Source organism: Sminthopsis crassicaudata, chromosome 3 (assembly GCF_048593235.1).
Source record: "Sminthopsis crassicaudata isolate SCR6 chromosome 3, ASM4859323v1, whole genome shotgun sequence".
Classification (NCBI taxonomy): Eukaryota; Metazoa; Chordata; class Mammalia; order Dasyuromorphia; family Dasyuridae; genus Sminthopsis; species Sminthopsis crassicaudata.
The window spans coordinates 276866279-276938367 of NC_133619.1; the positions used below are offsets into that span (position 1 = coordinate 276866279).

General features: G+C 35.6%; 1 long non-coding RNA gene across 1 annotated transcript; it reads left to right on the plus strand.

Annotated features, from left to right (window-relative positions):
* The first annotated feature begins 26376 nt into the window (after positions 1-26376).
* LOC141561350 (uncharacterized) lies at positions 26377-38124 on the plus strand. Its single transcript, XR_012488031.1, has 3 exons — positions 26377-26621; positions 35037-35176; positions 35484-38124. It is a non-coding gene; the product is annotated as an uncharacterized LOC141561350 (long non-coding RNA).
* The last annotated feature ends 33965 nt before the right edge of the window (positions 38125-72089 follow it).

Genomic DNA, 72089 nt, shown 5'->3' on the forward strand with positions numbered 1-72089 from the left:
TGCTTCCACACTGGAACTTCTTTCCTCTCCTTTTTTTCCCCCCTCTGTTTTAGTTAAATCCCATAATCAGCCTAAATGCAGAGCCAAGAGAAAACTGCTTACTAGGAACCAGTCTCAGTCTTCTCATTGCTTTCGGAGGTGCCTACTAACAAGATTTCTTGAGCTGTTTCCAAATATCTCTTTTTTTATATACTCCATATCTATCTTTTATATGCAGTATCATCAAGTTTAAATTCTTTCCCTATTTTCTCTTAGTTATGAGATAGACAGGACATGACATAGAGGCTGAAAAGCCAAAAAGACCAGGATTCAAATTCCTCCTCTGACATTCCAAATTTCACAAGCAGATAGTTAAAGTGATAATATGAAATAGATTTGGGAAAACATAATGATTAATAATATTTATCACAGGTAACAAAGATCTGCTATTTATTACATGCTTTTAGGAATAAAATCTCAGGAGAGAGCAGGGATGAAGGTAGGGTCCAGAGAATAGTTTGGTTGTCTAAAGATATGTTAATCAAGACTGTCTCAGAGACTGAAGACAGATTGGATGGCTTGACAATGGACACCAACTTCACATCATTCTATACGAATAAGAGTTTTGGGAAAACTGGCCTGAATATGTTTGATGAAAATTTGAGTTCGCATCATGCTCATTTTAGCAATTCCTGAGAATAAGCTGGTTTAGAATTCACATCACAGCCAGCCTACAAGCCTGCTGACCTTGTTGTTGTCTGCTTATGAAACCTGGATGATGTGCTAACCCCATACCAATAAATTATTGTTTCCATTTGAATTGTCTTAGGAAGATTCTGAAGATCATCTCCAAGATAAGATACTGGACAATGAGGTTCTTTCTTGAGCTGAGCTGCCAAGTGTTCAAATGCTACTGCAAAGAGCACAATTCTGATGGGCTGACCATGTTGATATCATTTTTAGTCCTCTTCAAGAATAAAGAATGATAACCAAAGTGCATGATTCCAGAGTAAGAAATCTAATCTCTCAGTACTTTTGGCAACTCTCTAAGACTATAAATTGCTGAGAAGATGTCTACCTGCATTGGTGTAAGGAGTTTCCTCAAATGAGATTTCTATAAGTCAAAGAAATCATAAGCCTAGTTCCTATTCTTATTCCTGTCTTATAGCTGAGCAGAACAAAAATCAAGAATTACTATGGATCCATCAAGCCTAAGAAAATGGGAAGAAAACACAATTAGAATTCTTACCTTCTCTCTTAATTTGAAGTCTGATGATGCTTCTTATCAGTGTGCCATTGGTGCTTGGTTTGTTCTTGATCTACTTAGTTTTTCTCCCTATAGTCCTGCTCTAATGCCTTATTGTGGTAGGAAGATGATATTTGACTCTTAAAGAAAGCTATATTAGCAAAGCACAAGTTTTAGAAGGTGCCACCAAAGCTAGAAAGGGTTATAGAAATATAAATTATTATACAGAAATATATCTATCTATCTATCTATCATCTATCATCTAATCTATATATCATAGAATTAAAGCCAAAAGGGACCTTATAGATCATTTAGTCCAACCTCCTGATTTTATAGATAGTAGAGGGCTAGGGAGCCCATGATGAATCCCCTACCCCCAGCCTAGTTGATGAAATTATAGAAATGTAAAGGGGCAAGTGATAGAGATTAAGTATTAAATTCTTAGATGAAATATAAGGAAGAATTTATACTTTATTATTCCTTTAGGGGGGAATGAAAAAAGTTTTTCAGTCAAATTTGATGGAATTACCAAGTAGCTAGTCACTGACTAGCAGAAGGATCAGCCAAGTTCTGGTGACTTTTAAAAAGGTAAAATACTTTTTTTGTATTTTGAATCAATTAAGGCAGGGGAAATTTGATAGAAGAAACCAGCTCTTGGGAGGGAATTCTCCTTTCTGAGATGGTGTGCCCCAGGTTTATGTAACTGTTTTGTATGAATGTTTTGTAACTTTTTTATATGCCATCTTAGTAAATATGTTTGCCTTGAACTAATTGTGTTCTCCTGCTGATTATTAAAAGTTGAAGGCATTAGTAGGGGCTTATGAACTATAATTTTAAGAGCAAGACTTCAAAGACTATCACCAGCCTAAAGTAGTAATTTGCTAGGTGTCCCAATTTTCCAGTGTGGATTTGGCACTTGAAGGTGTATCACATGTAGATAAGAAACTCCAGACCCAGAAAAGTTGGGTGACTTGTACACGATCACATAAGATATAAATGTCAGAACTAGGATTTAAACCTAGGTCCTCCATTTCAAGCATTCTTCTGCTATATCACCTATTCTTATTAAATTAGGAGAAGTTTATGACCAGAATGTCTATTTCTGGTGAACTTTGGGGATGTGGGGACTCAGAGAAAAATCAACTATTACATGAATTGGGTGTGACATGGAGGAAATGTGTACACTACTGAATATGAAATTAATAACTCAGAAAATGTCTTTTTACTTTTTTTCCCTGAAAAACATTTTGATACCAAAAAAAAGCAAGCAAGAAGAGCCAGAAAAACAGTTTATTCAACAACTAAAATAATATAAAGGAAAACAACTCTAATCTGCACTGTAACTTCAGAGATCTGACAAATGAATGCATGCTTCATTCTTCTTGGAATGCAGGTGGTGGGCCATCAATATAGAATGAGACATATATCACCCATGGCCAACATGTGGTTTGTTTATTTAATTATAGTCTTTCTTTGTAAGGAATAGTTCTATACTGAGAAAAGAAGTCATCTTTGGGAAAATGATAGCTTCCTACTTGATGATAGGAACAATGATGTTAAAAGATATAAAGAAAACATTTAGCTTTTCAAAAAGAAAATAAAAAGGTCATCTTTTCATCTTCCTTACTCCATCCACCGAAAAATGTTTTTTTTTTCACTTTGGTTCTTCATTGGCAAAAAAAGTGTTTTATATTGCAAGTGTTATTACTATTATAAGCATATTTCACCTTAAAATCCACTTTCTATAAGAAAATCTGAATTCATGAAACAGTTAAATTGGATGATTCCATAGGTGTATCTTATTCCCCTTATTAAATTGAGTCAAAGATGGAATTCTATTAAACCTTATATCCCTGTATAGTCTAGCATTGTGCCCTCCCTATAAAACTTAGTATATATACATACATACATATATATATATGTATATATAAATACATGAAAAGAATTTACAAAAGATTTCAGCAAAAGATGTTTCCTGTCTCTGAGTGAGTGAGGTTCCCTAGTAAATTTAAAGTGATTTCTATTACAAAAATTGTATTTAAACATGGTACCTTAATATTGATACAATGGAAAGATTGCTGTCCTGGAATTTAGGAGATTTAGATTTGGAATAGGAAGACGCATTAGAGTTTTTCTAGGTCAATTTCCTCATTTTCCAGCTGAGGAAAATGAAATCTTTTATGATGCTCTATTCTCTATTCTGCTACTAACTCACTATAGTCTTAGGCAGATAAATTCACCTTTCTGACTTTAATTTCCACATCTTAGGAGTAATAGAATGAGACTGGATGATCTCTAAATTCTCTTTCAAAAAACCTTTCCCTTCATTCCAACATTTGTATTAATTTTTCATGTGCTTAAAAATAGACCTGGCTTCTCTGGTGACTGTAAGCTTGTTGAGAACATGACTATTTCATAAAAACAAAAACAAAAACCAAAAAACCAAACTTTCTCTTTAATATAGCTTCTCTCTGTCTCTGCCTCTGTCTCTCTCTCCCCCTCCTTTTTTTTTATTCCTTTCTTCTTTCCTTCTCTTCTTTGGAGGTTTGTCCAAAGAAATTTTAAAAAAATATTTTTTTAAATTGCTGAAACTTCCCAAAATATATTAGAGGTAATAGAATAGATTTGTTTTTTTAAGGACAATACCTAAAACCCAAAACACTTTAGTTCTCACTGATTGGCTAACAAGAAGTCCCAGGCTGAGCCCTAAATCATCATTGTTTGGGCTCTGATTGACTCAGAGTGAATGTAAACAATAATTGTTCCTATTTTGGCCAGAAAACCTAACTGTCTTTCCCCATTCTAATTGGATTTTTTTGACCAGGTAAGAGGCCACTCTTTGCCTCAGTTCTTACTTAATAGCATTGCCTCAGTCAAACTGAGACTTGTTAAAGACCTTAGTTTAAAAAGACCAAGGTCTCCCACTGCATCCAGGGCCATCTCCATTTGTTTCTGGTCTATATCTTGTCATGGACCCAGATGGCTCTAGAAGAGAAGGTGAGACTGATGACTTTGCACAGCCTCTCTCATTTAAATCCAATTCACTTGCGTGTCATAGTATCACTTTCCTGAAGTCATAGTCCCCACAAGAATAAAAGACAAACACCAATAACAACAAAGTGACACATCCATGCTTCTTTTTTGTTTTAGCAATCTCAATGACTTTATCCCAAACTCACAGGAGAATGCTTTCTTGGACACATATCTCATTCACTTCAATGGTAATATCCTCCCTCCAAGCTAAGTATCCTGGCCACTGTTAAATACAGGGATTATTTAATGGGGATTGAGGGGAAGATACTAGTAGCAAGAAAGCAGGACATGAAGCAGGAAGTCTTATAAGAAAAAACACTATAGATTATCCTTGTAAGATAAAAACATGTCCCCCAACTCAAGGCAGAAAATATATGAGTCTAACCTATACTTTATTCCATACCACCAGAAGACAAAAGTAGAAACTGGCTGAGCAAAGGATCCTCCCTTCTCTAGTAGAGTATAACTAACTTACCATTTATTTACCCTTGAAGCTGATTATATATTGGGTTGAGGCAGACAGAGAGATTTTATTGACATTTGGTCTTCCTTCACACATTTTGCGACAGCCAGACATCAGGGACTGAGCTGCAGGATATTAAAGGATTTGGCAAAGTTATCAGGGAACAGCAACATATTTATCAAAGCCACAGCAATATTAGAAAGCCCGGCTGCTCCACCTGTGTCTGTTACTTGATTAAAAAAATAATAATAATTCATACTTGGGCTGGCTTCTGCACCTGGGTGAATGCTGAGCAGCTCTATGGGAAGTGCCCTTGACCAGGAATTGGAATGGAACCTACATATCTAAGTCTTGTTGGGAATTATGCCTGATAGACTTAACCCAACTAATGGCTGATATGTGCGCATGTGTTAAACTGGAGAATAGTGCATCCATCCCACAATAATATGTTATGAAACTTATGTTAGTTTGTTGAGTACCAAGGAATACAGTTTAGAAAGCTGTCTTACCCTGGATGTGTGTATGATCTATAAGACTTTGATTTCAGAGACAGTACTTTTGTGTAGTCTTGGAAGCATTAAGGAATAGGGTAAAGAAAGGATTCATGAAGGCACTATGACTAGTTAAGCCAGTGCAATTTTGAAGAGTAGAAGTTAGGTGATCTAGTGCTCTTGATCTTTTAATAACAAATAAGTATAGCTACATTATTTAATATACTTCTATGGATTTAACTATAAGGGGAAAACCCACATAAATTATCTACCATTTGAAAATTTCAATGAGTTCTTTCTTTTAAAAAATGTATCGCCTAGAGTAATATTGCATAACTATGAGCTTGAATTCCTAAAATGGTATCTACATATATATATATATATATATATATATATATATATATATATATATATATATATATATATATATATATATATATATATATATGCATATATTTGAACTTATATACATATATGCTTAATCTATAATTCTAACAATTCTTACCCTATTCATTAATGGCAAGGGATAAGTCAGTGATCTCAAGAATTTATAGGGTTAATCCAGCATTTACCAACTGATTCAGATTCATCAGGCTTGACCATAAATCGCTTACATGTCTGTATGATAAAAAGCAAATATAAATTTTCAAAAAATTTAACCTTGCATGGTATATAAAGAGAATACATAATATTCTTGGGCATAAATATGTCTGAAGACAAACCCATTGTGTACAGCCAGAATACATAATGGATCTGACTGAGATATATTTATCTCTCAGAAAGAAAAAGCCAGAAATCTTACTGTAACTAATTTGGATTTTTACAGTGTCTGAAATATGAGCTTCCCCTCATGGGAACTATAGATCCCAAAGGAAGAAGGCATAGTTGACCTCCTAAGTATCAATGAGATTTGATGGAATGAAATTCATGACCAGACTATATCTACTATATAATAAGAAGGTATATGCCTGAGGAATCCATGAATAAGAAGAGGAAAATATGATGGAGAGTATTTGAATGAAGGTCAAAAGAGACAAAAATTGCAATAACTTTGTAACGAGAATATGCTACAGACCACCTGGACAGAAAGAAAAAATAAATGGGGAGTTTGGGAAACAGCTCACATGCTTGGCAGAGATGCATGACATGTAGGGCTTAAATTATCCAGATCTTTGCCAGAAGCAGAGCAGCTAATAATTCCTTGGCTTCTCTTAGCAATAATTTCGACTTTAAAAAGGTAGAGGAATCAAATCAGGAAATTTTATTTCTCACTAACTGGTAGATTTGTTCGAAAGAACAATGATGTGGATGCATAGGAAACTCATTAATGAATCTGGATTTAAAAAAAAAATACACATGAGGGAAGCTAAAGACAACAACAACAAAAAAGATTTTTTAAAAGCTAAATTAGAAGAAAAAAGAAGCCTTAAAGAAGGAATGACTTACAACCCATTAGATTATAAGCTTCTTGAGGGTAGGGGCTGTTTTTTGCCTCTTGTTGTACCCATAGCACTTAGCATGGTGCTTGATGCATACATAGTACATACTTATTAAATGTTTATTATTAAACTGACTGTTGATAAGACAGGGTAGATGTGGCAATGATAACTGACAGAAAAAAGAAGACAGAGCTATTCAAATCTTACTTTTTTTCCACTTTCTTAACAAAGGAGAATAACCTTACCCTTAGAGATGACAGTGCAAAAATAACTAATGGAATTGATATACAAAAAGAGTAAGAATATAATTAGAAAACACCTAGTTCAAACAAACAAACATGCAACAGGAAGCAGTTAGCCGATCTTGGTGAACTCAAGTTACTTTGTCTAGATGGATAACGTCCTCTGATCTGAAAAGAATTGACAAATGTGATGGCTGAGTAATGTTAATGGCATGTATAAGATCATATATGTACCTTAAGATTAGAGAAAGGAAATGTTGCCCTCCCTGATTAAAAAAAAAGAAGGGGAAGAGATCTGAGTTGGCAAATTATAGGTCAGTGAACTTTACTTTGAGATAGCTTGTGAATTTACTTAGAAAATGAAATAATGATTTCAAAGAACCAACATGGTTTCAATAAGAATATTTCTTGCCAGGTTGACTTTTTTTATAGGAATATTGAATTAATGTGTGTGAAGAATCCTGTGGATAAAAAATAATAATTTACCTGGATTTCAGCAAAGCTTTTAAAAAAAAAAAAAAAAGCTTTGCTGAAATCCAGGTAAATTATTATTATTTTATTTTTCCAAATATATGCAAAGATAGTTTTCAACATCCACCTTTGCAAAATCTTGTGTTCTAAATTTTCTTCCCTCTCTCACTTCCCCCACTCACCAAGGCAGCAAGCAAACCAATTTGGTTAAACATGTGCAATTTTTGTAAACATAATTCCATATTCTTTATGCTGCACAAGAAACAATCAGATCAAAAGGAGGGAAAACAAGAGAAAGAAAAAACATACAAACAAACAAAAACAATAAAAAATTAAAATGCTATATTTTGATCCCCATTCAGTCTTTCTTTCTCTCATTGTGGATGGCTCTTTGAATCACAGGTCTATTGGATTTGTCTTAAATCACCTCATTGTTGAAAAGAGTCAAGTCCATCACAGTTGATCATCACATAATCTTGTTACTGTACATAATGTTCTCTTGGTTCTGCTCATTTCACTTAGCATCAGTTCATTATACATCTTTGCAGGCTTTTTTGAAATCAGCTTACTCCTCATTTTTATAGAATACTAATATTCCATTACATTCATATACCATAATTTATTCAGCCATTCCCCAACTGATGGGCATCCACTCTATTTCTATTTATTTTTAGCAAAGCTTTTGATAAAGCATTTTCTATTCTTATGGAAAAGGTGGACAAATATGGATTGAATGACAATACAATTAGATAAATTCAGAATTAATTGGATGACCAGATTGAAAGAGTCATTGTTAATGGTTCAATATCAGCATGGAAAGGGGTTTCTGGCAAAATACTCAAGGAATCTGAACTTTGGCCCTGTGCTGTTCAATATTTTTTATCAATGAGTTGGATATAAAGGGAGAGATGGCATGATGATCAAGTTTTCAAATGATACAAAGATAACATAGTAGATAACACAGTCAGAATCCAAATGTATCTTGACAGGATAGGGAAATTGGATTGACTCTGACAAGATGAAACTTAATAGAGACAAATGTAAAGTGTTATACTTGAGTCCAAAAATCAAATAACAACGATAAGATGGAGAGACACATATCGAAAGAAATTTTTATAAAAAAAGTATCTTTGGGTTTTTAGTGGAATACAAGCTTAATGAATCAATAATGTGATGTCATCAAAAACAGGAGAAGAAGAAAAGCTTAATATGATCTAGAGGCTACATTGAGGTGGCCATAGCTTCCAGGAAATGGGAAGTGATAGCCCTATTTTACTGTCCTCTCATTAGGTTTCATCCGATATCTTGTGTGCAATTCTGGGCACCAAGTTTTAAGAAGCACATTGAAAGGCTGGAGAATGAGCAAAGAGCAACCCAGATGGTGAAGGTCCATGAATTCATGACATATGCTGATTGTAAGAATTATGTTTTGCCTAGATGATAAAAGAAAAAGGGAAACATGACAACTGTTTTCAAATATTTGAAGGATGGATTAGATTTGTTCTGTTGAGCCCTAGAAGGCAGAATCTTGAGCAGTAGGTAGAAATGGCAAAGAAGAAAATTTAGGCTTCAGGTAGAATTTCTTAACAATTACAGTTGTACATAATTGGAATAACTTGCCTGGAGAGGTGATGAGTCCTTTTCTCACTTTTACAAGTCATCAAGCAGATGTTCTTGTCACCAAGGTTGACCCTGAATACCAAATATAAATTGGCTAAAAAACCTGTCCCCAAACACTAGAACCAATAGAACAATCAATAAAAAACAAAATTATGAAGAAATTAAACCTGGGCTTTTCTCACGTCATTTAGAGAAGAATGAAGACAAGGGAATAGATGAGATGGTTCATTGTAAGCTTGGGCTGTGATAACAGTATCAGATGAGTAAAAAATCGCATAATTCTGATTGTACACATTTATCTCTTTATAGTTTTAGAAAATACTTTCCTCTCAATAATACGATGAAGTTGGTAGTGCAATATTCCCATTCTATTTTTCAGATAAGGAAAATGTGGCCAGAGATTTTAAGTGAGTTGTCCATGCTTAGTAAATGTTGGAGGTAGGATTTGAAACTAAATGATCTAATGGCCTCCAAAGCTTCTATATCTAGTTTTTTTTTGTAGTACTGGTGAAGGAATATGTTTTATTTACAACTGTTCTGATTTGTTTCTCTACTTTTCTTAGGACATTCTAGATCTACTGTTTTCAACAATTTTTCCTTAACAAACTATTATTTAATGCTTCCTATATGTGAGGCATTGTCCTAGGTTCTTCCCTCAAAAAGTTTGTAATCTTGTAGGAACATTTTGATGTATATACATCAATAAGTGTGATACAAAATAGAATGTTTTTGCGGCAAAAGGGAAATCCATACAAAAGATTCTAAGAATTTTGAGAGAAGGAGATCAATTTGAGCTAGAAGAAAAAGGTTCATGGAAGAAAAGAAAATTAATAGTTACGATAGAAGGAAGGGATTCCAGGAATGATAGTATGCACAAATGTAAAGAAGCAAGGTAAAATTAGGATAGAGCTTATATCCTGATTTGGCTCCAGCACAGGAAAAACACGTTGGATCCTGATTAAAAAGGTTATTAAATAAAAGACAAAGAAGTTTGCTTTTTATACCAAGAATATGAGGGAAACATTGTAGGTTTCTGAACCATAGACAGCTATAGTTAAATCTGTGTTTTAGGGAAGATTATTTTGCTAGCATGATAAAGGATGGAGTTTCTCTCTCTAGGAGAAAGAAAAGAAGAAGATCATTTGTTCAATGAAATTTCTCAGAAGGAATGCTATGAGTTCATTGGAAGCTACAAAGTTTCCAGGTTTATAAAAAGACTTAGATGTTATCTCAGTAGAACATCTCGATGATATATGGAAGATAGATGCTGTTCTTATCCTCATTTTATAGATGAAGAACCTGGGCTGAGAGAGGTGCTATGATTTAGATATGATTTAGATTCAATCTCTAATGCTGTATCTACTACACCATCCAGCTGCCAATCATTATCCTGTTTGTTCTATTTTGGAAAAACATGCAAGAAAAAAGGTAGTATGGGAAAAGGGGTCTCACAATTCTATTTCTACTATTCTTTCTAAATTGCTACTTGGTAGATTGCTTCTCAACAATCTATATTATTTTTCTATCTTCTCTTGTTAAGTGACTGAGAATGGGAAAAGCTTCCCTCTCCCTTAATTCACTCCACCTCACCCATGCACATATGTCTTTGAATACCTCATCTCTGTAAATGGAACTTTTGCTCTTTATGTTTTTTTATAAAAGTCTTTAACCTGTGTTCTTTATGAAAACTTGTAATGGGAAAGCCAAGGTCTAAAGAAGATGCCTGGAAGGAACTAAAAAACAAATGAAAGAATTGAATGTTAATGAGGTCCAGGTATCCTGAAGAGTATTGAATAAAAAGAGAAGGATGGAAGGAAGAAAGGAAGGAAGGAATCAGTTAATTAGTTCTGTTGAAGTTAAAAGTTTAAGATTGAAGCATGTAGTCAGGAGAATCAGGAAAATGCCTTGAGCATAGTTAGATCAGAACTGATAGTGTGCCCTGGAGATCTGGATAGTTATTAACATTTTAATGTAGGGAAAGTTTGTCCTTGGTATCTTCCCTCCTTTCTTCCAGAGATGTCTTTTCATTTCTTCCGTGTAGTCCACTCTTGTAGTGCACAGACAGAATCTTTATTTTGCCCTCTCAATGTCTCAGAATATCTCCCTCCTATCTAGTTTTGTCCTCCATGGACAATACTCCATTCTCCAAAGTGATTGTTATTGCTCCCTTAGTGCTAGTAGCTCTGCAAGATATTAGATGAAAAGCATACAAATTAAGAGAGTCATCCTAAGATGTAATTGATTTGTAGCCTAAAAAAGGGTTTTTTAACTTAGAGTCTTTATTTTTACATTGATAATTTTATCTTAGTATAATGAGATTCCTTTATAATCCTATATATTTTATTTTATACATTTAAAAACATTATTCTTCAAAAGGGGTTTTGGGCTTCATCAGTTTGGCAAAGAAGTCCATGACATGTAAAAAAGTGAAAAATCTGATTTAAATCATCCCAGGCATATTTACATTTCAAAAGAATAATTCTCATATTAGCTTAATCAAAACAATGACTATATTTAATTATATAATTTCATCAGAGCTTATTTGTTTGACAGGGAGTGGGGAAGACTTGAGGGGAAAGAACTTCAAATTATTTATTGGAGCTACCACCAATTCAGTAAACCCTAGAACTACTTATTTCAACAACGACCAAGACATCTTGACAATGAACAAACTTGGATCCAGAATGGAAACAGGTAAGAATTAAAGAGGAAGAAAGATATACTTAAGCAGCCAAGGAAGAGAGAACATTGGATATGGAGGGGTAGTACCTGCTGACTAGTAAATGGTATTTGATTATAGGATCACAGATCTGTAACTAAAATCATTCCATTTAGGAGCTCAAAAACAGAGAGATCTCTGCCTATAAGGACCAATCTGTATATAATTTATACTTTGATAAATCATTATACCTGTACTAAGTGTGCTTCAGTGAACCTAAGATTATTAATATGAGAGTTAACACTTTGGGATCAATATACAAGCAGTAGGCTTAGATATGGTGAAATCACATTAAAGGCAGGAGGCCATAATTTTGTCATATTCAGAATGCTTTTAAGGGGATGGGGCAATGAGGATAAACTGGGAGCTAGGTCCTTCTTGAAAGCTGTGAAGCCCATGCCTGTTTTCCAAAAAAAAATCATGGTAGGTTTGGGGGTGGTCAGCCTGACTAGAGCCAAAGGTAGTTGCACTATAATTAAAGGCAGATGGATTAAATGAGGATTTCTTGAAGAAGCTAATCATGTACCCGGCTTAGTGAGCCAGTGCCTCCCTGAGAGGGGGAGAATGTGATCTCTGAGCTATATTGGAAATGGAAATCTTGTAGAAAAGAAAGCCTAATTAGAAGGTGAATCATTAAGGGATAAAAAAAAAGTCAGAGTAAGAAGATAGTGGTACTAATCTTTATCTATTTCAATTTTTTTTGTAGGATTGGGTCATATATCTTTGCTTGCATAGCTGTAGCTAGGAATATGGTCAGTAGTTAGGGTGGGGGGTGACTTATCCAGTGTCACGCAATTAGTGAAAGGAGCAAGGGAGAAATGACTTCCTATGTGCCAGTCACTGTGCTAAATGCTTTACAAATATTATTTCATTTGATCCTCACAACAATGCTAAGAAGTTGGTAATGTTATTCCCATTTTATAGTTGAGGAAACTGAGGTAGACAGAGATTAAGTGACTTGTAAAGGATCAAGAACTCATGTTTTCATGGCTTCAGATTCAACACTCTATTTTCTATAACACTTAGTTACCTATAATAGATTACAGTTTTAAGCATTTGAAAGATTGTCATATAGAAAAAGGATCAAATTTTCTTTGCCAGAATGCTGGGCTTAGGAGTAAAAATTGAACGCTATAGAAGGGCAGTTTTAGGTTAGAAGTAAGGAAATGCTTCCTAATGATGATAGTAAACCCTAAATAAAGCAAGCTATTTTTTCTTTAGTATGTTTTTTTCTAGTTATACATGTACATTCTTTTTTTAAAATACACATTTCTTTATGAATCATATTGGGAGAAAAATCAGAACAAAAGGAAAAAATGATGAGGGGAAAAAAAAACAGAAAAGTGAACAAACAAAAAGTGAACAGTGTTGATTTATATTCAGTTTCCAAAGTTCTCCCTCAGATGGCATTTTCTGTCCAAAGTTTATTCAGATTGTCTTGGATCATTGAACCATTGAGAAGAACCAAGTCTTTCATAATTGATCATCTCACAATCTTTGCTGTTACTGTGTACAATGTATTCCTGGTTCTGCTTGTTTTACTTAACATCAATTCATGTAAATCTTTCCAGGCCTTTCTAAACTCAGCTTGTTCATCATTTTTATAGAATAATAATATTCCATTACTTTCATGCCATAACTTATTCAACCATTCCTCAATTGATGGGCATCTCCTCATTTTCCAATTCTTTGCCATCACAAAAAGAGCTGCTACAAACATTTTTGCACTTATGGGTCCTTTTCCCTCCTTTATGATTTCCTTGGGATGCAGATCCAGTTACGGCACTGTAAAGTAAGCTATTTACGGAATGTACTATGGTTCCCTTCACTTCAACTTCAGGTATCAGCTGGATGATTGCTTTTTAGGTATGTGGTAGGTAGGATTCTCATTCAGGCAGTTTGGATTGAATAGATTCTCAGCCAGTTTGCAGTCCCCTTTATTCCCTGATTTGTCATGAGAGGAGGACATTTATAGAAAAAAACATAATAGGAACTTTTAATAAGAAATAAATGAAATGAGAGGCAGTATAGGATAATGGAGGCAGCTAAGGAGCACAATTACTTAAAGTCATAAAGATGGGTTTTCCTGAGTTCAAATCTAGCCTCAAGCACTTCCTAAATGTGTGACCTTGGCCAGATCGCTTAGCCTTGTTTGCCTCAGTTTCTTCATTTGTAAAATGAATTGGAGAAGGAAATAACAAATCATCCTAGTATCATTGCTATGAAAACCCCAATTCAATCATGAATGACTTGAACCAAATGGTGTAGTGGATAGAAAGGTGGCCATGAGGTCAAGTAGACATGGTTTCAGTTTTACCTCTGATATATATTCTAGTGTCATGTGGATGAGAGAAAATCACTAGAGTTCTCTGCCCCAGAAGGCTCTCTTAAGAAAGTAAAACTTACAGAGGAATTACAATTGCCATTAGTGAAGGAAATTTCCATGTTAGAGAATTCTCTACATCAATAAAGACACAAGATCAGACTTAAAACAAAACAAATAAAAAACCAAACCCCAAACCAAAACAGCAAAGTAGAAAGAGAAATAAACCTTGCAGCAAAAAGCCTAGAATGGATAGGGAAAGGGGCTAGGAAACAGAGACAATCAGACCACCCATATAGTCATTTTAGTCATTTTGGGCAAGGGGACCAATTGGCCCTCACCTCCTCCTTTTCCCCGCACCACATAGATGTTTTGTGAAGGAGAAATGCAGTGATAGTGGGTACATGGGGGCACATAGGTGTAAGATACCAGGTTATGGAAACACTTCTTTCTACACCATAGTATGCCAATGACTGTGAACAAAGAGGCCCACTAATTCTGTGGTAGTTATGGCTTTGTTTTCTTGGACAAACACAGCAACGGTGTTTTACATTATATGAGGTTGTATGTACATACATCCATGTAGTATATACATACATGTACACACATATTTGTGTATGCATATATGCATGCATGTGTATATACACATATATCTTAGAGGAAAGGGGCTGAAAACAGAGGGAGGAGGGAGACAGAGACAGAAAAATGGAGAATGACATAGAAAGACACAGAGACAAAGACAGAGATAGAGACAGAAAGCACTTGCATGGAAAATATTTTCAGCTGGAGCTAAAAGAAGAAGAGGGGTTTCAAAAGAAAGGGATTTCATAGCACAATATCCGGGGTGAGAAAGAGCTCAGTCTAGGCTAGGAGCTAGGAGTGGGCTGGGAAGTGGGAGTAAAAGTGAGTGAACATGGTCTTATGTAGCTATAAATCTATGAAGCTATAATCTATCTGTTTCAACTTTGAAAAAAAAAAAAAAAAGCTGATCCTAAGAATTTCAAATTTGGAAACAGCTGAACTTCTAGATGAGAGTGGGGGCTGGGGAAGTATCCTGTACCATAAATTTAGGGTAATCTTAGTGTTAGAACAAGATCCTAAATTTTTTGATGATTTCAAGGAAAAATAACAAGCTTTACAAAGAGGAATATAATCCTTTGTCAATCCTGATTTTTAGGTATTTAAAATCTGATCACAGTTCTTATGCAGCACAAAAGACATAGCAAGGCAAATTTGCCAGAATGTATTTAATTTTTTTAAAAAAGATAAACTAAAATTTTGTCCTCTCATTAACCCTTCCTTTCTTTCTTTCTTTCTTTCTTTCTTTCTTTCTTTCTTTCTTTCTTTCTTTCTTTCTTTCTTTCTTTCTTTCTTTCTTTCTTTCTTTCTTTCTTTCTTTCTTTCTTTCTTTCTTTTTCTTTCTTTCTTTCTTTCTTTCTTTCTTTCTTTCTTTCTTTCTTTCTTTCTTTCTTTCTTTCTTTCTTTCTTTCTTTCTTTCTTTCTTTCTTTCTTTCTTTCTTTCTTTCTTTCTTTCTTTCTTTCTTTCTTTCTTTCTTTCTTTCTCTTTCTTTCTTTCTTTCTCCCCCCCCCTCAGTTTGGATCCCACACAATCTGATTATTATTATAGCCACAAGAAGTCAGAAAGCCACTTCTATTTACAGAGTCTCTAGTTACAGCTTCAAAGAAGGAGGATGAGTGCTAACACTTAGCAAAGCTCTCTCTAGGTACCCAGAGGTCCTGCCCTTTCCAATACATTCTGGAGAGCCTTAGCTCAACAGAAAGAAAAACATAAAAAAGAAAAATATTTTTCTTTCCCTCAGACATTTACTTTTACTTTTTCCCTTGTGACTTGCATGAGTTAAAATTTCTTAAAAACATTTTTTTTTAAAAAAAAAGGTATATTTGTGGTATAATGCTTCTTCTAGTCTCCCTTCTTCCTCTAGGTCTTAGGTTCAGAGCTGGCCCCCAGAGTGTGGCTGATTCTCTTGGGATCTAGGAGTGAATCCTAAGGTGTCTTCACTTCTAGCACTACAGCTCGCTATAACTCACAAATCTTCACCCATATGCTAACTGTACTGTCAGTCTCTTGCTATAATGAATTCTTAGCAAGGGGATTTGTTAAAATGACATAATGAGAACATTACTAGTTGATAGACAATTAGGTGGTACAGTGAATAGAATACTGGGCCAAGAGTCAGGAAAACTGGCTTTAGATGCTTATTACCTGTGTAATAACCACCTCTCAAAAAAAAGTATAGTCACAACATACTTTTAAGTTTAATCTGCATTACTAATTATTTTTATCTATCACTTTCTTAAATCTTGAAATCAACAAATGATAAAGCAAGTCTTGATTTTGCCCATTTCTGAGATGTAGATGCTCACACTGAAAATTTAACAATCAGAGCAAGTTTGAGCTGTATCCAGCACCCTCTTGAATAATGGCAACTTTCAACTCTTGTTACTTAATGGCCTGAAGGGCTTTCTCTTCTATAGAGTCTTTGTACAGTTTCCTTTGGATGCTGTGTCTCTTTAGACAAGTTATTAGCTAGATTCCCAGTTTCTGCACAGTCAACTTTCTTTTCTGTTTTCCAAAAAGGAGTTTTTCCTCCCAAAACTATATCTTTCTCAAGTAACTCTCCTCTATCTGTATGTCTGAAGATACTCTATTCCTTCAATGGTGTTTTAAGTTCTCTCAGACTGAGGAAATCTTGAACTTCCAGTTGCTGCTAGAGATCATAACTTGTAGTAGAAGACTGAAGAAGGGAAAGAGGAGAGAAAAAGGAAACAAATCTTTTTCTGTCCTTAAAGGATTCCTTCCACAAATCTCTCAAGCCTTTACCTTTCAGAAATTTTAAACTGTCTCTAGAGATTAACTATTTAAAATCTTGATTGTTCAATGATATTGCTCCTTTTAATTCTGTGTGAGAGAGATGGTAACATATCCCAAAGGGATCAGTGTAGCTGTATTAATACTTTATTAACACCTTGTGATTACTTTCTGGGCTTTCTGGCCTGGGAGGATAGTCAAAGCTCAACTCCCCTATATAAGACAAACAACTTACATACTCCAAGAAAAAGCATTTGCTTGTGGAACCTGGTTATCTCTCCTATGCTCTCTCTTTCTTTCTAACCTTTATCTCTAACTTTCCTGTCTCTACTCTCCAACCCTCTCTCCCCCAGCAAACAAAATCAAGCAGCAATATGGCACACAACTCCTCTGCCTAGAGAGTATGGACTGGTGTTGCAGTAAGGACAGGGGACACTATCATTCACCCTAAAGGGGAAAATTCAAAATTAGATCCTAGACATAATTTCCTGAGTTACTTTGATTCAATAATGAGTACACAATACTAAATTTTGTCGTTTTTGGTTGATTTGATCTTTGAATTTTGTAATTTATCTATGTCTACAGTCATAGAAATTTTAAACTTCATTAAGTACCTTGTGTTCATTTCATATTTATTCTACTTTTTTTTTTTGTTCTTTATTTTCTTTCATATGTATATGTGTCACCTGATAGAATATAAAGTCTTCAAGAGCTGGGATCATTTTATTTTTTATCTTTGTATCTCCAAGATGTAGCATAGGGCCTGAAACATAGTAAGTATTTAATAAATAAATTACTAGTTGATCAATTATGGCATATTTGTACCTATTTTGTATCCATTTAGCTTTACCAGGGGAATCGTTATGTTAGAAACATGGATGTTTTCTTTCAAGGTAATGTTAAGAGATCCAATGTCTTGTCTGAAGAATAGCCAGAATCCATTGGATTAAATTGTTGAATGGTACTTTATGAAACACAAACAGCCTTCTTGGTTCTTCTTGTCCAATTTGAGGCCCAGTTAGGTCCATATGCAGTGTCTTTCCAAGATAAACATGTGTGCTTACAGATTAACTTAGTGGGCTACTCATCCAACTATTTGTTTCAAGTTGGATAATAGAAATTATTCATCCATTGTTTTGTTTTTTTTTCTGTGTGGATTGTTAGGTCTATCACTTTGAATGGTCATGTATCTTATCTAAGATCTTTCATTCTGGATTTTGATGTAGTAAGATCAATGTGAACTTCAAATGTGAATATCTGGCAGAGCTTATCATCAACAGGAAATATTTCTTCTATTTCATCTCTGAAAAAAAATAACAGACATGAACACCTTTGGGGAGCATATATCTTCTTCTTTTGTACCTCATTTAATATCCCAAATCAGTTAATAAAGTAATATGTGTAATTGCAACTTATCAAAGAATCTTATATGCTTCTAACATACATATAGGAAACACTTTTTGGAGGAGAGCTTTTAAAGTTGTATTTTGATCTATTAAGTCAAATTCTTTTTTTAAAAATTATGAATAAATAACAGATACAACAGAATATTGTCTTCTCAATACCTTTCAGTAAATTGTATGAATATAAAAGGATAGTACCTTGCAGAAAATTGTATGAAAATCTGTCTATTCCCCTCATGCATTTTCATCAAGGATACCCTAGATATGTATGTAGATCATTCTTCTAAAGATTTTATGAAGACAAAAAATGTTATATAGGTTAGTAAAAATAATTATAGTAATAACTGTCGCTAATATTTACACAGAACAATTAAGTTTATGAAATTTTACATATATCATTTGATCAGTATTTAATGATGTCTCCCTGATCATCTTTTCAATTAATAATAATTGCCTGTAATCGCTCCCAGTTGTTGAGTATTTCCTTCTCTTTTAGATAGCTTGAAATTTGAAAAATCAGGATTTCAAATTTATGTCAACTTCCACACAGATGTTTTTTGCATATTTTGTCCAACTTCTATTTCTATCTTTCTCTTAAATTTTCCCCTTTTGTGATGTTGGTTATCCAGCATTCTGGATTCTGAAGAGTTTGGTCCAAATGTTCTAAAAATTCACCAATAATGAAAAATACTTACTATAGAAATTGTGACAGATATTGTACATTTTTTATGTTCCTGTTGTTCTTCTTACAGTTTTATCTATAAATTCTTGTTCACAAAGCTTTCTACAGATTTGGTCATGGCTATATTCTGATTTCTGAGGCAAAGATGCTCATAGTTTTCTATCATTTTCCACTGTTTTGCTATACAACTAGTTTCTATTTGAAAATGATGTCTTTGAGTGCTCAATTTCTTTGCCTGGCAAATAGATTGAGTGATTGGAAACTTTAGTAATGATTACTTTACACCAACTAAATTTCAGTAAACAATGGTAATGGTTTGTTTTGATGACATTTCTCTCCCACTCCTTTTTTTCTGTCACTATTGTGTCTGATGAGGTAAAGGTGTTGGGTCTATTATAGTTGTTGGGTATCTATTCCATGTCACTTACTATATATAACTTGAATATATTTGTGATCTCATCATTATGCATGTTCTCACCAATGGTCCACATCAAAACCATTCATGTCTTTATCTCTTATCCATATCTTCCTTTATAGTCACCAGATAGAACCTACTCAATTTAGTGGGAGCTTTCTTTGCTTTCTTCTTCCATTTCTAAGATATCCATGGAACATAAAGGCCATTCACTAGTTGTCCTTCACTGTTTAACCAACCTGTCTTTGCTTTTTGTTTTTAATCAAGCCAACAAAAACAATTGTTAAATGTGTACAATGTTCCAGGCACTGTGCTAAATGGTAGGGATACAAAGAAAGGCAAAAACAGTCCCTGCCTTTAAGGAATTCACAGTTTAATAAGGAAAGACAAAATATAATCAACTTTGTATAAAAAAGATATATGCAAGATAAATTGGAAATAATCTCAGAGAGAAGGCATTTAGCATTAAGAAGGACCTTTACGCAGAAGGTAAAATTTTACCTGAGACCTGAAGTAAACCAGATAAGTTAGGAGACAGAAGTGAGGAAAGACAATATTGTAGGGGGATACTTAATGAAAATGTACTGCTAAGAGATCCAATGTCTTGCCTGAGGAATAGCCAGAATCCATTGGATTATGGATTGTGTAAAAGGAAGCATAATGTAAAAAGAAAGATAAGAAGAACTGGATTGTGAAAGCTCTGAAAACCAAATAAAGGATTTTATGTTTGGACTTGGAGGTAATAGGGAACAATTGGAATTTATGGAATGATACAGTTCTTTGTTAACATTCTTTACCCCAGTTGTTACCCTAGTTGCAGTTTTCATATCACTGCTGGCTCATACCTACCTTACGCCTTTTGGATGCTCTGTGAGTAATGCTTATTTATAATTTATTAGAGACCAGTATTCCATAATTTGCAAAAAGATTGGTAGAATATTGGCATTATGAAGCTTGATCTTTATTTTGGGGATGGACTTTTAATCATTAAAGGATCTTTGTAATTTTCAAAAGACCATCCTCTGCAATCCTGTTTAAATCTGGGTCCACCTCATTGTCCATTTGCAGTAGCTATTCAAGATGGCCTCTGCAACAAATACCAGTGTATAAGCCACAATTATTTTTATGCTGTTTTGTTTTGTTTTGCAAATAGTTATCAAGACCACTACAATGGAAGATGACAAACTGTCCAATAAAATGATATTTCTAGTTGCTCCCAAAAGCACCAAAATCATTAACTCTTTTCTTTTTCTCTCCAATAAGAATCAATAAGCCATTCTTCCACTTTCTTGTGTCTTAGCAGTTTGTTGTTGTATTTGTTGTTGTTTTTGAGAGAGAAAGAATATCAAGACAGGTACAATTTGGTTATTCTCATCATATATCTACTGGTTGGTCATTGGATCAGAATCTTGTATTTAAATAGAGGGAGACTAGAATTTTTCACTGGATAAAACGAAGTTCCCAAGTATTTGGATTGTTACTGAGATATATTCATAATGAAGACAGGGGTTTAGGATAGGTAGGTATTGAGCAATTCTTTTACTGTGCTTCAAGTTAATTTACTTAGAAAACCAGAGAAAATCTTGGGAATATCCAACCCTAAGTTACATCATTATAACAGATATGTGTATTTATAATACACAGTCCACATACCCTTATATATGTGCATATACATATTCACACATATGTAGTATATATACATATAATACATACAACATACACACACATATATATATATTTGATATATGAGCATGACAAATATTCTTTTCAACAAGACATAGGGGTTGATCACAACATTAAAAGAAAAAGTCTTAATGATAGCCTAGAAGTACTCCATCTGGTTGTGGTTAGTTAGGCATGATACTTATGACTAAAGATTGGTCAACTTGTCTTTATTGAGGACAGGTTCTGCCACTATACCCTTGTATTCTGTAACTAAGATAGCTGCCAGGCAGTTTTAAAGAACAAACCATGAAGCTCGTAACAGAAAACAATACTTAGAAAACCCTAAACATCAAGTAACACTCATCAGTGACTACCATAGCCAACTGGGAAAGGGATGAAATGGAAGGAAATAAGCATTTATTAAGCACTTGCTAAGTACTGAGCATTGTACCCATATGTTCTCAGTTGGGAAAGGCTAAGCTAAAAATGCATACCTAATAGTCATCATGAATCCGATGTGGAACAGTGAAGAAACACATCAAATGAAAGTACTATAGCCACTAGGGAAAAGACCCAGTGAGACTAACATGAGGATATCACTAGGAAATACTGGTGATCCCAGTCTTGGAGGAATGTTCCCTTACATGTGTGCCTTGACAACGTATTTTCCTTATAGGTTTATTGTTTCTATATGGTCCCCATATGTGACCACTCTCATCACTAATGATGTGTGTATTTGAGTAAAGGTGTGTGCTAGATTTATGGGGGGAATATTCTAGTGAAGCTTTTCTTATTATGATCCCTCATTAAAGAAGCATTCCTATTCCAATCACTGGTCCAACCTACTCTTCTTGGTTTTTCCCCTTGTAATCTATCCATTTACTATCGCCTGCATATATTCACCTGAGATTAACCTGATTTTGTTGAGGAAGTGATGCCAGATTTGCTTTTGCCTTTCGCTATTTTTTTTTCTTTTAGCTAATTAGAGAAAAAGTTAACACACTGGTGAAGACTCATGATTTTGTATAATGATGGTTTCATTCAGTACTTTCAATTCAGACTAGCTGTTCTGAGGGACCCATGTGTGGATAGAATATCCCAGGGGCTAGAAAGTGCCAAAAGTTGTTAGATTTGACAAATGGTCTAAAAATCATGTGATGCTACCACAGTCATTACAAAAGTAAATGGGATAACATGTAGAACTGAGGATCATTTTGTAGTTTTGTGGCTCATGGGTTGTAATAGCTCAAGAATTCATCACCAAGAAGTCAAGCTACTTACTAGTAATGAGCATCTTGAAGCTTATCTCAGAAACCCAAGCAGTGTTTTGTCCAGATTATAATCAAGGTCTTTCCCATATGGCTGGATTTCTAATAGGCGTAGCAGTAGAACTTTGTGGAGGGTTACCTCATATACTTCTTTGAAACTTATTGTTATTATTGTTTTTCCATCATTTCCTACTCTTTGTGACCCCATTTAGGATTTTCTTGATAGATCATTTCAGAAGCTATTTGATAGAAGTATGGAATTAACTATTTGGACTGAGTATATAATTGAATTGGGTATTTCAATTGATATGATATTACAAATAAAATATATGTATGTATGTATGCATGTGTATCCCCATATTGACATATATCTATATATGTGATAGACACAAGGAAAGGATTCTGTTATTCTACTTTACTTCATGTACACACTACTTCATGACACTAGGAGTGATCAAAATCATTAGTGATAATTCCTTACATTTGAGCATATAACTTATCATTCCAAGATAATGTGAAAGAAAGTTTTTTAGGGAAAAAAGAAAAATATACCAAACCACTAATAACCTGACATTATCCCTACCCCATCCTCATGGTTACATAGTCCTTATGGCTCATCTATGTAATCACATATACTAATACATATATACACTGATTCTCATATTGTCTTGATTATAAGTGATTCATGTTCACGTTTCAGCTCTCACACTTGCCAGCATGCACAAACATGTTTGTGCTTCCCAAAATGTTAGCTCAGTGTGTTTTTAGGATGCCCTGTTGTTGAATAAGAGCTAAGAGAATCATCCTATTCTCCCCTCCCCTCCCATAATCATTAAGTATATACATGCTCACTTTTGGCTTAGTGCATAGAGAGTACTGAACTTATAGTCAATAAACCTCAGTTCTAATCACTTTCTAGTTAAATAATCCTGGAAAAATCATTTCATCTCTACAGCTCAATTTCCTCATCTGTGAAATGGGAATAATAATAGCATCTACTTCATAGGATTATTGTGAAGACCAAATGAGGTAACAATTTTAAAGTGCTTTGCAAACCTTCAAGCCATATATAAATGGTAGCTATTGTCAATTGTAATGAGATTTTATTTTGCACATTATCAGAGCACATGACTTGGAGGCACCCATGTGGGAGATGTCAGGGACCTGCTTTGGGAGGAGACATTCTGCATTCCTTTTTTTTTTTTTTGTGAGTAGGAATAACTTATTATTTTAATATTGTTTATTATAACTATATTATTACATTATAATGCTTTATTGTTATATATTATATTTATTATTACTATTTATTATACTACTTCTTTGTAGCTAAAAGAGGTTTTGTCTTTATAACTATCAGACTGGGCCAGTCTCATTCTCTTCCTTTACAGCTGCATCCTAGGACAATGAAGGGCTTGTTGATCCACAGCATGGACAACAATAACTGAACTGACTGAAGGATTACTTTCTACTCATCATTTTAAGTCCCATGACCCTGAAAAACAGGTCACTTGGAATTTCTTGTTCTATCTTGTTTTTCCTTTTCAGCTTTTGGTGTAGACAGTACAGTCTTCAAGCCTGAACTCAAGCCATGATGACCTTAGAAGGATGGTGTTGCTTCTCTCCCATCAGGGAAATCCTGAGAACTCAGCTTGCCTGGGACTTGTGCCCAAGAAAGCCTTTGGACTTGGAACTTGGCTTGACTAGGCTATATGGAAACTAAGTTAATCTATGAACCTAATCTTCCTCCCCTCCCCAGAAGCTGAATTAGTACAAGAAGGGATTATGGTTTCCAGGTGTCCAAAGTATACATAATATGTATGCTTTGTTCCGACTAAACTTTTAAAGAGAATATTCCTTTGTAAAAGCCAATTTAACTCTTAAGTGGTTAAATGGAACCAGAATAGAGGAGAACCCTTAAAATTGAGGGAATGCAATTAATAGATCAAATCTCTTCTCTTCCCCCTCCTCCCAATCTCCTCCATTTAATTGCAATTGTACCCTCCATAGTCACCAAGTCCCCTCTCCCTCTTGCTGATCAAGAAGTCTGAGCAAATGGAGAAGCAATCTACATTATTCAGAAAACAAACAAACAAAAAAATGACATGGTGTTAAATTTCAGTTTGGCCATTTCTACTTATATGTGGCTTTGGATAGGGTGCATAACATTTCCTATGTTAGAACTGGCAATGACCTTAAAGATCACATAGTTCAATTTCCTCATTTATAGGCAAAACGGAGGCACATAGATATAATATAATTTGTCCAAGGCCACATAGAATGGTTGTTTCTGACCCCATCAAAAGATTATCTCTGTCTTTTCATACACATGCTATTGATAATTTCCAGAATGTGGCAGCAAATGAGATGCTGAACAGAATAGTATCATTGAGAAGAAACTGATAGGATGAGCAGACTTTGAGGCATGGGATGGCCACCCAATGACACTTCTGCTGTTTTATGCCTGTTTCAACAAAATGGTGATTCTGGGAAATGGGTTTTAGAGATCACACTACAATGTGTGACCTTAACATTAAGAGGCCTTAGTTATAATTTCCAACTCTTACTTACACCTATTAGTTGTGTGAAAAGTAGCTCATTTAATCTCCTTTCCCCCTCCCCAATTTTCTCATTTATAAAATGAGGTTAATAGCATTTGCACCATTTACTTCATATAATTTTTTAAAAAGCACTTTGTAAATTCATATACTATGAAAGTGTGAGTCTTGTCAGAGTATGAGGTTGAAACAGATACCCTTGAGTTTTAGCCATGGCTCTGCCATCTATTAGCTTTTTTAATCTTATCAGATAACTTCATGTCAGTGAGCCTCAGCTTCTTATTTATGTGGTATAAGATAAACACCCCAAATTTGGAGTCTGGGCTGATCCTGGGTAAGTATTTAAATTGGGGACCTTGGTGTCTTCATTTGTAAAAGTGAAGAATCTGAATTAAATAATCTTTAAAATGCCTTTTAGCTCTAAAATCTTATGATCTTATAAGCATATATATTTTCAAAGGGGTGTACTAGTGGATCATTAAATTTTCATTATGAACATTTTCATCTTGGAAATCAGCAAAAATTACACATTAGTGCTTTATTGTTTTATTGATTGCATAGGGTCAGTTAGGTGTTACAGTAAATAGAGCACTAGCCCTAGAGTCCAGAAAACTTGAATTCAAATCTGATCTCAGATACTTGACACTTACCAGCTATGTCACCTTGGACAAGTCACTTTAAAAAAGTGATAGAGAAAATGTTAATAATGGAAATTAAACTTAAAATTGTGATTAATTAAATTTAACTTTAAAGAATCTTAATTTAATTAAAAGGCTTTTTCCCCCTCCTGGAGAGCCAGTTGTTAAACTTTTCCCTCTTAAAACCCCCCTTCAGCTCTACCATTTTATAAATTGTAAGCCTAAAATACTAGGCAAGTTTTTTTGTTTATTTTTATAAATTGGGTGTCCTTCTACTGCCTCTTTTGCCAAAACCCAGATTTTCCTGGGTAGTCAGGTAGAGACTTAAGCTGAAGGGTGTGAGAGAAGGGAGCCCAGTCATGTTCTCATAAAAGACCAGCCTCCCTCAGAACTGAAGCTAAAATAACCTGTGTACTAGACATTGAGCAGAGGGGACCTTTAATGGAGTAGGGAGTGGCACAGTACCCTAGCCCTGTGGGCCAAGCAGTAGTAACACAATGTTAAAGAAAACTTCATGCATTACCATTCAGTGCCCGGGAAATACCTGATTGATGGTGTGTGGAAGATAGCTTGGTATACTAGACAGAACACTGGTTTTTAACACTTACTAGCTTGTAACCTTTGGACAAATGTCTGAACCTCTGTCTCTTTCACTTATAAATTGAGAGAGCTGGGCTAGGTGAAAGCCAAGTTTCCTCCCAGTTCTAAAAATCGAAGTCCCAGTTTCCCATTATTAGGGGTGTGTTTAAAGACTGTTGAATCGGTATATTATGAAATAGCACTGTTCCCAAAGATCCTCAGCTCCCTATTTGGCAGCTGAGCTCCAGTGCCTCTCTATTATGAATTCTACAGAGGCACACTCCGGCTTCACGAGCTCCTTTTCTTCTCTGCACCTGATTGTACTGATGACCTGAATTCATCAGTCATTGTGATTAATCGGTGACATTTTGAAAATGCACTTATGGTTCCCTACTTGCTTTTGGCTTGGCAAACCAGTTGGATTTTAAAAATTCTTTACTAATACTGGGGCTCCATAAAACTTTAAACCTTAAGCTGCACAGGGCATCTGTTGAGGAGAACTGTCACCTGGCAAGACAGAGAGTGGTCCTACATTTTGTCCATGTTAACAGCTGTGACTGGTAAGCTCGTTTGGGATGGGTTTTTCCCAGCTTTCCAGGTATTAGAAAATGTTTGGGGAAAAAAATCTACTACTTATGGAAACATTTTGTGTAGATGTAGATGTTTGAAATTTCCCAAGCCCTTACTTATATCCTGTAATATGTAATACCTGCTTACTCTGCTGATTTACCACCTGAGGCAGAAGATAAAGTGTTTTTAAAAAAATTCTTAGTGAAAACCCATAGAAATTTACATATATTGTGCATGTATGTATATATGTGTCTCTGAGAATATATGTATGTGCATATATATGTACATATATACACAAAATGTGTCTTGATAGATATACATACATATATATATGTATATGTACATATATATATGTATATATGTATATATGATATAGTTGTTTTATCCTGGGGAGGGGAGCTGGAGCTGTGAATCTATCGATATTGGGGACTCTTGATGTGGGAACAGCTTCCATGGATATGATCAGCAACTTGTCTCTTGCTTATAGTCTTAGAGAGATGCCTGGGACAATCAGAACTTGTCACTTGTCCATGGTCATACACTAATGTATGTATCAAAGGTAAAACTTGAATTTAGGTCTGCTCCAAGACAAGTACTCTATTTACTGATTCTCTCTTCTCTCTGTCCTCTCTCTTTCTGTTTCTGTCTCTGCATCTTTCTCTGTCTCTTTCTGTTTGTGCCTTTCTACCTTTAGCTCTCTCTGTCTCACTGTCTTTTTCTGTCTCTTTCTGTCTCTCTCTTTTTCTCTATCCCTTTCTGTTTCTGTCTCTGCATCTTTCTCTGTCTCTTTCTGTTTCTCTGTGTCTTTCTACCTTTAGCTCTCTCTGTCTCACTGTCTTTTTTCTGTCTCTTTCTGTCTCTCTGTCTTTTTCTCTGTGTCCCTTTTTGTTTCTGTCTCTGCATCTTTCTCTGTCTCTTTCTGTTTCTTTCTTTCTCTTTTTGTCTCTCTGCTTTTCTCTGTGTATCTGTCTGTTTCTTTCTGTCTCTGTGTGTTTCTCTCTGTGTCTCTCTACCTCTGTCTCTCTTTTTGTCTCTATCTCTGTCTCTCTCTCTCTCTCTTCCTTCTCTTCTTTGCCTTCTCCCCTCCTTCCTTTATCCCTCCTTTTCATCTTGTTCTTGTTCTCTCTCCTCTCTGTCCTCTCTCTTCCCACCATCCCACCTCCACCACTCCAAGAATTAGGAAAATTTCCTTTTGTGAATTGTAGATAATGCCTAATTGAGGGTGAGGGGAGTTGAGGAGGGGTAGGTCCAAGTCAAAACTGGAGTGATAATGTCTATGTGTAAAATGTGTCCTAAAATAGAGCATGAAGGAAGATTATTCATTCCATAATAAATCTAAACCCTGCTTGACCTCCTTGACCCTTGCTCCCCCTATCTCTTGGACACCATTAGAATCCTTTAGGAATTTGAGGTTCAGGGTATTCGGATTAGTTACAAGGGAAGTTCTGCGACGAGAAAGATCTACTGGCTCGTGATTCTCTCTCTCTCTCCCTGCCTCTCTCCTATATGTCCCCCTCCCCCACCTTCTTTTCCTTTGATTAGAAAATAATTAGCAGAAGCTATTAAAGGCTGGCAGCAGGCGGCTGTTGGAGCAGGCAGCTGATCTCCATTCGGCGCCTGCCCGGGCAGGGAAAGGTGATGGCACAGTCTGCAAAGGAGGGGAGGTGGAGGACGGTGGGCTGCCCACCTGGCAAATTTATGTCTTTCACCTCTAGAACTTCAATTCAAGTGCAGCATGAGGTTGTAAGCGAAATGAATTTATTGGTGTCAGCTCATTCCCTAATGGGCCACAGTTCACGTCACAAAATGAGCCCGGATAATTTGTCATGATCGCAAAGCCTCTTCTCTTGGGCACCCCCAGGAAGTTGCCCAGCCCAGGAACCAGCCCACCCCTCTCCCGGGGAAGGGGCCCAGTTCATTAGGAGAGGAATCCCCCTCCCTCACCATATAGACACACTCCAGCAAAGAAAACATCAGCAGTGGCTAATAACCCCGTCCCTCAGCCCCTCCTTTCCCTAACCCTGTCATGAACTCGTGTGTGTGTGTGTGTGTGTGTGTGTGTGTGTGTGTGTGTGTGTGTGTGTGTGAAGTTTTGGTGCAGCTGGCCTAATGTTAATGAAAAGCAGGCTTGCTTCCCACCCCGCAGCCCCCCTCAACACACACACACACACCCTTGTTCCTCCTCAGGCAGCGGCAGAGATAAACTCTAACTGCGTGTCAGATCATTGATGGCCAACTCATCAGGAAAACAAAATTATCAGGGTATAACAGAGGCAGCAGACCGTATCTGCATTTGGGCCATAAAATAACATAACCAGATGACCCTTTCATTTACTGAAGGGGAATCCAGCTGGAAACACCAGAGGGGTCTTGAAAGAGCTCCAGCAAGCCCTGTCCCCCCCATTTAAGCTCCGAACCACTTTTTTGTCCTGTTTTTTTTTTTTCCTTCTTCTATTTCAATATTCTCTAGGCTGAGGCCTTCAGAACACTATATCCATTACCTCACAGACTGTGAGACGGTGACAATGAAATGTCCCCAGAAGATTTTCTAAACCCAAAAATGAGGGGGAGGGGAAAAATCCACCACCACCAACATATACCGGTTTTGTAAAGAAAATTCAGCCGACATATCTTTGTCAGATAACAGCAACAGAAAGTCCATTAAATATGGGGCTGCTGAAGCTGTCTCCATAACTCACAGGAAACCGTTTACTCTAATTGTATCAAAGGGATGTTTTGTAACAACTCAGAAATCAAAGAAGTCTTTAAGGGACCTTTAAAACAACTTATTTTGAGGCTGGAGGGTCTCCGAAAGCCGGGGGAGCTGATGTAGCAATAATACAACATTTTGTCCTTGCCTGGCGCCAACTGTTTTATGCTCTAGTCACCAAGTTGTAAAAGCACAAGATTTATACCTAAAAGACAGCTTAGAGATCATCTCCTCCAAATCTCTCGTTTTACAAATAAGGAAATTGAGGCCCAAAGATCAGAGGTATCTTGCTCAAGATCACCCATGTCACAGGTGCAGAACCAAGCACAGAAAAGTTTTGAAGTCTTCACATTTGTGTCCTCATCTCCTAGCACAGTGTCTGGCACTTAATGGTGCATAATAAATGTTGATTGACTGAAAAGCAAACAACAAAAGAAAGTTATCCCTAACCATGAGTCATAGGAGGCAAAAATTAATCCTCAAACCCAATTCAGCCTATGACTTCGAAGACTTACTTTGCTTGTTGTCTGGGTGTCTTTTCCCTACCTCCCTTTTACCTTCTTTTTATGCTTTATTTTTTCATTTTCTCCCATTGAAGTGTAAGCTTTTTGAGGGTTAAAACTATCCTTTTTTGTTGTTTATATTTTAGTTAGTCAATAAACATTAATGCCTGCTACACACCAAACACTGTTCTAAAGGATGGGGAGACAAAAAGAGGCAACAAGCATTTATTATATTTATGTTTTAGCTCTTAGGACAGTGCTTGAAATATAGTGCCTAATTAATAAGTGTTTTATCTCTCATTATCTGTGTACAGGCCTGAGATTCAAACTAATCCTGTGGATTAGTCCAGGGAAATGAGATCATTTGACCAAGGGCACAAGCTTCATTATTAACAGAGAGCTCAGGACTAGAGCTCTAGAAGTACATGTTATAGGGATTATTATCCCCATTTTAAAGATGAAAAAATTAAGGTCAAGCATTCTGTCCAGGGTCACATTGTGAGATGGAATTTATATCCAGGACATCCTAACTGCTGATGCGCTATTTTTTTTTCACCATTTCCTACTGCCTGCCAAGCTTCTGTAGCTACCTACTTTCCCTCACTATAGATAGATTTTTTAGTAAGTCATTATAAAAGGAGACACTGTAGTCCAATCTCCAAAGCTAGGCACATGGCCATTATAAGTTGGTAGGACTGTTGTCTTTCTTTCTTTCTTTCTTTCTTTTTTTTTTTTTTCTGAGACAATTGGGGTTAAGTGTTGTGCTCAGAGTCACACAGCCAGGAAGTGTTAAGTGTCTGAAGCCAAATTTGAACTCAGGTTCTCTATCCACTGCACCACTTAGTGGCCCCTCATCCTGTATTTTCAAAGAGGACCAATGACTCCAAGAGGTGATATCTTGACTTGCAAGTGAATGGGAGGTAAGCAAGGCAGAAGTGCCCCAAATCACCAACTTCACTCTGGCAGGTCAAAAGTCAGGACAAAAACAAGTAGGTGGCACAGTGGATAGAGTACCAGCCTTGGAGTCAGGAGGATCTGAGTTCAAATTTGGCTCCAGACACTTGATACTTACAAGCTTTGTGATCCTGAGCAAGTCATTTAATTTTGATTGCCTCCTACAAAGAAAGTGAGAAGAACTGGTGATGGGATGTAATAGACGATCTTAAAGGGTTTGATGTCTGACAGAGCTCTAGTTCTCTACAGTAGCTACTTCAGCTGCCTTCATAGATGTTGGAACAAATTGTTTTCATCTGCCTATTCCACTGGTGGAAGCCTTCACAAGCTCGGGGATGAACATCTGTCAGTTACCCTCAACCTGGTTTACCCCAACTGGGGAGATGGTTTTACTGAAATGTGGCTGCTGTGCAAGCTACAGCTTGGGCCTCTAAGTGAGAGTTGGGTGAGAGGTGGATACCAAAAATAGATAAGAAACCCTGAGCTCAGAAAATCCTACCAGAGGTGCTAGTCCTTCTGTAAGCCCTCAAATTGGCAGTATTAATCCAAGTACAATAAAATGACAAGTGCACCCCACAAAGGGTATAAGCCCTGTCACTAATTTAGAAGAACTAGTCCAGATTGAACTGACTCTTACTGACTATGTCACTGTAGACAATTTGTTTCAACCATCTGAAAAACAAAGGATAATAATACCTGGCCTGCCTATCTGTTGGGTTGCTATGATAAAAGTATTTTACAAAGTATAAGCAATGAGAGATATATATTTATTGTAAAAATAATCTGGAAGCGAATGCCACAGGTCCTAGTCCAGGATTCTCTCTACAAGCTGGATTCTGGAGTTCTGATTCATCTCTTGCACACAGCTGAGGCAATGGATGAGGAATCCCAGCCTCTTCTCTTGAGCTTAACAAATGATGCAAAAAGAAGGATTCCATTTCTGAGTGATGAATTTTACATTCTCTCAGTTGGAAGTCCTGGTGTTCCCACTATTCTTAGAATTGCACTGCTCCCTTAGAGACTCCCGAGATAAATGTTGCCCACTAACAGCTGCATCATTGCTGTTATTATCATAATGATCAGCATTATTCTGGGGATGGTGCTGTATTGTGCTGAGTGTGAGGATATTTTGACACATTTTCCAAATGAAAAGAAGTCTGGGGAAGCAATATGGTATAATGACAAGAATTCAGGATTGGGAATGAGAGGAGCTGGGTTAAAATCTGAGCTATACTACTTTTCTTGTGTGATCTTAAACAAGTCACTTAAGTTTTCTAGGTCTATTTCCACATCTGTAAAATAAGGGATTTGGGCTAGATATATCATTTTGTAGAATGATCAAATGTTAGATTTGGAAAGATCTTAGGGATCACGCGATCCATTTCCTTATTTTATACATGGGGGCACTGGTCTAGGGAATGAGATGATTTTTCCAAGGTCATGTGCCTCATTATCATCAGAGTCAGGATCAGAATCTGTGTCTTCTGCCTTAGAGCACAGTGCTTTTATCACCATGCTAGTGCTACTGGTTTGTCAAGTTCCTTAGCAGCACACTGGTGATTGGAATGAAGCTTTCTTCTTCACACACAGCTAAGACTAGTTTTGAACAAAAATGAAAAGAACAACTGTTTGTTTGATATTATTTCAGCGCCACTAGGAATATTTCTTCCCCTTCTGCTTCCATAGCATTCTAGTTCTCTTCTGTCTGGAATTCATTACTTATTGATTCTACAAATATTAATTAAATGAGGCAGCCTGGTATAAAAAGAAGAGCTCCACTTTGTAGTTATAGGGTTGGTATTCAGATCCCACCTCTGACAATCACAACCTGTATGATATTGGGAAAGTCATTTAATTTCCTTGAACCTTAGTTTCTTCATCTTTGAAATGAAGAGATTGGGCCCATCATTCTTTAAACTACATATAAGTTATAGGTATACAGTTCTATGATCCTTAATTTCACAATTATAAATTCATTACTTTGACTTAAGAATTTTTCCTGTATTAAAATACAAAATCCCTGGGACAGAAAACACATTAAGTCTCATCAGCCATTTACAACTTTAAGTGAATGGATTTATAGGCAGACAGGGAGTATGAAAATAACTAAGCACTGAAGGTGTGGAAATTATAGATAACACTGACATGGGGAAGGGATTCAGGAGAAACTTTATTGATCTTGAAAGTAAGCATGCCTTACTTTAAAATTTTGTTCTAAATTTAGAAATGCCTACATAAACTACCCTTTCTTCTAAACTCCAGTCAATTAGTCAGTTTAGAAGGAAGAAAAGAAGCATGTGTTAAACACCTTCTATAGGTCCTGCAGTATGCTAAGTACTTCTGAAATATCATCTCGTTTGATCTTTATGATAGTTTGGAGAAGTAACTGCCATGATTATTTCTACTTTACAATTGAAGTAACTGAAGCAGACAGAGCATAAAGTGACTGGCCCAGTGTCTGAGTTGAGTTTGAACTCAGGACTTCCTGACTACAGACTTTAATGAGATATCTAGCTGCTTCTAATCAAATGGAAGGTATGTTTTTAGGATCTATTAAATACTTGGCACTAGATTTCATGGGAGACAATGAAAGAAACATGAAAGATGGTCACTAAATTTGTCCAGTTACCTCAAGGAATGGAAGCAGAGTCACAGGTTTCTTAAATCTGACTCTTTAGGATTATATAGGATATAAGGATAAATGTGCTAAGTAGCTCCACAATGCTCTCAATTTCTCAGCTGTATTAACCTGGTCTTTTATAAAACAAGCAACCTGGATGAGAATTCCAAAAAAACAAGCATTGTCTAGAACTATATGCTAGACCCCAATAAGGACAGCAGATAGGGAGTATCACTGTTTATACTCAGTATCCTCAAGGAAACTTCAGCCTTAAAAAAAATGCACCAACCTGATGTACAATAAGACCCAGGCACCTTTGGAGTACACCAACCATTAATTAACAAGCAGGATAAGGGGGCATTTAGGGATTGGTAGAATTCCTTTGTGACATAGGGGATTTATTCCCAGATCTCTCAGTCATTCTCATTATGATGAAGAAGGAAGGTCTGAGTGTAGCCAGACTTCACCAGTCTCTGACCTTAAATAGCTTTCACACTATTTGGAGGGAGCAGTGTGTGTGTGTGTGTGTGTGTGTGTGTGTGTGTGTGAGAGAGAGAGAGAGAGAGAGAGAGAGAGAGAGAGAGAGAGAGAGAGAGAGAGAGAGAGAGAGAAAGAGAGAGAGAGAGAGAGAAAGAGAGAGAGAAAGAGAGAGAGAGAGAGAGAGAGAGAGAGAAAGAGAGAGAGAGAGAGAAAGAAAGAGAGAGATGATACGTGAAATAATATCCAATCAGTTCAAATCATAGTAATTCTGCCTCATAACACCTCTCCAACTGTCCCTTTCTCTTTACTCACAGAATTGCCAGCCCAGTTCAGCCCCTTACTCTCTTGCCCATACAATTATGATAATCCCCTAATTTGCCCTCCTGCTTCCATCCTCTTCCCTCCTCAGTCCACAGTCCTTATAGTAGCCAAAGTATTATTCCTAAAGCATACATCTGACTTATTCAAGAGGCCTCAATGACTCTCTTTTGCCCCAAGGATTAAATACAAATTCTTCTGTCTAGCACTTATATCTGGGTTTACAAACTGGTTTCAATCTACCTTTCTAAACTTATTACACATGACTTTCCTTCATATTCTCTGCAGTATAGATAGACTGGTCTGCCCTTTACAACAATTGATCTCGCATCTCCATGTCTTTGCTGAGGCTGCCCCCCAAGCCTAGAATACACTCCTTCCTCACATCCATTTCAGAAATCCCAACCTCCTTTAAAGTTTAATTTAAGTGGTCCCTTCCTTTCCTAATCCTTAGCTGCCAGTGCTTGCCCCCTTATTTTGAATGAGTTGTATCTAATTGTGTATATGCTGTTTTCTGTTACAGTATGTAAGATCCTTGATCTATTTATTTTTCTCTCAGCACTTCACAAGGTGTCTAGTACTTAGTGGGTACAAGTTACACTTGTTGATTGACTGCTCATTGAATCAATTTGAAATTAACAAACATTTAAGTGCCCACAATAGGCAGATACTATGCTAGTTCTTGGTAATTGTTGTGGTTGATCCTCTGTTTTGGAAAAGTTCCAGTGACATCATGGGGTAATAATGTCTTGACTTCCAAGTGAATTGGATTTAGTGAGACAGATTTGCACAATTTCATCAGTCTTACTCTCTCTTCCAGACTCAGCAAGTCCAGTGGCAACTTAACAAAAGTTAAGACATCAATGACCTTGACATCTTTGATATCTGACCAAGTTCTAAGCTTGCCTTTATGACCTGTCGGAACAAATTGTTCTCAATCTGACCATTTCACAAGTGGAAGTAAGTCTTCACATCCTTGGGTACATACCTCTAACTCAAAGACAGGTTCTTGAGGTTTGTTGGTTACCCTTAACCTGAACATTGGGAATATGAATACAAAGAATGAACCAGTCCCTATTCTCAATAATATATATTACAGACTTATTATTGACAAGTTTTCATTAATCCATTTGTGTGCAAGGGACCAAGCTGAAGTTTGATGATATACAATTAGAAAGCATAATGTAACTACTTTTCCAAAATTTCTTTAGGGTCAGTTTATTTATTTATTTACTTATTTATTTATTTATTTATTTATTTTTTACAGATTCAGCACTTTATTCACTGCACCAGCTAAGTTTCTCCTTTCATGGAACTTGCAGACTTATGGGAGAGACAATATGTAAATAATTATGTCCAAACAAGATATATACAGGAATTAATCAACAGAGAGAAGACCATAGAACATTGCACCTGTAGTGTAACTTTAAGAAACAATAATAGGGGCCAGTTTATAATGCTCTGTTTATTGTGGGTTTTGAGTTCCACCCCAATATTGTCAGATCTTGGACCTGACCAGTTACAAGAAGTAATTGCTATGATTATTTCTACCTTTACTATTGAGGAAACTGAAGCAGACAGAGGTAAAAGTGACTGGCCCAGTGTCTGAGTTGAATTTTAAATTAGAACTTCCTGACTACAGATCCTAATGAGATACCTAGCTGCTTCTAATCAAATATGAAGGTATGTAGAAGGTATGAACTTATTTTGGACTTTAGGAAAATTCCAAAGGATTGAAGTCCAAGAGGATTTAAAATGGTAAGGGAAGCAATTTAGTATATTGGAAAGGGCATCTTTACTCTGCAAAGAACAGTTCTGAGCAGAAACTCTATTTGGTATCTTAAGAGAAATTGAAAGGAGCAGGACCAAGTTTTTGCAAAGAAAGATAAATCAATTGTCATTATAGTAAGGTTTTGGGGTAGCTCCGGGTAGTGACATTTCTCATACCTGAAATATTACAAATATTACAAATATACAATTACAATAATTATTTATATCTGTTTTTATTTAATAATAAATTGAACCTATTCCATAATTTAACACTTAATCATAAATTATTTTAGTATACAGAAAAACAAGAATACTTACTGTTAAGAAAGAAGGTTTTTCTGGTTTATTAAATTTCTAATATTTAATGAACTATGAAAGGGGCTCACACTAATTAATTAATGAGAGGGATTGAAAATTGATTAATGAGGAAGAAAATATCCAGGCATATTAACCCCTGGATCACTTTGGAGATAATCTTTTCTAAGACTAGATAAGAGAATAAGTTAAATGGCAGGTCCAGGACTGTTCCTACAAGGCAATATGGTAACTACATCTACTTTGTTACAGTCAGGCATATCAGGAGCTGTTTATTTGGGATCCATCACTTTTGCTACATGAACAACCTATCTTGTTATTTTGTTGTTCATTTTTTTTTATGTTATCCTTTACCCTGGTAATTCTTCATAGCTCCTCATTTGTTATGTGTCTCAATCTACCCACACCCACAATCTGCCTTTCTGTTATCTTTTGAGCAATTTAAAATTTTTCTGGAGACAAGCATTCCAAGATTTAAAGCTGCACAACACTGTTAGAATATTGGTGTTAAAAACATGAATCTTTTTTTCTAGAAGAAGTCTAGGTTTATTGTAAGAGCCTTGCAATCTAGTTTGCTCTCTTCCTATTTAATGTTTGGCTCTGCCCATTATCAATTTGAAATATCTGTTCAATGTATCTGTGCTAATGAATGAGCTGTATAGATTATCTATCTAAAATCAAGTTATAATCTAGACCAGGGCTTCTTAAATTTTTTCCATTTGTCCAAGAAATGTTTACATGATCCCAAACAGATGTAAAATAGTTATACAAATCAAACATTTCCTGATAATAAATCACAATTTTAGAACCCTCACATTTAGTTACAAAACCCACATGAGGTCATAAACCAGTTTAAGAAGCTGGAGTCTGTACAAAAGATATTGTTCATCCACTTGCATTTTTGTGTGAATGGTGTGATCAAATTATTCCAGTCATTGCAGATTTTATCCATGAAGCTTTGCAATGATCCTAAGTTTTGAAGCAATCAGCATGTCATCTGCAAATAAGAACATCTAAATGATTTTAGCATCTCTAAGGATTTCCTTTTTAATGTAGACTCTGGACAAAATGCCTTTTGTCCTTTGACTTTGGCTAGTATAAATCTCCTTGATTTACACCTCACCTGATAGAGAGTCATTGTACAAAGTTATAGTTGTTATATTTTTCAAGAAATCTGGCAAAATTTTGATCTATGGATAGAAGACACTTATTGGAAACACTTTTAAAGATGTATTCTTAACTTGGAATTTGTGAACTTTAAAAAAAAATCTTAACTATTTTAATATAATTGATTTTTCTCTGTAATCCCATATATTTTATATTATTGATTTAAAAACATTCTGAGAAAGGAATCCATAGGCTTTATCAAAATGCTAAAGAGATCCATAATGCAAATGGAGATTACAGATCCCTGTTTTAGGAACTTTTGTTCTACTCAATCAAATGTATTTTTGAAGAGTAAACAGTCATTAAGCACCATGAAATTTCATTTTCTCTTAATTTTTAAAATAAAAATTCTTTTCAGTAAAAATTTGGCCAATGAATTGGTAGAGATGGGAAAAAATATAACATATAATTTGTGAAAGCTTATCTGTTCTCTGCTAAAACCCCATTAAGGATGTCCTCTTTGTCTATGTAAATTATTCTCATAAAATTTTTTCATATTTGGGAAAGTAGGCCTATAGATCAGCCATTATTGATATTTCCATTTTGTTCTTCTCCTTTTTATGGTAATAATAAAGTCTGAAATTTTTTTCTACTTTTGTTATCATCCCTTTTTCAAGATATCTGGTAACTTGATACTCTTTAAAATCCTCACAAATTTTGTCATATCCATATTATCCATTTTAGACTCTGGGTACACATGGTCTAATTTAGCTGTTTTTTTTCTTTATTCTCTTAAGAGCCATTTCTGTCTTTCCAATAAGTATATCTAGGACTGTGACTATCATGCCTTTGTTGGGGAAAAGAGTTTGTTGCAATAATAAAAAAAAATCTTTATTTTTTCCAATTAAAAAAAAATGTTGCTCTTACAGTTTCCTTAGATGACCCCAGGATAATTTTGCTTAGTTGGATCTTTCACCAAGTTTTCTTTCAATTGGTTTTGCCTGTTCTAGCTCCTCTCTCTTAAAAAGCAGATAATTTTCCACTCTCTTTCTCCATAAGATTTTATAAACAAATTAAATCCAGTTGCACACCATTGTCCTCTCTCTCCTATTTCTCTACTTTCCAAGTAAGTAGAATATAAGATCCTTCCCTAGCAGGAATTCTGATTTTTGTATTTGAGTCCTGAGTACCCAGCTTTATAAATATATGTTGTGGGTACTTAATAAATACAAGTTGATTGATTAAGACAGCCTTTAGGTTCTTTCGCTGTTGTTATGCCAATTGACTCATATTAGTTAAACTTTTAAAACAAAGTATTATGTTTAAAAAATAGTATTTAAAAGAAAGCCAACTGACCTTTATTGTCTAAAGCCAACCCCCCCCCTTTTTTTTTGCTGAAGCAATTGGTGTTAAGTGACTTGTCCAGAGTCACATAGATAGGAAGTGTGAAGTGTCTGAGGCCATATTTGACAGGTCCTCTTGACTTCAGGGCTGATGTTCTATCCACTGCACCACCTAGATGTCCCATAAAGCCCATTTTTCAAAAAAGCATCAATAACTTTTTTTGAAAGTCATTTTTCTTTTTATATTTATTCCTCTGGCTTTGTGCTATTTTTTTATCTTTGATCTAACAAGTTATCCTTCTTGCTATAATCAAGTAGCTTATTCAGAAATTATAGTCATATAAATTATTGGTAATTTCTTGTCTGTTAAAGTATACTTAATTTTATTTTTGATTATGTTATTTGGCTTTTGCCATATTTGGGGCCTTCTAAATTTTTACTCAATGACATTAGTCTTCTGTTATTCTACAGACCTTTTGACCAAATTTTACTAGAAATGGTATTTCCAGTTGCTTTTAGAAGCATAATAAAAACAACTCTTCCGATCATTTTACTTACTTCTCCAAACAGAAACTGTGAGCCATTTAAAAAATTTAATTTGAAACTCCTTTAATTAAACAATCAACAAGCTTTTAGACTTCCCGCCAATATTGAGGTATTTTACTTGCCACGTATTTGAAAAGAAATGTGACTTCTAACTGAAGGAGAAAATGCTGAACATGATTTGCTGAATACCTGCATAAAGAGTGGAGTTAATGTTAGAGCTTCTTGGGGGAAAGACATATTTTAAGATACTCTTGAGGAAATATACATGGAAAAACTTTGAAAGCTGCCAACAGGATCTCAATATGTCTCTGACTTGTATCTGATTCCCAAGAGATATAGGAGAGAAAATTTCCCTTTGGATGAGATCAAGGCAACTCTCTCAGTTAAACTATATTTCACTATTGTGTTTTTTCCTAGCATATTTTAATCTGTATAATTCCTACAGTTTCCATTCATTTTTTGCTTATATAAATTATTTTGCTCATTATTCACTACTAATAAAGGACTTTTGTGTATCCAAAGCCCAAAATAAATTCTGATCTGATAAGATCTGATGATACTCTGGTGAAACCAAAGTTCAGTATTTAAACTTTAAACATTATTTAAATAGATAAAATTGTTATAATTGATGTCAATGGCACTTTCTCCATTCTCCAATTGGGGGGGGGGGGCATCAATAACTTGTTGGAGTTATTTAAATTGTATACTATGCAATTTCTTGTTTTTATTTTACCTTTTTTTTTTTTTTTTTTTAATAATTTTGATCTCTGCCCTAAAAGGTTAGTAATCAGACAGATGATTCAGGAATCATTCCCACATTACTCATGTAGCAATTCCTGTTTTTTGAGAACTTAACTGTTTTCATATTTTGTATTGTTATTCAGTGTCGCCATATTTGCCTCCTTCTAATTCTTTTCTGGATGCAAGTATTGATGATACATTAACTTGAAGCTTTTGTGTAGTATCTAAATCTTTGGATTTTCTCATTCCTTATTCAGGATTTCTATTTCCATTAAAAAAAAATTCTTCTTGTCCTTACATGGTCCCAGTTTTTCATTGAAGACAGATAAGATCAAAGTATATGTTGACAGAATTTTTGAAGCTTTAGATCCTCTGCAGCAAATTTTGGTACATCAATTTCAATTATTTTAATGGCAGACTTTTTGCAAATACTTATCCTGAGTACTTCAATATGAGATGATCAAAAGTCCCATGAAATGATATTTCTTATAGCACAATGCATAGAGAAGTAATCCCAAAGCCAAGATGACTCATCTTCTGGAGTTCAAATCTAGCCTCAAACACTTAGTAGCTGTGTGAACCTGGGCAAGTCATTTAACTCTGCCTCAGTTCTTTCATCTGTAAAATGAGCTGGAAAAGGAAATGACAAACTATTCCAGTATCTTTGCCAAGAAAACCTCAAATGCAGTCATGAAGAATTGGACATTGCTTAAACAACTGAACAATAACAACAACAACAACAAATTATTCTCTAGAGTAAAGGCTAATGAAATGAAGGGGGTCCAATACAGCAAGTAGCAGAAGAATATCATCTAGAAATTTATTTTGCTCATAGAGAAAAGTCTTGGTATAATGTTATGCTTTGCACATAGCAGGAAGTCAATAAATATTGGTTGTGACAGAATATGCTGGTACAGAACATAGGCATCCTTTGTATATCACAGAAGTTTGGAATTGCAAGGAAATTGCAAGGAAAGCTGAATCATAGTGTCAGTGGCCAGTGAAATCCCCTCCCCACCAACCTCAAACACCAGATATAATACTACTAGGAAACAAAGCTCTTTGGAGAATCCAGCTCTTGCCTTTTGATAAGGTACCATATGTGATACCATGGTAACAAAACTCAAGGTCTTTGAAAACCTCCAGATGAGACTCTGTGACCTTGAGCAAACCACCTGTTTATGCCTCTATTTCCCATATATAAATGTCCTGCTGCAAATATTAAAAATATCTTTTTCCTTCCCTCCTTCCTTCTTTTTTTTTCTTCCCTTTTAATGAAGATTGACCTCTGTGAGTTGTGCTGTTGTGATCATTTACTATAAGAATTGTTCTAAGAAAAAAGGAAAGTGTCATGGATTTGAGGTTGCAATGAGGGCGCACTATAACACTCTATTTCTGAAGCTGTAGCTACAGAAGGAAACAAACTCCTCAGAGGGCAGAAAAAGCATAAAGTGCAGCAATCAGGTAATGACCAGTATATAGTCAATAAAGTTTAATTATCAGGTAGCCTTGATGGCCCTTGGCCCAGTTCTATTCCCCTAAAATATCAAGCTCTAGAAAATCCCATTCATACTCTAAAAATTATGAGTTCCACTCTTCTGAAGGGATTGCTAGGAAAATACTACATTATTTATGTTCTTAGAGTGGGTAACCCCAGATCAGCTTCCTTTTGGATGGTATCACCATCTTTTTATTCTAAAAGATATAGAAAACCTGTCCAATCAGAATTGGCTTTGAGCCCCCACCTATTGTAAAGTCAAATTTCATTACTAAAATAAATGGTTTACTAAGCCCTAGGTATGTGACCTTTACATAATGGCTTTTAACTCTCTTAAACTTTATCTCATGATGATAGACATTATGTTTATATGTTGTATACAGTGTTTTTAACTTTTTTTTAAACTCAAAAATGAACAAAAAATACATAATACAGCATCTGCCCTGATGCCAGAGCTTCTCTTGAACTCAGGGTTCTGCTTTTTGGTTTTATAGGTAAGAGTAACTCATGAGATAGTGCTGCAGTCCTCCTATGGAGGAGTGTACAAATATATACAAAGTACACAAAGAAAATAGAAATTTCATGCAAAATAGTTTCTCTGATCCAGGCTTCAAAGAATCCCTTGCTAAAGTATTTTTAACAAGTATCTTAAAGAATCTTTAAGACAAAGGTACTAATTAGGAACTCTATCCTGTCCCCACATTAGGCACCCTGGTATTCTATTTTCATTACTGCCATTAGCACAAATTCATATAACACATTGAATTGGAAGCCTGAGAGGACATTAATACCAGGTTAAAAAAAAAAAACAATTAATGCATTTTAGGGGATTAATCTTTAGAAAATCAAGTCTCAAATGCAAAAGCAATTCATTAAAATTTTGAGATGAGAAGGGAGGAATAATGCTCTTTATTCATTAAATTCATGTTTCATCTCCACTTGGACTGTGGATTTTTTCTAGCTAAACTCCCAGAGAATCAATCTTCTGCAGACTTTAGGCAAACTTTCATCCATGCTATCTGACTTAAATAAAGGGAGTCCCTTCATGGTGGCACAGTAAAATGTGTGGTACAATCAAAAGTAAACTTTGTAGTCAGGCTACCTGAGATCAAATCCTGCTTTTCTACTTAGGACTTTTGTCATTCTGGACAAATCACTTTTTCCTTCTGGGCTTCAGTTTCTGCTTCTGTAAAATAAGGTGGACAAGTTAGTCTCTAGAACTCCTTACAGGTCTATGTCTTTGATCCTACCCACAATGGATTTGGAGCCATGGTTTTCTCTGAAATGAGGATAAATCAGAGAACCCAAAAGACTTCAGTCTTTATCCATCTGCACAACCTGGTACATAAAACAAAGAAAATATGTCCTCTCTCTTCCCATTCTGACAAGAATCTCCTTCTATATTTATATAGCACCTTAGAATCATAAAATATTTTTTTTCTCATGCAATCCTGAGAAGAAGCAAGGGCAGATACAATTACCTTCATTTTTTAAAGGTGAGTCACAAGGAAATTAAGCGACATATAAATGAACTTGAAAACAGGTCTTCTGAGTTTGGTTTTTGCAGGTGTGAGCAACATGATACAGTGCTGTTAGCACTCTGATGGGAGAGAGAGATTTATCTCCCAAGTATATAGACATAACATTTTCAGGTAAATAGAAGATCTGGTGCTGGCTTCAAAAAATCACTTGCTAAAGGTACAAAGGTACCAATTGCAAGCTTTCCTCTGGGCACTTCAGGTACCCTGCATTCCATTCACCTCCAAGCCATTAGCCTAAAGCTCTTTTCCTTACTTTAAACTACCCTGACTCACAAATACTCAGCAATGGCCTCGACCTCTTCCATTTGAATATTATCTAAAGAGAATGAAAAACAACAGATTTTGAGATTCTTGATCTCAATTAGTGTGAAATGTGCTCCACTGTACCTTCCTCCATTAAACATATTGTGTACTGACATTCTCCCTGGAAAATTAAAAAGGTGGGGGAGAGTTGAGAATAAGCAAAAATAATTTCACATATTGACTGCCTGTGTTATGGGAGATGGGCAGGGTAAGACCTCACTGCCTTAAGCTCCATTTGCATATTGACACACTCTCCTATTGTTAATATTTGCATTGAATAAGTAATTTTCTAAGCTGACATTTTGCATCTAGTTAAATGCCAAAAAATCCTGAGAGATGTGGCACTGACCTGTAGCACTGACTGCTTTAGGAAGCTCTTTTTGCTCAGGCTAGAGAGTAAGGTGGCTAGCATTTATTTTCGCATTTGTGAAAAATTTCACCTCTGATCTTTTCTTTCTTAATGAAAAAATTTCTTTTCTAAGTCTAATATTTTGTTAAGGGTATGCGAGCCAGGTATTTTCCTAGAATGAATTGTGCCTTTCTTTAAATTATTCTTCTGAAGTCTCATTGTAACCTGAAGATGTCTGGATTCTCAAAAGTTGTACTAGCAGAGCCTAAACTCTGCAGGCCTACTGAACTGAAATGGTTATTTAGCATAGGAGTGGTGGTGAAAAGTGTTTCTGCCATTCAAGGATTAGAAAACTGGTCACTGTGATGGGGTTGTTTTAATCATTGTGACTCAATGATACATGATACACTCTAATACAGAGTGGAAGAGATGGGGTGAACTATGAAACTGTGTCCCTTTTAATCTGTAAAAGAAGGGAGATTTGGAGTCTTAGGCCCTCCTCTGGGAAAGCATATCTTCCCGGACAAGTTAAGTGGCTTCATTCAATTGGAGATCTTGGTCAAATCACTCTCCATTGATCTTTGGGGGGTAGCCAGGATCCCCTTCAGGAAATTCCTAAGACTCTGGGGAAAAGCCTTCAAAATGATTTTATTCGGTTGGAGATCTTGGCCTGATATTCCCACTGAGTGGCTAGAAACTCCAAGATAAGTTCTCTCTTTTCAACTGGAAATCTAGTCCTGGAGACATTGACAACATTGAGGGATTCTCATTCAATTTTCAATGGAAGCACAAGCCTCACACCGCCAATAAAAGACAATATTGAACTCCAAATCTCTGCAGAAGTCTGAAATAAGATTATGCTTCACCAAGGGATCTCTCTTCTTGGAACAGCTGCCTACCAGGACTCTTGCCTGCTGTGAAGATACCCTCCTCTCAGTGATAACCTTTGTTATTTCTCTGACAGGACTTTGCCACTGAGGAGTCTCTCTTCCTAGCAAAACTGGCTTCTCAGTGCCAGTAAAAATCCCTTTTGCCATTCAGACTTTTCTGGGTTCAAGAATTCTTTCACCTGTGCTTGACCAAAGAGGATTCCCCACCTCAATTCTCGTAGATCTCCACTACTACTATACCGCATCAGAAGGAATAAAGAGGATCATCAAATTCCAAGTCTAGAGTTATAAAGGATATCAGAGAATGTTTAGTTCAATCTTTCATTGTATCTCCCTTCTTTCCTCCCTCCTTCTCTTCCTTTTTTCCTCCTTCCCTTTCCCTTCCTTCCTTCCTTCTTTCTTTCCTTCTTTCCTTCCTCCATTCTTCCCATTCTTTCTTCTCTTCCTCCTTTCTTTCATTCATTCATTCTTTCTATTTCTTGTTTTCTTTCTTTCTTTCCCTCAGTACATTTCTCTTATGAAGAATCAATAACCTTTTATCTCCTCTTTGAATCAGTGCCTAGACAATGTGCATCTCCCAGAGATGGAACAATTGTAAAGCAATCAGGGCATTGTCAAGGGTACTAAAAGTAGGAATATACTATCAGAATTACAATTTCTTTGGCAGTGTAGAAACAATTGAGTTTAGCACCTAGTTAACAAGTATAATTTTCCAGCCAATCCTAAGGTGTTTTTTTTTTTTTTTTTTTTTTTTTTTTACCTCAGATGTGACTTCTAATTGACTGAGAAAAATGCTGAGACAATGCCATGAGAGAACCAATGAGTTGATCCCAGAAGTGTTGCTTAGGAAATAATGTATAGTTTCTGGCATTCTTTAGTGAAGAGAAAGAGACTTTGGAAGCTTCAGATATGTGGGGGCTGAAAATAGCTTCTCAAATGTCCCTTCTGACCAATATCCCTTGACACTTTGGAGACAAAATTTCCTCTTGAATGAAATCTAGAAATCTCATTTGGTTTTAGCTGAGATATTTGAGTCCTATTTGGAAAGCTTATTTACTCTTGTGTATTTTCTTGTATATTCTAATCTGCAGAACTTTTTCAATCTGTTTGTTGTTTTCCTTAAGTAGACTAACTTTCTACATTATATTTTGTGTAACCAGCATTGGTGGTAACTGTAACTTAAAGGTTTTTTGTTCTGAACTTCATGACCAGCAATATTTGGGAGAAGGAAGATATAGTCTTGTCTGGTACCCTTCTGACAGATCATTTGTTTAATCATTTCCTGATTGATAGGTATACATTTGGTTTCCAGTTATTTGCTACATTAAAAAGAACAGTGATAAAATTTTTAGAGTATGTATTTTTCCTTTCTTTGATCTCTTTGACCTATGTGACTAATAGTGGCATCACTGAGTCAAAAGATTTGCATAGTGTAATAGCTTTTAGGTATAGTTTAAAATTGTTTCCTAAAATGACTGAAACTATTCACAGCTCAAACAAAACTGAATTATTCAGCCTGTTCTCTCACAGATCTTCCCACTATTGTCATTTTCCTTTTTTGTCATCTTTGGCAATATGATATAAGATAGAACTGAAGAGTAGTTTTAATTTATCTTTCTCTTGTTATTAATATTTTGGAGCATTTATATGTAGTTGTTGAGAACTCAGCTTTTTTCATGGAGAATTGGATGTTCATATCCTTTGATCATTTATTATTGAGAAAATAATTCTTGTTCTTACATATTTGTATCAATTCCTTATATATCCATATATCAGACTTTTATTATGAAATTTGTTGCAAAGATTTTTTTCCAGTTAGTTATTTCCCCTCTAACTCTAATCATATTGCTTTTGTTCATTTAAAATATTTGTGAATTTTGCATAATTAAAAATATCCATTTTATCTCATAAGCTCTTTTATATTTCTTATTTATTCAAAGGTTCTTCTTTAAACTATAGTGGTGAAAGGCATCTTTCAACCCCCCATAATTTGCTTATGTTGTGACCATATCTTGATTAAGTATTCCTCTGGAGTATATTGTAGTATACATTGTGAGAGGATGATCTCAACATAATTTCTCTCAGATTGTTCTTTAGTTTTTGTAGAAATTTTTGTTGCTCTTACTGTAGTAATTGTTCTCTTTGGGTATGTATAACACTATGCTACTCATCTACTCTGTTCTACTGTTTAATTTTTCTGCTTATCTAAAACAACTACCAAATAATTACCAATTATAACTGTCCATTTATGAGGAATTGGTTTATTTTTATTTCTTTTATTATTTATTTAATAAAGAGCATTATATAGTTTTATTCCTAATCCTAAAAGCAGGCTTCCAGATATTTTATTTATTCTATAGTAATTTTGGATTGAAATTCATTTTCTATATTTTTCTGCTTAGTTTTGTTGGTAATTTACTGATTTTGTGGATTTATTCATATCTTGATGTGTTATTAAAATTGTTAAATTTTAAAATTAATTTTCAATTTAATATATAAGGTTCTCAAAATAAGCCATCATATCATCTGGAAGAAGATAATTTTTTTTTATTCCACCAACTTTTTTTTTACTTGTTTTATTAATTTGGTTAGTATTTCTAAAAACTATTTTAGTTTGAAAAGTGATTAAAAGTAAAATGATAAAGACATGAGGATGCTTAAAAATGAAAAGGTAAAGACATGAGGATACATGGTCTCTGGGAGTGTTGAAACATATGATTTAACTCTTTTCAGACATGGCTTCTGGTGTTATGGTTTGTAGAGAAGAACGCCAATACCCAATAAAGGATACATTTACTATTTCTGGTTTTCTGAATTTTTATTAAATTTTTATGCCTTTGAAAAGGGGTTGGCAGACTATGTCTCATGAACCTAATCCTGTCTACTGCCATTTTAAAAAATAGTCCTCAAGCAAAGAATGATTATTCTATTTTTGTACTTTGGTTTTTAACCCTTTGCCTTTAGTTTGTTAGTCCTGGCCCTAGAACCTTCTCAGTTTTCATAAATACATCAGAATTGAGGAATATGAATGCTCTTTTCTATTCTCATTCTGTAGTTATCAGAGACCTATAATGATCTAACTTTTTAAAAATTCCATTCAGGTCCTTAATGTCTTTCTTTTTTTATATTTTTATTAGATTTTTCTAGATCTGAAAGGGGCATATTGAGTCCTTAACTGTTATAGATTTGCTGTCTATTTTTCCTTATAATTTATAAATTTTCCTTTAGGTAGTTGGTTTCTATCCATTTAGCAAATATATGCTAGGTATTGATACTATTTCCTTATCTATGGTGCCTTCAAACAAATGTAGTTTCCCTTTTTATGTCTTAAAATCTTTTTTTTAAAACCATGCCAATTTTTGCTTTTTCTTACCTGAGATCAGGATTGGTACTTCTGTTTGTTTGTTTGTTTTTTTCTTTTTTCACTTGCTTAAAACATAATAAATGCTATTATAGCCACCAATTTTTACCTTGAGAGTTTTTGTGTTTTGTTTTCTAATTCATTCTATTAGCCTCTATTTTATTAGTGGAGACATCTTGGGGTGTGGTACTTAATGTTTAACAAACAAAATTTTATGTATGGCACATTTTTGTTTTTATTTTGTTATTTTACATTACTTAGTGTTAATTTATCACCACTTTTTATTATTACTTTCCTAAGTGTTGACAACCAATAAAACAATCAGCCAAGCTCTAATTTATAGCTATTACTAATTTCTGAAGTGTAAATGCTTACTATGAAAATTTAAGTATCAGTTCTTGAAAGGACTCCAGTATATCCCCAAATATATCACATATTCAAATTCATAGTTATTATTATTAATTATGTATTTCTCTCCATCACATCCTCTTATACTTTCCTCCTCCTCATCTCCCCCATTTGCATTAAATTTTACTTGATTTTCCTGATTGCAGGGACATCATACTCCTCCCCCCAAATATAGAAGGAATAATTGTATAATACAGGGTTGGGCACATAGGAAGCACTTAATAAATTCTTGCTTTATACTTACCTCTTCCATCCTAACTTCCAGACATTTTGTTAAGGTTGGAATCAGGAGAAATTGTCCTCTAAGAACTTACAACTTAACTCTATAAGTAATGCAAACTCAACAACATAGAGATTCACTGCTGTTTATTTTGAATACTAGGGGGCCTTTAAAGAAAGCTTCATATGAAAACCTTAACAGTAAGATTATTCTATTTACAAAAATGTTCTCTGCCTAACAAAAGAATTCACTGCAGGGCCCTTTTCAAAAACCACCTCCTTTGTTCCTTTTAAAATAAATCATTAACATTTTGAGATCATTGTGTATCCTATTCTTTTGGTTCTGCTCTCTTCACTTCATATCACTTCATACAAGGCTATTTGCCTGTTTCTCTGACTTCTTGATACTGTTTCTTAATATTCCATTATGTTCATATACTTAACTAGTTCAGTCATTTACCAATTTATTTCTAGTTGGTTTTGTTTGTTTTTAATTTTAAAAAAATTAAAGAATTTCTGTGAATATTCTTTTAGATATAGAATCTTTCTTTCATTAGCCTCCTTGGCATATATAATTTTGAGTGGGATTATTGAGTCAAATGGTATGAACAGTTGAGTGACTTTCCTTACATAATTCTTGATTCCATTCATTTTATATGAAGAGGAAAGAGAGAGAGAAAGAGAGGAAGGGAGGGAGGAAAAAGAGAGAAGGGGAGGGGAGGGGAGAAAGAGGCAGAAAAAAGGAAAGAGGGAAGGTTGAAGAAGGAGAAAGGGAGGGAGAAAGAAAGAGAAAGACACTTAGAGAAGGTAGAGAAAGAAGGGGGAGGAAGGAAAGAAAAAAGAGGGAGAGAGACAGAAAGACAAAGACAGAAAAAGAGGGAGAGAGCAGGAGGGAGGGAGAGAGAATGAGAGATGCACAGATAGGGACAAACAGGGAAGATAGAGACAGAGAGAGAGAGAAGAAGAGAAAAAGAAAGGAAAGAAAAGAGAGACAGGGACAGACAGAAAAGATGGAGACAGAGAAAAGGGGAGGGGAGAAGTAAGGAGGGAAAGAGAGAGACAGAGACATAGGAAGAGAGAAAGAGAGAAAGAGAGGGAGGGAGAAGAGAGAAAGAGAGAGACAGAGACAGAAATAGAGAGAGACAGAGATAGACAGACACAAAGGAAAAGAGTAAGAAGGACAAGTTGAGAGAGAGGTGGGGAGAGGTAAAGGGGAGAAGATAGAGTAACTCATAGAGTCACATAGTGAATAAACTTAGGTCTCTGCTTCCCAGGTCAGAATTCTTTGTATTTATATGTATGTTTGCCTCCCTCTAGTTAGTTGTCCATCACTAGATCTACAATAGAAGTATATGTGGGGATGGGTGGGGTAGGGTGGAGGACTTACTTTGATTAAAGTAATAGATTATGACTAAAAAGGAAATTAAATTAATTCAGAGTGATTAGCAATGACTAACAAAGCAGATGTTCCTACTTCTTCCCCTAATGCAAATCATAGCCAACTTATGACTTAGCAGATAAATTCTAGGGAGTTTCCTGAGGCACACTGAGATCACACACCTACTACATGCCAGTGGCAGAATCTCAACAAAGTTCTTCCTGAATCCAAGAATAAATTCTATCCGTAATGTTATTATGCTGATACTACATTTTTATGACAATATTCAATGATTTCAAGGAATGCTACTATACTCTGCAACTTATATCACAAAATTTTAGAGCTGGAAGGAATTCAAGTGGTTCATGCAATCACTCAAAACAAACAAACAAAAAAAAAGATCCTTAGTATAGGAAATCTAACATTTAGATCTAACATTTCATCTAGCTTCCTTTGGGGGCCTCCAATGAGAGGTAACCCACCACTTCCCAAGGTAACCTGTTTTCCTTTGGGGCTATCCTAGTTGTTAGGAATTTTATTTTCTACTAACATCAAACCTAAATTTTCCTTTTCAGCTTCTATTCATTGTCCCTAATTCTGCTTTCTGGGGCCAAACTGAATAAGATAGGACTTTCAAGGTCTTGAAGACAGATGAACACAAATTTCTCTGAGACTTGACAGAGCTAAAAATCCCCATTTCTTTCAACCTATTCTTATATGGAATAGACTCAAGGACTTTCTGCATATAATTTCAAATGCAAGTTAAGTTCCTTAATCTTTTTTTTTTTCTATATCATCAATACCTCAAAGCTCTGCATCCCACTGTGGAAGCTCCCTCCATGAAGCAAATTGCAATCAATCTATATTATAACCAGAGCATTGTCTAAGACCTGGGGATGTTCAATGTTTACATAGCTCCTCTATTAAGTCCCAGAGGTAGGATTTGAACATAGGTCTTCTTGATTCCAAATCCAAAAATCTATACATTGCTTAGCAGTCTTCATCCTATTTTTAAGAACTTTATATTGACAAATGATAAAGGACTATGCCCTTGATAGAGTTGAATCAAGCCTTCTCTCCAAATCCTTATTTTTGACATTCAGAACATTCATAGTACATCTAGTTTAAGAATTTGAATTTAGGGGGAAGCTAGGTGGTGCAGTGGATAGAGCACCAGCCCAGAATTCAGGAGGACCCTAGTTCAAATCTGGTCTCAGACACTTAACACTTCTTAGCTGTGTGACCCTGGGCAAGTCACTTAACCCCAGCCTAAAAAAAAAGAATTTGAATTTAGAGAAATCAAGGTATTTAAATTAAATCAAATCAATGAATGCATATCCTCCTCTGTCCTTGGCACTTTGCCTGTTGCTGTGTTTAAAGTTAAATTTCACCAAACAACTTGGCAACACCTTGAACTGGCCCATTGTTTAATTCTATAGAATTTCTACCCACAAAATCCCCATGGAGCTTGAAGGAGAACTGTGGCATTGGGCTGGAGATATGAGCCTCGGCAAGTCAAGGCCATTGCCAAACCAACTGTGGGAAAACCCCTCCCCTCCTTCACAATAGCCTCAGCATGATGTAATTAAAATGTGAAATTTAACCTTCAAAAAAAGAGTTATCTTTCTCTATCCAGTGGAGACTTTGGATACACACACACACACACACACACACACACACACACACACCCCACACACACAGACCCCCCCACACACTTCTTCTTAAGCTTTTTCCTCTTTCTAGCCCTGGAAAGATTTAAGGCTTATATTGGAAATCTGGATTCAGAAACATCAAGTAGTCACAACTGCTGAAGAACTTAAAAATAAAGTTCTTACCACCAAAGTCCTTGGAAACATCAAATGATTCAATGAATGTGGTTTTATTAATGGAAATGACACTAAAGAAGATTCATTACTGACTGCTTTGCTGTGACATCCTAATGACCAGTGAGCCTTTCTTTCCATCTGACCTGCAACAAAAACCTCCTATACATTTTGTCTCTCTCTATTAGATTGTGAACTCCTTAGAAGCAGCACCAGTCTAACTTTTCTATCTGTGTCTCTAGTGCTTAGCATATTTTTTTGCACATAGTAAGAGCTTAAATACTTTTTCATTCATGTTATTGGCTCAAATAGATTGTAGAATTTGGCCTAAAACCTATGAAGGAGTTCAGTTCTATTCTGAATGGATCAGAACTGTAGTCCCTTCTCTGAAAGGAAGGAAGAAAAGAAGGAAGGAAGGAAGGAAAGAAGGAAGGAAGGAAGGAAGGAAGGAAGGAAGGAAGGAAGGAAGGAAGGAAGGAAGGAAGGAAGGAAGGAAGGAAGGAAGGAAGGAAGGAAGGAAGGAAGGAAGGAAGGAAGGAAGGAAGGAAGGAAGGAAGGAAAGAAGGAAGGAAGGAAGGAAGGAAGGAAGGAAGGAAGGAAGGAAGGAAGGAAGGAAGGAAGGAAGGAAGGAAGGGAGGGAGGGAGGGAGGGAGGGAGGGAGGGAGGGAGGGAGGAAGAAAAAGAAGGAAAGAGAAAAAAGGAAGGAGGGAGGAGGAGAGGGAAGAAGGAAAGAAATAAGAGAGGAAGGAAAGAAATAAGAGAGAAAGGAAAGAAGTGTGTGTGTATATGTGTGTGTGTGTGTGTGTGTGTGTGTGTGTGTGTGTGTGTGAGAGAGAGAGAGAGAGAGAGAGAGAGAGAGAGAGAGAAGGAGAGACAAGCAAAAAGAAAATGTCAAAACAGTTTCGTGTATTTTATTTCATATTTCATGAAAGCATTACCTTCATAAAAAGCAGATGTACTGAATCACATAAGGGTCTATCCAGACAGGAAGCTTTGCTGTAATTTAACCAGGTCACACCAAACATATTGTCATTCAGCCTGTGAAACTGTTTGAACTTACAAGGAGTAACCCAGCAACCACAATCATCCTGTGTGTCTGCTATACTTGGATGATACAAATGCAACTCAAACAGAACCTCATGATTTTACAAGGTGACAAAAAATTGGTTTTAAATGCTTTGCTTCAATGTGACAATAAGTACTTGTGGTAGAAGGGTATAGAGTTGGAAAAGTGCTGAATTCAGAAAACGTCTTATGTGTAGGAAACAGAATAATCACTCTTAACCATGATATGTCTCAGTTACATGGAAACCCCTGGAAATTGTGTTTTATTGTTAGACATATCACAAGAGATTATCTGGATCTATCCCAATCCTTGTATATCTCACAAACTTTTCTGTTTTGAAACAAAGAATTTGGAAGAACAAAGGGTAGTAAAATATCACAAATTAGGTTCAGACATCAACAAATCAGAATTTTTATCATTTTGGAAAGATATTAGTTTAAAATTTAGTTTTGTATCAATAGGCTAAAGAAATGAGTAGTATAAATAAGTTTTTAAAGTATATAGGTATGTTTGAAAACACCACATTTTAGTTTCAATTTCTTAACCAAATAATAACACTTTTTGATTGAATTAAATCATCAAAAAATATCATGAACAAGCCACTATAGCTCCTTGGATCAATCAAAGAAATTCTGTAAGAGACTAGGTAACACCATAAGCAACATGTATAAAAAGTAGAGCATCTAATTGTCACAACTTCCAAAGAGCCAAGATACAAAGTTCTTTTAGAGAACAGAAACAAGAGATTCTGAGGGTCTGTATTTTTTCCCTGTCTTTATTTATTTTTTAATTTTTTATTATAGTTTTTTATTTACAAGGTATATACATGGGTAATTTTTCATCATTGACAATTGCAAAACCTTTTGTTCCAATTTTTCACATCCTCCCCACCCTCTCCCCCAGATGGCAGGTAGACCATATATATTAAATATGTTAAAGTATATGTTAAATACAATATATGTATACATATTCATACAGTTATTTTGCTGCACAAGAATCATCGGACTTTGAAATAATGTGTAATTAACCTGTGAAGGAAATCAAAAGTTCAGGTAGACAAAAACAAAGGGATTGGGAATGCTATGCAGTGGTTCACACTCATTTCCCATATTTCTTTTGCTGGGTGTAGCTGGTTCTATGCATTGCTGAATAATTGGGACTAATTTCGTTCATCTCATTGTTGAAGAGAGCCACGTACAAGAGAATTGATCATCATATAGTATTGTTGTTGAAGTATATAATGATCTCCTGGTTCTGCTCTTTTCACTCAGCATCAGTTCATATAAATCTCTAGAGGCCTTTCTGAAATCATCCTACTGGTCACTTTTTACAGAACAATAATATTCCATAACATTTATATACCACAGTTTATTCAGCCATTCTCCAATTGATGGGCATCCACTCAGTTTCCAGTTTCTGGCCACTACAAACAGGGCTGCCATAAACATACAGGTCCCTTTCCTTTCCCTTCTTTAAGATCTCTTTGGAATATAAGCCCAGTAGTAGCACTGCTGGGTCAAAGGGTATGCACAGTTTGATAACTTTTTGAGCATAGTTCCAAATTGCTCTCCAGAATGGCTGGATGTATTCACAATTCCACCAACAATGTATCAGTGTCCCAGTTTTCCCATATCCCCTCCAACATTCCGCATTATTTTCCCCTATCATCCTAGCCAATCTGACAGATGTGTAATGGTATCTGAAGGTCTGTATTTAGGAAGTTGAAGCAAGCATGGCATTTCAGGGCACCTTTGAGAAGTCAAGATGGACCTGTCATCTCAGAGTAAAGAATCCATTCTGAAGGAAGTCCCAAGAAAATGTGAACTCTTTCCCCAACACATCTTCCTCACTGCAGATACTTTCTATCCCCACATTCATCTTTTTCTCTGTACCCTGCTCCTTTGTTACTCAAATGCTTCTACTAAACTGAATTTTGCCTCAGCCACAATTTGGGATGAGAAGAGAGTCTATCCTCTGCTGAGGTATTAAGAATTTTTCTGCCTGAGGACTTGGAAGAATTTTGACTGAAATCAGAACTTTTAATCTAAATTAAACTCCCAAAGGCTTAAGAACAAGGAACCAAATGTATTTTAGAGATCATTATATTGCTTCTCAAGTTTAAAATAAGTGAGAATACAGTTCTTTTCAAGAACTTACTTATGACAAATTCGAATGATAGATACAAATAATTTTATTTGTTCATTAACACTAGTCTATTGCAGTACTTGCCAACATTTCACTAGCTATTAATTCAGATAACTGAAAGTATTTAAGATGAATAAAAAAATTTTGCTTTAAGATATTCTAAAATCTAGGTCTTTTAATAGCTTGAACTTATTTCCCTTCCTTAATTAGCTCAAATTATTGAAATATTAGTTTTAAGTTGAAATTGTGCTAGAATACTTACACTTAAAGCAACCATGCAATAAAATATTTTCAAATTTTTATTATTTTTAATATTAGTAAATATTTATTTCTTTTCTCCTTCATTCCCCAATTTAACAATAATGACAGAAAGAAAACCTTCATTAAACATACGTAATGCAAAAGCAATTCCTTCATTGACCATGTCCACTCATTTTTTATATTGAGTTAGGTGAAGAGTAGTGTGCTTCATCTTCAGTCCTGTTGATTCATAGTTTGTCATTGTGTTGATTAGAGTTCTAAAGTCTTGCAAAATTGTTATTATTTTTTAAAATTTATAATATTAATACTGTCATTATATAAGTTCTTTTCCTTTTACTCTATTAGCTCACACAGTTCTTTCTGGTTTCTCCAAAAATGTCCATTTCATCATTTCTCATGTCAAAATAATTGAATATAATATTCTTCTAGGGCATGAGAGGATGCCTGAGATTGAGGAAGCAGTGAGTTAGGGTTGAGAAGTTGAAGTACCATGCCCTATGGCAACTTTAGAACAGCAACTAATAATTTTGATATTTAGGGTAACAGTAAATGTTGTAAAATCAACTTTGCAATTCATGATGAAACAATAATACAAATCTCATATTATGCCCTTTGCTAAGGACATATGTATCTGGAAATTAAAGTTCTGGGGGTAAGGATGGAAATCTTTAGTTTTTTAGGATCAGAGAGGGTCTGAGTTTCAAAAAAGATAGCATTATTTTTGCTTTGCCTCAAGGAATAGCTCTCTAGAGAGTCAATGGGAGCTCTAATTTCAAGAAATGAGCAAACATGTCATGTTTGGACTATTTTTCTTCTAGCTTCCATTGCTGCCCTCTTGACACATATGTAGTCTTAGGAGAAAAATTTGATTGGAGTTAGGCAAATAAGAGTAAAGAGGAGATAGGATATACTTTGGATAAGCAAAATAAAGAAGGCAAGATGGACTGTGGCTGCCACCACTTTGATCCACTAGAGACATATGGAGACCTATAAGATAAGAGCTAGAGGATTACCTAATGAATGGTGAAATTCATTGGAATCTGTGATCATCTTGTAGATAACAAAATGTCTATCCCTTCTTCCTTTCCTTTCTTTTCTAGAGAGCAGATATCTAATCTAAAATCTTTCTGTTCATTAAGTTTGTTAGTAATTTATGATTTAATTAATATTTTAATGTTACTTACTTTATATAAAAATATGTAGTTCATAAGTATTTTATGTGCTTAATTATTTGTAAATATGATTTGTACAAGAGTGACTAGTCTTGGTATATAGGCTAGCATGAACATTGGTAAATCTGACTGGTGACTTGGGATTGATTTTAAAGAAAATAATATTTGATTTATTGATTTTTATATATGTGCCAAAGTAGGTAAAGCTGGATTTGGAACTTATTCCCTCTAGGCAAAAATGAATTAGTCACCATTGCTTTTTGATAGAAGATTGGCTTATGTAGTCCTACTGTCTACTCTATTGCTCCCCTGCTCCTTTTCCTCATGCACACCTAGAGTAATCTCTCTGGGGTAGAACTGAAGACAATGTTTAGAGAATTATACCATATGTTTACCATACCAATGTTTAGAGAGTTACGAAAGGGGGAACCCCTTTTAGTTCGGCGCAAGGATAGTCTAGTGATGGCATAGAGTCCCCTGTAAAGGAATTTACAAACCCGAAAACCTAGATTGATACAAAAATATTGTAGGGTTTGGAAGTAAGATTAAAAGGTAGGAAAACACCAGAGCCAGTGTGGCTCTGGTGGGCAGAAATCCTTGACATGACCAGCGTAAGGATGCTGTGTTTGGGACCTCTGCAAAGAGTGGACTTTTTATAATAGGGGGGCTTTGGACAATCCGAAAGGGTCCATGGGTGGAGTCTCAGGCTGGCCTCCAGCCTGAGCTTTGGTCAGGGTTAGAATCTGAATAAAATTCAATGGGTCTTTAGATAAGGGAGAAGCTGTTTGTAGGGGTTGGGAAAACCTGAGCAGACAGTGGGGGCTGGGAAAGCCCAGATATCATTGGAAATCATAAAGGGTGCTTTTTGATCAGGATTTGTGAATCAAAAGATCCTAGCTTCTTCAGCCATGGGAGGGGGGGCGGTGTTGGAAATCAGAAAGGAATCTTAAAGGGACTTCAACCCTCATCAGTAATGCCCATCTACTAAGGGTAGGGACCAGAAGAAGGAGTGAGTACATCCTTTTGTTTTCACCTTTAATCAAAGAAAAACCTTCAAGCCTCGTCAGAAAAAAAAAAAAGGCTAAGAGTGTAATTGAGACAAATTCAGTTGAACTTCATTGGCAATTAATTACTATGGTGACTTCTGCTGAATAAAAAGAAAGCTATGGTATAATGAACAGAGAATTGAGTTTAACTTTGGGAATCCACCAACAAGCATTTATTAAACAATGTCCCAGACCCTATGTATACAAAAACAAAGTGTCCTCCAAGAGTTTTCTTTACAATAGGGAGACAACTATACATATAGTGGTATATAAGTGACAATTTTTGGTTTTCTGATATGTGTGCTTCTATTGATAGTAGGATGACTCAGAACACCACACAATAACCACCTGTAGTTAGCTTTTTGCTTGAAGATGGGATTTTATGCCATACTTGTATGTTTCACTGATTTCTTTTGTGTTTTTAATTCTGTGATTTGATTCTATGTAATTTAATCCCTAATAATGGAAGAGGCAGAGGAAGAGAGTGACAGAGGGAGAGGGAGAGGAAGAAATATGCAAAAGTTAGAGCTCTTAAAGAGCATGTTTCAATGACTATTAGAGATAGTATAATGGCTGTTGGTATAAAGAAGTAAACGATCATTCAAGCTTTCAATGAAATGAAATCATTTGCACTGAAGTGAAAAGAAAAATATGGTGGAAAACAAACAAATAAACAAAATGCCAAGAACTGACAACCTATTGTTGATAAAAAAAAAAAAAAAAAGAAGCCTAATAAATCCTAGGAACATAAGCAAAGTGTTTTTGAGGGATTTAGCAGCTGGGGGATTATTATTAGTTTCTCAAAAATGCAGCATTAAACTTTTTTAAAGTTGAAGAATAAGAACAACAGTAAAAAGTTACTAATTCTTTATACAAAGAAAAATCACTTTCTATGAATAGGATAACAAAAAGATTGAAGTAATAATAAATGAGAAAGTTAATTTTTCCTGATGAAATTTACTTTTTCATTTAAAACTATGCCAAAATTGATGCCAGATGACCTCTAGGTGAGTCTATAGTAGTGTTTGAGTATCTTCAAACTAGAAAACATCCAACCAAAAATGTTTTGGAGATAGTTAAAAAAAAAACTTTTACTTCCAGTGAGCTTGGGACTTTTATCCTCATTGAAGGAAAGAGAATTTAAAATATGTGTATATGTATATATGTATTCATGTATATATGTGCATATGTGTGAATACTGAAATTGTTTTCCCAAGGAGAGAACATGCCTTGCACCCTGTCACACATTATGAAAGGAGAAGAAATTTCTCTAAGATATGGAGATAGGCCCTGGGGCATTGACATATTTTGAACCCCACTGAAAATAAATGGACTATTATTAAGGCTAGACTTGAAAGGATAGACTGTTCTTCAAAAATATGCTTAATATCCAACATGTTAGGATTGAAGCATACTTTATTTTTATTTTTTCTGCCTATGTTTTTTTTTTTGCAACATGATTGATATGGAAAAATATTTTGCATCAAACTTCACACATATAATTGATATCAAATGGCTTACTTTCTCAAGGAGTAAGGGAAATAATTTCAAACTCACAATAAAAAAAAGAATTTTAACAAAATAAATAAAAATATATTTTAAAAACAGGGGAGACTAAACAAAGTAAATTAGTAAATATATAATATATAGTAAATATAAATATATATAGTAAGTTAATAATGAAATACTATTATCAAAAGGAGAGTGTATTAAAAAGCCTTTTTTGAAGATGTAAAAAGTTATATGTCAATTTTTACTTCATCCCAGGTAATTCATACACCATTGTATATAATTCTGTATATGATATATACAAAATTTTTAAAAATTGTATTGGGAAGGAGTGAGCTAGTAGTTGGAGAATCAGGAAGGATTTCAAGTGGAAAGTAAAATTTGAAATTTCTTGAAAGAAATGAAAGATTCCAAAACATATCAATGAAAAGAGAATACATTGGGAATAGTGCAGAGACACATAGATGGGAGATGGGAATATTGGAGGTACAAAGCCTCCAAAAAGCTGGGATGGCAGGACTGTAGAGTATGTGAAAGATAGAAACATTCAAGTAGGTTAAAAGGGATGGAAAGAAGCAGGTTTTGAAAGATTTGAATGTCAAAGAATGAACTCAAACCTTTTCCCCTGGTTATCATGACTATGTCTGTTGCTGAATGCAGAACTTCCTGATCTCAACAGTCAACCTCATTTGAAATCTGCCTTGTAAAGAGCATCGAGATGGTGCAGTGGATAGAGTATCAGCCCTGAGGTCAGAAGGACCTGAGTTCAAGTTTTACCTCAGACACTTAATACTTCCTACCTATGTGAACCTGGGCAAGTCACTTAACCCCAACTGCCTCAGCAAAAAAAAAAAAAAGAAAGAAAGAAATCTGTCTTGTGTTTGATACTATGATCTACCTACCTATTTATTCTTCTTCTTGAAACTTTTCACCATTGGCTTATTTTGCTCCTGTATGTCTGGACAAAATTGGGCTGGAAGAAGAGATTAGGCTAGATTCTTTTTTAATTGCAGTTCTTTTTGCTCCAAGTCATTATTAATCAGAGAAATGCAAATTAAGACAACTTAAGACAAATTAAGACACTACATATTTAAAGGATTGGCTAGAATGACAGGGAAAGATAATGCGCGATGTTGGAGGGGATGTGGGAAAACAGGGACACTGATGCATTGTTGGTGGAATTGTGAATACATATAGCCATCCTGGAGAGCAATTTGGAACTATGCTCAAAAAGTTATCAAACTGTGCATACTCTTTGACCCAGCAGTGTTACTACTGGGCTTATATCCCAAAAAGATCTTAACGAAGGGAAAGGGACCTGTATGTGCAAGAATGTTTGTGGCAGCCCTCTTTGTAGTGGCCAGAAACAGGAAACTGAGTGGATGCCCATCAATTGGAGAATGGCTGAATAAATTGTGATATATGAATATTATGGAATATTATTGTTCTGTAAGAAATGACCAGCAGGATGATTTCAGAAAGGCCTGGAGAGACTTACATGAACTGATGCTGAGTGAAAAGAGCAGGACCAAGAGATCATTATATACTTCAACAAAGATACTATATGTTGATCAGTTCTGATGGACGTGGCTCTCTTTAACAATGAGATGAACCAAATCAGTTCCAAGAGAGCAGTAATGAACTGAACCAGCTACACCCAGCAAAAGAACTCTGGAAGATGACCATGAACCACTACATAGAATTCCCAGTCCCTTTATTTTTGTCCAGCTGCATTTTTTATTTCCTTCACAGGCCAATTGTACACTATTTCAAAGTCCGATTCTTTTTGTACAGCAAAACAACTGTTTGGACATATATACATATATTGTATTTAATTTACACTTTAATATATTTAACATGTATTGGTCAACCTGCTATCTGGGGGAGGGAGTGGGGGGAAGGAGGGGAAAAATTGGAACAAAAGGTTTGGTGATTGTCAATGTTGTAAAATTACCCATGCATGTATCTGGTAAATAAAAACTATAATTAAAAAAAATGCAGTTCTTTTGATAATCCCAAACCCTACTCCCTGAAACAAAGTCCATCTTTAAAACACTAATATTCTTATAGTGATGCTGTCTGATTGTGAGCTATGGTACATAATAGTTTTCTGAAAAGTTGAAGTTGAGGACTATCCCTGGATATAGAATGCTCTCATGCTATCTATCATCTGTCTATGAAAAGTGCCCCTTTCTGACACCCATTTCAAGCTTCCTTTTCTTCAGTGTTTTGTGCCTCCATATTGTTTCTCCTTCATCTAATAGTTATCTCTTCACTCCTGATGCCCTCTCCATTCCAAACTCAACAAATACATCTATTTCTTCAATGTCTTTTATTTTTAATAGTATTTTCCCCAATTATATGTAAAGAATTTTAGTATTCATTTTTATAAGATTTTCAGTTCCAGATTTTTCTACCTCCCCCTCTTCCTAAAAGTGGTAAGCAATTTGATATAGATTTCATATATATATATATATATAAAATCATATAAAACTTAGTTCCATAGTAGTCACAATCATGAAAAAAGAAACAGTCTCAAAGAGGGAAAACATAGAAAAGAAACAAAATTAGTGAAAAAAGTATGCTTTGATCTGCTTTCAAGAGTCCATCAGTTCTTTGGATATAGCTAACATTTTCTATCATGAATCCTTTGTAACTGTCTTGGATCATTGTGTTTTTGAGAAGAAGTAAACCATTCATAATTGATCATCATACAATGTTGCTGCATATTGCGTACAATATTGTACATGTTGTGTATATATTTTCCTGGTTTTTCACTTTGCATCTGTTCATACAAGTCTTTCCATGTTTTTCAGAAATGTTCCTGCTCACCATTTCTTATTGTACAATAGTATTCCATTACATTTATATACCACAATTTGTTCAGACATTCCCCAGCTGATAGATATATCCTCAATTTCTAATATTTTGACACCACAAAAAGAACTATTATGAAGCCCATGCATGCTTTTAAGAAGGAAAGTAATTAAATTAAATTTATTTACACTTATGTACGAATTACTAATGGATTCCATAATTATCACACTAGTATATGAATAAATTAAATGAATCTTCAGTTGGTAGGTAGTATGGGGGAGATAATTTTACTATTATGCCTTCAGAGCTATCCCTTAATTTATTACATTTCCTACTGGTTTAGGTGTAACGTCCTGGCCTTGAGAGGAAGAGGGAGAAAAGAATTTTTTCACTTGTTCCCTTCTCCTCTCTATGACTGCAATAGTAGATATTCTTGAGGCCAAGAGAAAAGACTACTCTTCTAAGCTATTTTCTCATGAAACATAATGTTATTACAAAATTATATAAGTAAGAGGTGTAATCTATATTTGAGGGGAGAAGATGATCCTTTTGGCAAAGCTAACCACTCCTTTGTTGGTTGTTTAGTCCATTTTAGTTGTGTCCAATTCCTTGTGACCTTGTGAATCTGTATGTGTTTGTTTATGTACTGTATACTGTATATGGAGTTTTCTTGGCAAAGGTATAAAAGTGGCTTGCCATTTCCGTCTCCAGTGGATGAAGAAAAAGGGATGTTAAATGACTTGCCCAGAGTCACACAGCTAGTAAGTGTCTGAGGCTGGATTTAAACTCAAATTTTCCTGACTTCAGATCCAGCCCTCTATGACTAAACCCAGACCAACCAATGACTAAACCCAGAAGTTTGACTTCATTAACTTGGTTTCATTAACCCCATGCTCAACTGAGGTGACCAACCCAGCTTGATGTCAAGGAATGCTAGAGAAATCGTAATTATAATATCCCTCTATCCTTCATAAGGAATAATTAGAAGGAGGGCACGAGAGAAGAAAGGGAACACATTTATATAGCATCTACTATGTACCAGGTATTGCTCTAAGTACTTTTGATCCTAATAACAACCTGCAAAGAAGGCTGTCCAGGATCACATGATTAGTAAATGTCTTGAGGCCAAATTTGAATTCAAATATTCTTGACTCTAGGTCCAACGCTATGATTTCATCAGTGTGGGTATTCTACTGCCCAGGAGACCAAAACTCCTCTAAAACTTAATATCTCTGAGAGCTCCTACCTTTAACAAGTGCTACTCTTGCAGTCAATTAGCTGGTGAGCCTCTCCATCTACAGCTAGGCTGGTCCTTAGATGATATAAACAGGTTCAAGCATCATCAGGCTCAATTGCAGAGCTTTTTCAGCTTGATAAGACCAGTCAGAACTTGCTCTCCCCCAGGATATCTATCAGGGATCCAGGGTCCCCTCCACATACCACAATGAAGTATGGGAGGAAGAACTGGAAAAAGGGTTTGAGTGAATATCCTTGGGGGAAAAGAGTCTTTTTAATATTCAGATGAAGCATGAAATCCCATGAGAATTCATGGTGATGATGACTGGTGATTTCTGGCCACCAAAAAAGGAGTCATGTAGTTCCCTCCCCTCTGGCTTCCCTGAGGCTTTTCAGGAACCTTTTGGAACTGTGGAGAACTCTGTTGTTATGAGGAGCTACCTATTTCCATGGTGATAGGACTTTCACTCCCCACCTTAAGATAAAAGCCATAATTGGGAGTGCATATTTTCAGAGCAAGCCATCTGCCAGAACATTAGCTTCCTTAAATAAAAGGGAATGAGAAATGCAGCAATCTGAGGATATTTCTCTCAGAGCATGGTCTAGATGTCCTGGAACATCAGGGCACACCAGGTTCACTCTTAATGTACTCTTATATTTGTACTTGATGAATTTTAGCCAGGATACCAACCTCATTAAAAGACCATTTTCATATGCAGTTTCAGTGTTGTCCGGAGCAGGGCTGCCACTCTTGAGAAGAAGAGGATTGTTACAATATTACAGGGTCATAAGACTGAGCTAGTGTTTCAGGGGACCTGCGAGGTGATCCAGTTAATACATTTCAATTCTATGAGTGTTTATTGGACAAGTAGTTTTTATTAAGTATTCATTATGTGCCAACAACTGTGAAAGGGACTGTGGATACAAAGCCAAAAATGAATCTTCCTGGCTTCAAGGAGTTTCCATTCTCTTGGGAACTAGATGTATAACTATAAGCATGAACACAATATAGGAATTAGAAATAGGGTCTTTGATTTGTGATTTTAATGTCATAGTAAACTCACTTATCCATAAAGGTTGGCACCTTTTCTGCAACTTATGGCCTCAGGGATTTACTTGTAACAGTAAGAAATCAAGGATTGGATAGCTTTTATGTGATAGAACCCAGGTCTTCCTGGTTTCGCGGTCAGTTCTCTAACCATACCCACTCCCTCTCCTATAAAATATATAAAAAATAAGTGTCAGGCAATTTTGATGGGGCAAAGGAGATTAGGAAAGATTTCATATGAGTTTAGCTTTAAAGGGAAATAAGAAAAAGCAAGGGCAATAAGGGAATATATGACATATGGAGGAGAATCTGCACAAAACCACAGAACTGGGAGATGGAATGCCATGCATGAGGAACAAAAAGCCAGTTTGGATTGACCAGAGTATGTGATGGTGAATAATATATATAATAAACCTGAAAAAGTGCCTACCATAGGCTACACACTATACTTGTGAAGTTAATTAATAAACATTGATTAAATGTATACTATGTGTGCCAGAGACTGGGGCTATAAAAAATGGAAAATAAAATAGAGTCCTTGTCCTCAAGGAAAGTGCATACTAATAGAAGAGGCAACACACAAATAACTATGTATACAAGTTATATACAGCATAAACGAAAAGTTAGAAGGTAATCTAAGCAAGAAAGCACTAGAAGTTAGAGAAAGCAGGATGATAGAACTGAGTTATAGAATAGAGAAAGCATTTAGTCGGGCTTTCCACCATTGCCCTCCAAAAAAACTTTAAGAGAAGGAGAAGGAAGCTGACCCGGAGTCCATGGGAATGAAATAACAGTAGAGGGACTGGGTGGTGATGAGAGAAGCAGTAGAAATCTGGGGAGTTCCCAAACCAGAGATATTAAGGGGATCTGGCAATTAGAAAGAGATTACAAGATATTGATAGCAATAGCAGATACTATTTTTAGCTCCATTTCTAATACCCACTTCTGAATCAGTTCAAGGAATAGAGGATTACTTTTACTCAACAGGGAGTGAAAGAGATAGTATCACTTATGGAGCCAAGGAATCAGGGAACATGAGGAACAGAATAATTTCTGGACTCAAGGACAAGAGGTCCTGAGGAATAGTATGTATGGATCAGGGATCCTTCCAGGATAAGAACCAAAAGTACACCTCATCCCAGATCACAATACCTTGGAAATACTGAAAACTTCCAAACCATCAGAACTAGTTCTGAAAATAGCAGTGGAAAAACCCCTGAAACTTAAGACAGGGCCTTCCCCCATAATATAAACTTCCTAATCAAGAACTAAAATGGAAAAAAAATGTAAACAACATAAAAAGAAACTGCCCATAAAAAGCTACTATGATGACAGGGAAGATCAAGACACAGACTAAGAAGAAAGCAATGAAGCCAAACACTATAAGCAAAGCCTCAATGGAAAAAAAATGCAAATTGGACCCAAGCATAACAAGAATTTTTGGGAGAGTTAAAAAATTAATTTTTAAAAAAATCAAATAAAAGTGTCAAATACAAAGTTTGGTAAAGAAATAAAAGCAAAAGAAGAAAATTATGAAAATATAATTAATAGCTTTTAATAAAAGAAGTACAAAGGATACTGCAAAGTAAAATGAGCAAAACCAAGAGAATGTTGTCCATAATAACAACAATGTTGTAAGGATGATTAATTGTAAAAGACAGCTACTCTGATCAAAACAATGACCCAAAACTAATAGACCTGCAATGAAAAATATTATCCATCTCCAGAGAGAGAGAGAGAGAGAGACCACTGATGAACTCTGAATGCACATTAAAGCATACTTAAAAAAAAAACTTACCTTGTTTTGTTTTGCAACATGGCTAATATGGAAATATGTTTTGTATGACTGCACGTTTATAATTTATATCAAATAGCTTACCTTCTCAAGTGAGGGGAGGACAGGAAGGAGAGAAAGAATTTGAAACTCAAAATTAAAAAAAATCATTGGTAAGAAATGTTTTGCATGTAATAAGGATATATTAATGAAGTAAATAAAATACATATATTTTTAAATAGAAGTTAGAGAAGGGGAGAAGTCTCTTTCAGAAGATATAATTGGAAATGTCTTTTCCCCCTCAATAATATTTTCCAAATACATGTTAAGATAGTTTTCAATATTAATTTTATAAGAGTTTGTTATCTTTCTCCTTCTCTCTCTTATCCTACCAAGACAGCAAGTAATCTGATATAGATTTAACATGTGAATTCATTTTAAACATATTTCCAAATAGATCATGTTGTATAAGAAAAATCAAACCAAAAGGGAAAAAAAAACCCATGAGGAAGAAAATGCAAAAAGCAAACAAATAAAGGTGAAAATACTATACTTTGATCTACATTCAGTCTCTATAGTTCTCTTTCTGGATGCAGATAGCACATTCCATCCCAAGTCTATTGAAATTGTCCTGAATCCCCCACTTGCTGAGAAGAGCCAAATGCATTACAATTGACTATCATTGATGATAACACTGATTTTACTATGTACAATGTTCTCCTAGTTCTGCTCACTTCATTCAGTTCATGTAAGTTTTTCCAGGCTTTTCTGAAACCAGCCTGCTCATAATTTTTTATAGAATAATAATGTCCCATACCATTCCTATACCATAACTTATTCAACCATTCCCCAGCTGATGGGCATCCACTCCGTTTCCAGTTCTTTGTCACCACAAAAAGAACTGTTGCAAACATTGGAGGTAACTCTTGAAAGAAATCAAAAAGCAGACATGAGAAGGGCAAGCATTCTAGATATGGGGGACACCTAGAAAAAAGGACATGAATCCCAGAGTCGAAATATCATATATTGGAAATAACAACTATGCAAGCCCCATATTTTTCCCCTGAGTTGTCTTTCCTTTTCGGACAAATACCCCCAACCTCTGAGTATCAGACAAAAATTATATTAATGTAACTATTAACTGTTAGACATTGGCTTTGTCTTTTTCACTGCTCCTCCCCAAGGTCAATGAGAATGGAATAAAATGGATTTAAACCCTGGATAGAACTTTCTCTTATTTATTCAAGGACGGTAAAGGAGGCATAGTGATAGGGTAGAAGAAGTAAGTGATGGACCAGATGCTAATTTGGCTGTCTGACTGTCATCAAACCTTCCTTGTATCCCTCTTGGGCTTCTGTGCTTTCTGCCTGCTCCAGGTCCTGCTCTCCCCACCTCCATCTCTGCCAAAAAAACATTTAGTCAATGCTTTCCATCTCCTACTTTTGGTCTAAGGTGGCAATACAAGTCTCTCCCTCTCCCTCCCCCTTTACTACCTTTCTGCAACCTGAATAAGAAAAGCATAGGACTAGGTATCATTTCTTCATTTTGTATCTCTCTGCTTTTGGTCTTTATACAGAAGCTTCCCTTGAGGTCACCACAAAGTGGAAGAGCCTTGAGCTTCTATGTCTAGCACAGCTAAGCTGTCTTCTACCATCTCTATAACAATGTCTCTGAAGGGAAGAGTTCCTCTTATCATTTTATTGCTGATGAGAAAATTGAGGCCTTGAAAGATAACATGCCTTTCTCTAGGTTACACTGCATTTATTTGACAGAATTGGTATAAAGAAATTCCCATGAACTCACCCCCATGTATGTTCTCCAATGCTTTCCCTCCCCTGAAAAGTTTAGAGAGGGGATATTGGTTGATGGTTGCTTTCATTTTGTATAAAGACTCTTGCCTGGTTGCCCTGGAAAATGTGTCAAAGATTATATTCACATATTTATTTAAAAACACAATCAGCCCTCAACAAACACCTATGATGAAATAATGGTATTAGCTCTCAAGGAGAACTTATTCCTTTTGCTTTATTCACAAATGAGGACCTTTAAGCAAGAATATGGTGTGGTTGCAGAGCTTGATTTAATTAATAACGCAGTCATAACTTTACCAGATTTATGGAAACAAAACATTATCATTTTCTATCTTATGATTTACTCTCTTAAATAAAGCAATGATTGGTTTATGTGAATTTTGACCCAATGGTGCCCAAACAGATTCTGTTCATTTGCAAAGTTCCATTGCTACCTGCAAGTTGCAAAATTTGTAAATAACTCAGTGGCAAATCCTCTATAGACTGCTCCAAAGGCAGGACTATGAAAAATTATTAATTCATAATCTCTCCCCTCCCAAAACATTTAATATTAATATAAATATAGGGCTATGTTTAGGTAATTCCTGCTACCAGTGAAGCATAGTGCTGATGTCAGGGATTGAGAATATCCACTATTCTGTTGGAAAAGTGGTCCTTTTAAGGAAGAAAATGAAGAAGCCTGAGATTATTCTATCCCACATGACAATGTCAGGGAGGGAGGAGGAGGTAAACATCAGCCTTCAAATACATGGAAGGTTCTTACACAGGCATCATATTTTCCCTGATCTTTTTCATTTATAATGAAGAGAGAATGAGAGCAGAAGGAATTTTACATAGGAAAATACAATAAAAAACATTGCAATAATAAATGAGTTAAATTAACATAACACAATAGAACTTCAGTCATTCACATATTCATTCCACAGGCCTTCTGTGTGCATTCCAGGTTGCTAAATAGGATCAAAGAGGAAGGAGGAAGGCACAAAGAGGGGGCTTTAAGACTTTACTCTCTCATAGAGAAGCTGGAGGGCCTGCTGGCTCATGTTCTAGCTATTATTTTTCTACCTGGTTAATATGAAGATTAAAAAGGCCATACAGAAGCCTAATTCAAGAAGCTTTACTCTAGTTGTGATCTAGAAAGAGCACCATATTGAACAATAATGAAAGAGAAATATTAGTAAAATTTTTAAATTTAACCTAGCATTACACAAAAAAAAGACAGCCAAAACCTTTTGACACTAGATGGTGACAACTCAGATGGGAAAGCACCCTGACCTGATCCAGGATCTACCAAGTGAATAGAGACCACCCTGATCAAGAAAGTGTTAGAGAGCTGAGATCTCCTAGCATCATGATAATAAAGTTCCTGAGGAGACAAAACAACCTCTAGCACTCTGATCAAGGAAGTTCTAGGGAAACAAAGAAGTTTGATGGGAGATAGAAGACTACCTACCACTCCATTTAAGGAAGAATCAGGTAGGACATAAACTCACTCAACATCCTGATCCATGAAGTCCCATTGTGGAGACTCTCTAGCATCCTTATAAAAAGGAAACAATTTTTTTTATTAATAGTTTTTATTTACCCGATTTATGCATGGGTAATTTTACAACATTGACAGTTGCCAAACCTTTTGTTCCAATTTTTCCCCTCCCCCCCAAGATGGCAGGTCGACCAATACATGTTAAATATGTTAGAGTATAAATTAAATCCCATATATGTATACATGACCAAACAGTTGTTTTGCTGAATAAAAAGAATCGGACTTTGAAATAGTGTACAATTAGCCTGTGAAGGAAATCCAAAATGCAGGCGGACAAAATTAGAGGGATTGGGAATTCTATGTAGTGGTTCATAGTCATCTCCCAGAGTTCTCTCGCTGGGTGTAGCTGGTTCAGTTCATTACTGCTCTATTGGAACTGATTTGGTTCATCTCACTGTTGGAGAGGGCCACGTCCATCAGAATTGATCATCATATAGCATTGTTGTTGCCGTGTATAATGATCTCCTGGTTCTGCTCATTTCACTCAGCATCAGTTCATGTAAGTCTCTCCAGGCCTTTCTGAAATCATCCTGTTGGTCGTTTCTTACAGAACAATAATATTCCATAACATTCATATACCACAATTTATTCAGTCAATCTCCAATTGATGGGCATCCACGTAGTTTCCAGTTTCTGGCCACCACAAACAAAAGGAAACAAAAATTAATCAAAGAAGTTCTCAATCAAAGAAGCTCTAGGGAAAATATAAGGTCACTTACATCCTGATCAAAAAAGTTCTAGCCCTGATGGAGAACACCAAACATGCAGACTAAGGATGTTCCAGTGCTACACAAGTATCCTGATTAAGAAAGTACCTGGGGAGTCAGAAAGCATAGGGATACATAGATAAATCCCCAATCAATAAAGCCCTATGGAGAATAAAAGCACCCTGAACTGGGATGTTTCAGGCAGGAAGACAATAATCTAAAAGTCCCAAGGTGGTACAGAGATCTTTCAGCACCTCAATAAATGAAGGCATAAGAAAAACAGAGCTATCCAGCACTCTTACCAAGAAAGCCCCAGAGAGACAAGGAAGATAAAAAAAAAAACCTAAATGAAGAAACATCCCAAATCTCATTTATCATCTTGATCAAGTTTGATCCAGGAGGACAAAAGGTTGCTTAAAACTCTGGTTTACCACTCCTTTGGAGGGAGATGGCAGAAGACTACCCAATGCTCAATCAAGGAAGTCCTGTGAAACTCAGAAGTCAAATCAGAGCCTCCATTAAGTAAGCCTAGGGTATAAAAAAGACCATTTCTCACCAAAATAAAAATGCTGTAGAGGTCTTTTAGCCCTTCTGATCAAAGATGCTCCAAAGGAAATACAAATCAAACTAGCACCCCAATTTTGAAGCTCTGAGAGAAAGAAAAATAATGCCTGGCTCTGGGATCAAGGAAGCAAAGTAGAAGCATTTTAAGTAAAGAAGCCCCAGGGAAGACATAGAACATTTAGGACTCTGATTAAGAAAGCCCCTTTGGGAAATATAGATTCTATCCCATTAAAGAAAAGTGGGAAAAAACCATCTAGCACCCTGATGGAGGCCCCTGGGAAGGTGAAAAGATCACCCAATAGTCAAGGAAACTCCATTAGAATAACTAGCATCTGATACAATGCTAATGAGAGGGCAGAAGATTATGAAGTACCTTGATCAAGAGAATCCAGCTATTGATTCTGATCAAGGATGTTCTTTCTAGGGAAGATAGAGACTACCTACCATTTTAATCAAGGCAGCTCTAGCTGATGGTATGGGGGTAGGGATGAGAAGTAGAACCATCTAAAAATAGAACTGGAACTATCATCATAATCAAGTCCTAGAGTGTTATTAGGGGACATACAAAACTATCTTCTGTGTTAATCAAGGAAACTGTAATTGACACAAAATTCTGGGAAGGAAACCCCAAATAGAAGACTTGCCCTATAATGGATCAATATAGTTCCTTGACTACCCTGTACCTTGTTGTAGGCAGCCCAAGGGGACAGAAGTCCAGCCAGCATTTTGATAAAGAAAACCCTTTTGGGGACAAAAGAAAATAAGGTATCTTGATTAACAAAATCTCAGGGGAAGAGGCCTCTCAACATTTTCATTCATTCATCCTAAAAGGGAATACAAATTGCCCAACACTTTGTTCAAGGAAGTAGTACCTTAATCAAAAAAAATACCAGGGCAGCAGAGATCACTTATTGTCTTAATCAAGGAAGACTCAGATGGGAAAGAAACTCATCCCGTATCCTGATCAAGAATGCTCAACCACCCAGCATTATGATCAAGGGAACTTCATAGGAAACATAAGGGCTATTTAGTACACTGAGACCTAGAGATCTGCCTGCTTCAGCCTGAGGCTCTTGGTACTCAGATGAAGAAACCATATGAGGGATAGAAATGCATCTAGCACTTTGATCTAAGAAGCCCTGGCAAGGAAGAAGATGCTATTTTTTGTTAGGATCAAGAACATTCCAAGGAAGATAGAGATAGCCTGGAAACCTGATGAAGGAAGACACAGTTAGGATATTAAATTATACGATGAAGAAATCTATAGGAATCACAAGAAGTGCTAGCACTCAAACCAAAGAAGTTCCAGTGGAGACAGAACATCAACTGGATAAGGAAATCTAAAACAAGAGAGATACCTCCTAGTACCCTATCAAGTAAATTTGTGGGGGAGAAGACCTAGCACCCTGGTGACAGCGTGAACAGAGTGTACCAGAACCTCAATCAGACAGGTGAGATAGAAACTCATATAAAACGCTGCTCAGTCACAGAAATCCCAGGGGTCATAAGTAGGAAAAAAACCTAGAACTTTTATCAAGGAAATCTATAGGGGGGGCAGCAGGACATAAAACAGTCCCAGACT